General features: G+C 39.0%; 1 protein-coding gene across 1 annotated transcript; it reads right to left on the reverse strand.

Moving 5' to 3' along the window:
* Positions 1-43,566: 43,566 nt before the first annotated feature.
* Positions 43,567-44,927, reverse strand: sox14 (SRY-box transcription factor 14). Its single transcript, XM_036522050.1, has one exon. The coding sequence runs from the start codon at positions 44,548-44,550 to the stop codon at positions 43,834-43,836; it is 717 nt and encodes a 238-aa protein (XP_036377943.1). The 5' UTR covers positions 44,551-44,927; the 3' UTR covers positions 43,567-43,833.
* Positions 44,928-72,089: the final 27,162 nt, after the last annotated feature.

Below are 72,089 nucleotides of genomic sequence, written 5' to 3' on the forward strand. Positions count from 1 at the left end.
GCTTGTAGGTGATCAGGCTACATAGTCCACGACGTAGGATACCGTACCAGCACATTTAATATAACTCGCTGCCGTATTATATTCTAAGTTATAGAATATACATTAGGCGGCCCACCTAGGGACTGCAGACTCGTCAGAATAGTGCCATACTTAAGACTGACTATGAGCGTAAGTATCAGTGGGTTTCGAGCGGTACGGCAAGAACATACGGAAAAACCTCGAATCCTGCTACGTGCGTCGTTAGAAATGGCCAAATGAGAAATCACAAACAAAGGTTAAGGCTAATATTTTTATTAGTCCAAACTGTTCCAATTAAAATTATTCCAATCAATTAGAAATTCCCGCATTACAGTAAACAGCATGGCAATAGTGCAAATGATGGCAAATATACACAGCTTACCAATGCGGAGTCACGTGGCTATACGCTTGATGCGCAGGAGTCCGTGCTAACGGTGCTCCCTGAGTGAAGAAATCTTTCCCTTTATATATCCAAACATAAGGAGTTGGTCAGCACATGAGGTGGGGTCATGGACAGAGCCCCACTAGGTTTTGTCCTTATCTGGCTATTGATTGGTGCCGGTGTTTATTCTTGTCCCGTTATTTGGGGCATGTGCATTAGTGTTCATTCTCTTATCTTGCTGAGTGGATTTTTAGACTAAGGGTTAGGAGACCCTCTACTGTTATAGAACTATCACCCCTTTGCTACTCGCATTGTATGGATCAAAATGAGACCAAACAAGACATGTGTACCTTGAACCAAACAGAATATACAGACATAATAGCTGATAGTTGCAGGTTGGGGTTTCACCACTGGTCAGGAGGAAGGGTCCCTGAGAGTTTTGGGATCATCAAGATCCCGTGCCCTCTGACTCTCTTTACCCCCTGGTGACCCATCCTGTCGTATAGTTCCTTGGTGTGGAGGAGTGGGGACACATTCCTTGTCTTTTATGGCCCAAGACTGCTTACTTGAGCAACAGTCCCTTATTTTAGTGTGCCACAGTCCGTATGTTGTCAGGCGTCTCCCATTCCCACCTTACAGTCCCCCCTCAGGAACCCAGCAGCGACAGTGGTGGTAGCTGTAGGGGACCTAGAGCCAAGGTGGTGCGTGTAGCTGTGCGCAGGGAGTGGATGAGTCGCCTGAAGTAACAGCATTGGATGATTGTGATGCAGAGGATGAGGATGCTGACGATGACGCACCCTCTATACACCCAATCCCACCAGGTGTAGGCGTATTGGGCAGAGAGGGTGGAAGCGCTGGTCAGAATCTTGGCTGTTTGTTTGGCCAGGTTTACTTCAACCTGCGCTTGGTAAAGGTGGTAGCCCGTTTCCTGGACCATCCGTTGGACAAGCTCCATGGCGTCCGTTAGGATGTGGGTACTTTCTTCATAAAAGGTGTCCTCCCACCAAGGGGAGGTCTCAGTGTCCATCGGCACTCTCCCTAGGATGTTTATCTGTCCCATGGTGAAGTCTTCAGTCACCTCGAGGCAGAACGTGTGGTTGGCTGGGCAGGTCAACCCTCCGTAGGAGAAGGAGTTCATTTCACTGACGACACACCACTGTGTGTGTGACACCTGTACAGCATCTGCATACCCATGCAATGATCGTACATTGAGCAATTTTGTGTTATTGTATGACAGAGGTTGTAAGGTATTGCAAGTACATATGATATAACTGGATGTTTCATGGCAACAGTTGCGAGTAGTAAAGAGGGATGTCGTACCTTTTATAGTAATATAGCCAGTAAGATGATCCCACTTAATGATCTGATCTTTTATCACCACTCCTAGGGAGCGTATGGTTGTTGAATTCAGAAATACTTGATCAGGATGTATAAAGGGAAAGGTTGCATAGAATCCTATACAACCATTGCATTCATCACCATTGTATAGCATTATAGTTCTTAAAGAGTTCTGCATAGTAGATGGTTTTCATGTGGCTTGATGCTAACCACCTATGCAAATGTAACATGTTGACCAAATCAAGTTACGTTCAACTGTAAGGGAAGAAGTCAGGTTGAACAGTAGTGAGGTGTACTCTTTATGTGTGGAATTATGTGGTCCTGTATGAATGCATTTATATAAAGCTGACCTTAGGTCCTTTGTGTTATAACACTTCTTAGGATCTAGGCCATTGTTGTTTTGGTCGTGTATGACAGTGAGACCACCAGTACCTTTATCATTATACTCCTCTAGCTGGTACCAGAGGGTGCGGTTAGAGTTAACTTTGTCTATTGATGTGTGCCCTGTGATTGTCTGGATGGGAAGATGGGTGGAGCCTGATTTGCAGCAGATTTGTGCGGTGCAATCGGGGTCCGGTGCTACACCGGGAGGCCATAAGGCTGGTTTTCTCGCTGGGATTGTGATTGCGTTTTCTGTGATTGGCCCCTTAAAATGCCTCCACACCCATCTTCCACAACCTAGGTTGTGCATGGGCTGCACTCGCTGTCCCAATTCGATACACGTGGGCCCGAAGACCCTTCTGGCATCTGGTGTCCATGGGATCGCAGCAGCCAGTCTGTAAGACAGAATGGGCGCATAGACTTACATGTATGCGTTATGTGGTGGATGGCCTCTGAAATAATTTGCATTGGGTCATGTGATACCATCTTAGTTTTCGTCTTATCTGAACTGCTATGCAGCTGTTGCATACGGCCTTTACTTCATAAGGTCCGTGCCAACGGGGTGCAAAAGCATTCTCTTTGACGAAGACTCTGATCATGACCATGTCCCCTTCAGCAAATTTGTTTTCAGTGGCCGGATTAAACAATGTATCATTTATCCGGTCGGACTGTTGTTGCTTTAGGGCAGCATGCGCGTGTAGCACCTTGAGCCTTTCTTGCAGGTTGGTTAAGACGGTTTGCTGTGTTGCGAGTATGAGAGGCCCCAGGTCTGCGGGTGAGATCTCTGGGTCTATGGGCAATTTCATTATTCTCCCAGTCATTAGCTCAAAAGGACTAATGCCCGTAGCTTTAGAGGGAGCAGCTCGCAACACTGTTAGTACCGTCGGCAGGGCGTCAGTCCACTGCCTCTTATGCTGCGCTACCTGCTTAGCAATGTGCTCTTTGATGGTGCGGTTCACGCGTTCAACCATCCCGGAGCTCTGGGGTCTATACGGGATGTGAAATCTCTGTTGGATGTTTAGCATTTTGCACAGATCTTTCATTATTTGCCCTGTGAAGTGGGTTCCCTGATCTGACTCGATTTGGGTTGGTGCCCCCCAGAGAGGAATTATTTGGTTCGCTAGTACTCGTGCTACGGTATGTGCCGTATTATTGCGTGTGGGGATGACCTCCACCCATTTGGAGAATTTGTCAATTATCACGAGGCAATAGCGATACCCCCCTCTGGCACTGGGCAATGGCCCAATGAAATCTAGTTGCAGGGATTCCCAGGGACCTTTAGGGGGCTCTGGTCTGCGGAGTTTGGTGCGACCAGGCTTCCCTTGGTTAACAGCCGCACATATTGGGCATGATTTGCACCAGTGGTTAATGTCAGCATGCATTCGGGGCCACCAGAAATATCGTTGAATTAGTTCTAATGTTTTTTCTGATGAGACATGAGCATATTCATGATATAGTTTGATGATAGGATTTTGGAGGGCACTTGGCACGACGTATTTACCGTCCCGCATTACGATGCCTTCAGCTACCGAGATGGCTTGGTCCTGTTTTAAGTGCGGTGCAAGCTCTCCGTCCGAGACCCATAAATCTTGTTGGTATTGTTTGAGATCTATGGGGGTAGCTTGGACGGCACTTACGGCAAGCGCGGATAGTTTAATGCGGTGCCAAGGCTCTCCGTTCCGAGCTGCTTGTTTTGCGAGGTTATCTGCAATGTTCTTATTACTTTCGTGAATGTTTGGATCTTTAGTGATATGTGCCCGCACTTTGACCACGGAGATCGGGTTATCGCGGGCTTGAACTGCTTCCCATATTGCTGTGATTACTCCGAAGTGTTTAATGGGTTTCCCAGCGGAAGTTAGAAATTTTCGCAATTGCCATTGGGCCATAAAATCGTGCACAACTCCGAATGTATAGCGGCTATCGGTATACACGCATAACGGTTCGGAATATGTTTTTATAGCTTCTAACAATGTGACAAGTTCGGCTTCCTGGGCCGACATGGAGGGTGGTAGCTTGAATAGTGCTTGGTGGCCAACATCCGAATTCGGAGGTTGAGGGGTCCAGAGAGCACACCCAGAATGGAACTGACCATTTTCCCAAAATCGGGAGCCATCAATATATACTCTGAGCTGCCCGGGAAGTTCTCGGTCCATGACTGCACTCGGGGTCTCTAGCCCCGGTTCACAGGTGTGCGCCTGTCCCTCGATATCCCCAAGTAAATGTGGGAGAATCCTATCATTAACTGTGGTAATATCTCGAGCCTGAATGTCTGTTAGCCACCTGGCCAGTCTTTGAGCTGACACTCCTTTAATTCGGCCCTGCAACAGCATCTGAACCGGGGTGTGCATTGTATGCACGACAATGGGTTGAAAGCCTACGAGGGGCTCCGTTGTTGTAAGCATCCAGTGCACCGCCAGAACATGCTGTGTGCATGGGTCAAAACCCTGTTCGATGGGAGATTTCTTCCGGCTGTAATACGCAACTGGGCGCAGTTTGCCCCCATGGTCTTGCGCTAGTACTCTAGCCTAGCCATTATCGGGCTGCACTCCCGCCGGGTGGTATGCGATGGGCAGTAGTGTGGGTCGTCCTGGGGACTGACCGAGCGATTCCGACTAGTTGACCATGTGGCAAGGTCACGCGGGCTATTGATTGCTTGGGCTCGGGTACGAGCCCGAGCGGCACGCGCAACATCATTATTTATAGAGGCCACAAAGGCCTCTTCGTCATCACTCTCGTCCTATGGCCTGCAACTAACCGATTCCATGACAGCCTGTCGAATTGCGGCGACAGGAAAACCAGCATTGTCGCAGCATTCCTCAAGAGTCGAGGCATACTTTTGGCCATGCTGTAACCTATTTTGGAGGCTAGCAATCTGACTTGCCATTTCTTCACCCTGCCTAGCCCAGCTTTGCTTTTCATAGGCGAAGCTGTCTATTTGCATGCGAAGTTTCTGCATTTCCTCCAATCTTATCTTCTCTAGGTTACGCATGCTAATGAGGGTTTTCTCGTGTTCCTCTAGAGTTTGAAGGTCATTTCGGCGGAGCAAATACACAATGGCTGCAGGGAGGTTTTTATATTTAGCTTTGGATGCTAAGCCGCGGCCCTCCGAAGCATACCAATGTAATATTTGGCTATTATCCGCCGTAAGAGCTAAGCCCTTGCCTTGTATTTTAACAAGGACATCTTTCACAAAGAGTGCCAGGGTCTCCATGACTTCCTGTTCTACTCTTTCCCTATTGAGTCCTTGACCTGCCATGTTATATAGGCAATCAAAGTCTTAATTATTCTTAATAAATTTCCGGGTTTCTACGGTCCCCAGCTAGCTTGGGTATGTCGACCCGTTCTACCAATGTGTCTGTATGTGGTGTGAGTCCCTGAATGTCCCTCAACCTCCAACTAAAGAGTAAGAAAAGACCACTTACCTCAGGAGATGAGACCAGAACAGGGCGCTCGCCAACATACAACACATGTCCTTCCAAAGACACGCTAGAGATTACGCAATCACCTCACCGGTTACTGGAGCTGCAGACAGCGACAATCAGGTTGAAGTGATCACGTCGGGGTCACCACTTTGTAAGGACAGCCAGTCACAACCAATGAGGGAAGTGGTGGCTGTTGAAGGCAGATGCGTGCGTTTGCGTCTTTGGAAGTAGTGATGTTAAAATCTGCCTATCAAATATCTCAAATCTGACTCCATTTTGTTCTAACCTGCGTTTTAGTTCCCCAATTCCCAATTCTACTTAGCATCCCAGGAATTCTTAGTTCGCTTTGGCTTGTAGGTGATCAGGCTACATAGTCCACGACGTAGGATACCGTACCAGCACATTTAATATAACTCGCTGCCGTATTATATTCTAAGTTATAGAATATACATTAGGCGGCCCACCTAGGGACTGCAGACTCGTCAGAATAGTGCCATACTTAAGACTGACTATGAGCGTAAGTATCAGTGGGTTTCGAGCGGTACGGCAAGAACATACGGAAAAACCTCGAATCCTGCTACGTGCGTCGTTAGAAATGGCCAAATGAGAAATCACAAACAAAGGTTAAGGCTAATATTTTTATTAGTCCAAACTGTTCCAATTAAAATTATTCCAATCAATTAGAAATTCCCGCATTACAGTAAACAGCATGGCAATAGTGCAAATGATGGCAAATATACACAGCTTACCAATGCGGAGTCACGTGGCTATACGCTTGATGCGCAGGAGTCCGTGCTAACGGTGCTCCCTGAGTGAAGAAATCTTTCCCTTTATATATCCAAACATAAGGAGTTGGTCAGCACATGAGGTGGGGTCATGGACAGAGCCCCACTAGGTTTTGTCCTTATCTGGCTATTGATTGGTGCCGGTGTTTATTCTTGTCCCGTTATTTGGGGCATGTGCATTAGTGTTCATTCTCTTATCTTGCTGAGTGGATTTTTAGACTAAGGGTTAGGAGACCCTCTACTGTTATAGAACTATCACCCCTTTGCTACTCGCATTGTATGGATCAAAATGAGACCAAACAAGACATGTGTACCTTGAACCAAACAGAATATACAGACATAATAGCTGATAGTTGCAGGTTGGGGTTTCACCACTGGTCAGGAGGAAGGGTCCCTGAGAGTTTTGGGATCATCAAGATCCCGTGCCCTCTGACTCTCTTTACCCCCTGGTGACCCATCCTGTCGTATAGTTCCTTGGTGTGGAGGAGTGGGGACACATTCCTTGTCTTTTATGGCCCAAGACTGCTTACTTGAGCAACAGTCCCTTATTTTAGTGTGCCACAGTCCGTATGTTGTCAGGCGTCTCCCATTCCCACCTTACACCTGACTAGTCTCCCTCCCCTTGCCTGTGATTTTGTGAATAACATTAACAAGCCAGTCTGGTATTCATGAGCACTTTCATTTCTACATAAGAGTCAGTGCTAATTAAAATATCCATACTGCATTCAGATTACAATTTGCAGCCCAGGCTTTCTCAATTAAAGTGCCTAGGCTAAATAAATGGAAGTGGGCAGAATGGCAGCCGACAGAATTACAAATGCTCCTAGTCAGAATTTATTCTCTTGACAATTAGGAGCAATTTGTTTCATGTTAACTCAGCCTTAAGGGTCTACATGGCACAGTGGGTTGACAACAGGGTGGTTTGCCTCTCTTCGTCTCCTGCTTCAACTGATTTATTTCAGCAATGCTTCATTTTGGAGTTTAAGCACGGGCTCTCTCCCCAGCCCTCGCTCTCTTGGCCTGCCTCAATTCTGGGGACAGAAACAATTAAGGTTCACAGCATGGAGCAGACTACTGAAAACAGACATGATCTGAGGATGATTGAGGCATGCCACCATCAGTAAAGGGTAGTGCTGATCCACCTCCTATCTTTAGAATGAGAGGCAAACCAGCAACAACCAAGGTGTATTTATCAAGAATATCAATTGTCCTTATACTGCACGTGTCAAGCTATGTGAAACATACCATGTGCATTGCAAACTGTGTCCTTAAGCAAAGTCCTTTAGTTAATGTGTATTATTATTTTTATTATTATTATTATTAAGAAGAAGAACAAAAGGAAGAAGAAGAATGGTTGTATGAAGGAATATACAGAGGGAAACATTTGTGTGAATGCAGTTGTGTCAAAATAGAGACAATGCCACACACTGGTCCTCACTGAGCCACTTTGCTCAGAACTTTTAAAGTGATATTCTATTTTGTCCGGAAAAATTATTTTGAAATGGTTTAGCAGTGCTGTCTTTCTGAAGAAAGGCCAAGCGTGGATTCGAGATATAGCCATAAGACACAAAAAATGGGACACTGGCAATTTTTAAAGATTGTCCCAGCATCCATTGCAGTTTATCTTCCTTGTTTGGTGATGACTTGATATTGCAAAGTTCCATCTGTTTTTCAAAATCACTTTTCAGCGTGGCAAATTTGTTTTCAGGCACCATAAAATATCCTTTTCTTATTTCTAGCAGCACCATATGCAGTGGAAAATCTTTCACATAATGTATCCTTAAAAGCACATTATTCTGTCCCGTACAACGTTAAGAGTTAAGTATGCAGTTAATATTTACAGTCATGAAAAAAATGAGAAAAAAGGAAGGATTTTGCTGCAGAATAAAACACCCCCACCCACATATACACATTCACTCACTCCAGCAGCACTCCAACAATTGCTCTTCACAATCCTATCCTTAATGCCTAAGACCCACATAAAAGAAGAGAGTTTAAGAATATAGGGATAAGCCTTTTCAGCTTTCTAAGTCTTAAGGCTGGTTTATGCTTCATGAATACTGGGCATTGACAGCCGGTGCTGTTGCCACTTTAAATAGATATTACAATGATTTTTGAACAATGCCTTCCATTGATTCGCTCATATATATATATATATATATATATATATATATATATATATATATATATATATATATATATATATATATATTCACATTATATACATATATACTGAATAGAGAGAAACATTACTGCTCTTTGACATATTAAAAGCATTTCTGATGTAGAAAGGGAGAGGAGAAGATTAATGTCTCACCGACTGAACAGTGAGATGCCACTTGGGGTGTTTTTGCTGGGAAAGCTGCAGCGTGGAGATGATTTGAGTGCCCAAATCCGCCCCGAGTACAATGCCAGGCTACTGATACAACGCAGAGACACACGGTCACCTCCCCTGTGGGAGACAAAGGCAGATCAAAGAACGAACTGCATCTGAGAATGCAAGGACTCCAAACTGAAGTAAACAGAAGGCTTTGATGCCGCACAGATCAGTGTCTCTGATGGGTCATCAGGGCCCCAATGACATTTTGGGTCTCCAATTTGCATCTGTAAAGGTGCAGTTCAGTAAATAACTAAACTCTCATCTCTCTCACCTCTCCTTGTTCATCATAGCGTTCATCATACAAGTGGATTTTTAGTGTAAATGAATAAAATTTGACATCTGGTTTTGGGGCTCCCTATGTCAGCTGCACAATGGTGAAAGGTATGTGTGTGTGTGTATGCATGTATGTGTGTGTGTGTGTGTATGTGTGTCTGTGTGCGTGTGTTTATGTAGGGGGTTAACTCCAGCTAAGCTAACTCTGGCGGTTAAGCTTGTCCAAGTGGCCCCGGGGCTCAGAGATGACTCTGTGCTTTCGTGCTTGAGCTCCCAATCCTAGATTAGCCCTTCTCCTTGTTTTAATCCTGTAAAATCACTGCATGCTGACTCTGATACCTCGCCACAATTATGGCATCCTCCATAATCTTATTTCACTTAAGAGGAGAAGGAGAGGTTAGCACCCCTTGCACCCCAAGACCCCACAACAATATAATGTCTGTACAGATCACAGGCTAGATCTGAACTTGTTCCATCTCACTACCGAGTTTGAGTAATAGTTTGAAGGATTAAATAAATCCATTTGTATGCCAAAGACACAATTTTAAGAAATTCTCTGAGAGGGATTTTCAAGTACATCTTCTATGCGTTTCTACCAACACATTCATTTCAGGCGATGAAAAGTTCATTGAAAGTTACACCTGAGCTGAATTTACAAGGCTGAAAGCTGTAGAGGTATGAAACAAACAAACTCAGACCTGTTTTCCTTTTCACAGGTGCTTTTTGAGGAAATGGTGGGTCACACACTTCTGGATGACTTGAAAACACAGATTATGTCATGGGACATTCAATCTCTGCTGGAAAGGCTTTTTGCCCCCACTTCAAAACAAGTTACCTTTGAGGATGTTTGCCATCAATCTCAGTTCATTTGTGTGTTCTAAGTACGCTTGACCTGAAAGTCCATGCTGTTTAAGGCTGCACTACATTCCCTCTCAGATGCAGTGCTACCCTGCGTAGCTGTAAGGAGAAGCAGAGATGTGCTGAAATGAATCATCCTAGATTAGCGGCTTGGCTGTCTCCATCCTCAGAATGTCTTAAATGTGTTTGTTTGCCTGCGGGGCCTTGCATTTTCTCCCTCTTCCTTTATTTTTCAACCAGGATAGAATTTATTTTAGTTTTTTCAAAACCTAAATGGACTTTCCTGAATCAATCAATATGTTATTATGAGTGTGACGAAAACCACGCGGAGGGGGGCAGACAATATGACAGATGTTATTTACAATCCAGATTCTCCTTTCACTGCTTTCTAAATGTACACAATGGCATATCGAAAGGAATTTCAAAGCTGTATTAAATTGATTTAAGTTAGCCCCTTGTCATAAAGCTCTGTGTTCACAAGTATCACAAAGATGACTACCAGCAGAGAAAAACTGCCTCCCTCAAGCAGTCTAAGCCATTGTAGACTGCTTCCCAAACCTTGGATTTTAAAAATACCAAGACTGGGTAGAATTGCTTAGAAATCTTTTCAGAAGATATTTTTTCAGTCCAAGAGATCACGATGAACAAACAGGTGTGTTTCAGAAAACCTAAGAAACATTATCTATCATGTTGAATGCACAACAAATTTGATTCAATGGGGTCAAACAAAATGCAAGAACATCAACATCAGAACATCCATATCAAATCATGAAACTGTCTGGAAATTATGAATAAAGAATCAAATGCCATTGCCAAAGTGTCGATTAACATGAAATATCATTAATGAGATGGTTAATAAAACTTAAATTGAGAAAAGGGCTTTTGGGTGCACAACAAAAATCATATGTCTGTTATTTGGTGATGGACAACTGCAGTTGCTCATGAATTTCTCCTTTTGTGGAGTGAAGTGCTCCTTTTGTGTATTAAAAAGAGAAGATTGGTAGACTTTCAGTGTAGTCAAAGCTGCTGTGTCTCCTGGACTGCAGGGTATTTTATTCTTAAGTAATAAGAATCTGTGTAATGTATTTACATTTATTCATTTGGCAGACACATTTATCCAAAGCGATTTACAAGTGAGGTAGAGTTCAACACAATGAAAATGTGATATATATGTACAGGAACAGTAATTTCATCCATTTTGAACAGATTATCAAGACCTAGATTTCTGTCTGTTGTCTCACCATATGAGTTTCATGTGCTGTGGCTTCAGACATCCAGATGGACATCCAGATTTTGTGAGCAGGCAAAGATAACAGTTGGAGGGAAGCATCATGTCTTCTGCGTGCAGCTCCATGCAGGAGACACAACAAAATAAACAATTAGACCAGTAACACTCTAAAGTGGTCATTACTGCTGCTAATGACCACACTATCTATCATTGCATTAAGAGCTGCTAATGACTGCTTGTTCATCATCGTTAAGCATGAGTCAATTTTTAATCCTATCGTTTCTCGTCTAGTTCCCCCAGCGGGGAAATGAGCCTCATTTGAGCAGAGGTTGTACAATAGCAGAAAGTCAAAACAAGATGCAGCGGGACCCTGGGCAATTGGTCTCGGTTTCTCACAATTAGTAAGTGACAGACTCATTCCATTTCCAATGGAACTTTAAGAACATGAGAGATAACTGTTCTGAACCAAAGCTCTGCTAGAGTGCTCCTTGGGACCCTTGTCTGAGTTTTAGCCAAGTCGCTGTGCCCGAACTCTTCCATTATACAGTAGCAGTTCCCTTCAGCCCATGTCTTCTGTTTCTCCAAGAAGGTGTGTGAACTTTGAAACAGGGACAGTTTTTTCATCAAACTGGGCTCTTACAGGGTGTTGTGGGATCCTGGTTATAGCTCCGTCTGCTCACACTCTTTATGTTTTCACTGCAGTTGAATTGGAGATGACCATTGTGCTGGTCCATCATAAACCTTTTTAGTGTTCAGGGGTTGTATGTTGTATGCTGTTATGCTGGATTTTGTAAGAGTTGGCACTTCGAGTGCCCTTCATTGTCACTGTGCTTTATGTTGTATGATAATGTAATAGCGTGAGTATGTATGTATGAAATGTATGTATGAGAGTTTTCTATGATATTGAATCAGACCATTTAAAGGGATATTATAGTGAGGGGTACAGCATGTTTAGTCAGTCTAAATAAGATTACCAAAGAACAGAAAAAGTTAAGTTCAGAAAAACAAAACATCCACCTTTTTCAAGAAAGAATCTAGCATAATTTAAGTAATCTTTAAAATGATGTAATTTTCCACTGCTTTGGTGGGAAATATATGAATGGTAAAATTTTGACCCCGAAACAAAATATATTTCAAAGCCTTTTCCTTTTCTGTAATTTCCGTTACAGATAAATGCAAGGTGAGGTGGTAAAACTGGAAATGATGATGATGATGATGATAATAATAATAATAATAATAATAATAATAATCATCATCATCATCAAAAATCAACATTTCAGAATAAAGTTATCAAAGGCCTTAGACACTGATAATTTTAATCTGGTTATCTCAGAGACCAAAAGCCTATTTTTGACATGGAGACACAATGAGGATGTTGAAAAAAAATGAGGTAAACATCTCACATTTATTCTATGTCACTGAGAAAAATGTATTTTACTACAGAATATATAAAAAGCAAGTAACCATCAATTAGCCTATGAACAGAGCTACTGTATATATTAAAGTGAAATGTTCACATTAAGTGAAAGGTCTATTTAGTAACACTAGAGATGTACAGATATATAATGTTAAAAACATTTTCACTCACGTGAACATCCCCTCTGTCCCCAGTCTTTCTGCACTGTAGTTCTCCTGTGCATTGTATACAAGCACCTTCTCAACTGCACCAAGGAGCAATATTGTTTGTGAGCTATACCTTTTCTTAAGGACAAATCAAATGCTGCTCCCTCAGCCTTCTCCTTTTCTGTCTGTTGATGTGCTATGATGACTGAATCACACTGAAACATTGATTCAAGCATTATAACCAGTCTATGTTTTAATTTAATCGTAACCCATCCAACAAGATTTTCACTTAATTCAAACATTATTACCAGGCTGTTTTTGGGACGGTTATACTTATACTCATATTTTATATTTATATATATAAACTATGAACATTTCTGGACTGCCAGTGCTCATAGGCAAACTCCTTTGCCAAGATACAACTGGGACTGTAAGATTCTGCAATCTAAGTGAGAAAGAATTAGAGTGAGTTGGTTAACCAAACAGATTTTTCGGATGAGCTCTATCTGCCCTTGCAAATATTAATGAGCGCTCATAAATGTTTACAGATAATAATTTGCCAAGTCAAAGATGATGAAATGGCTTTCTGCTCCATTCCTCCCCCATGTAACCCCTGGGCTGTCTGTGAAGTTTACACAATGATGTGATTGTGTTTTTCTCTCGGTAGGCCTCAGAAATGTAAATGCCAGATTATAAATTCATTTTGGAAAATCTGTATATTTTGGTCAATTCCCTGAAGACAAATGAAATCGTTCTCTTAAAACCCCTGACAGGACACTGTTCATACTTGTCTCCTCTTTTACATCCTTCTCTGTTGTTACACTCCATGCTGGGCCCTCAACACATCTTTCTGCACATAGTGAAAAGGGGACTTACTGGGACTAAATGGAAAGAAGTCAGGATGTCAGAGAAGCTTACTCAAGATTTACAAGGGTCCATCCAGGAGCAGACTGTCAGTCACTGCTCCCTTGTTTGGCCACAAGAGGACACTGTAGCCAAGCAGTTTTGCCTGTGCATGGCAGCAGGTGATGTGCGGTGCTTTCCCAGCTGATAAAGATGAGCTACAAGAAGGTTGCATCAGATAAAGGGAGAATGTGCTCCATAGGGTGTGCAGATTCCAAAACATTTATTATCTGTTTTCGATTCATTCTTGATTGCCAAATATTTTCAATAGCAAATCCTCCCACAGGGCCAAGAACCTCTTAGCTTTCCTTCACTCTCTGTGTCCTTGTGTTTCAGCATGGGGTGGGGGGAAGCATAGGAATGACTTCAGTCTGCCATTGCCTCCAACTAGAGAACAATGTGTAGCAATGAGGACAAAAAAGCATCTTTGACACTCTGTACTACCTGCAAAACATCATGTCTGAACTAAAAAGTGATATATTTTCATACAGGGAGAGAAATGGGAAAGCAGACTCACAACAGTTTTAAATAAAAGGAGGAAGTTAGTGTTTTATTTTGAGTCCATTTTTTATATTTCGATATCTGAGCAGAGGCATGTCTGCACAAAATAAGAGAGATACTCTCAAGAAAACTGATCTGATGGAATCTACACTGCTGTGAGATCACATGGTCTCTCATGGACGAGTAATTAAGCCCCTCCCTTTTCATCTGACCCATTACAAGCATTTTTCACACAATTTTTCAAAAAAGTGCTCAGGGAAAGAACTTTTCTACTCTATGTCCAAGACCAGCGTAAAATATGCATTTATAACAATGGTAAATACATTCTTAAATCAAGTATTCTGTGCAGTAGAAATATTATTGTGGAAATATTATTTTTAATCATGGTCCTGGCAAAATAGTTTTCATAAATAAAGGTATTTTACTAAAGACAGATCATTTTTTCAGATTTGTTTCTATCATTTTTATAATGAAAATGATGCAGGCTAGTAAAAGACACTTGAACTGCTAGGTCTTTTTTTTTTTTTTTAACTTTTTTCCTACCCATTACTGGGCCAGATGAATTAGTAAGTCATTATTCCATAAATTCCCTACTGCTCAACTTTACTGTTTCAATGATAGACTCAGCATGGCTGTCTTAATAAATGAAGGCAATGTGCATATGGCCAATAAGATTTGTCTCTCCAGAAGAATACCAAACCAAGGGCATAAGATGTTTAATGTGTCAACATCAGTGTCTTATTATGTTTAAAAACAGGCAATAGAATAAATGATTCCCATTGTTTCAAGTCCCCCCCATTTAAACAACTAGTGAAACTCTTGTTGGTGGTGGAAATCCAACCATTTTGCTGACACATGATCTAATTTTAAATTTTAAATATCTGAAAGCTTTCCACTGAAATGCACATTTGAAAAATAGTTATGTAAAATGCACAGTCCAGTAAATTCCTCCCCGGGAAAAGGTAGCGGCCATCTTACTTGTACTGTCAATCCCATTGCTATCAGTCTGTTGTTACCTCAGTAACTTCAGTATTGCTAAATTGTTCAATATTGCCATGCTATTGCTACCTGTGTGGACTAGGCTGGACCTATCTTTTCAGGCTGTGCAGAATAGAAACTAATCACTGTTATTCTGTTAATCTTTATTTAGAATTCTAAATGCATTGGGGATTAAAACTGTTATGAATGCAGTTGATGTATATGGTTGGTATTTTCAAGAACGCATGTATTTTCATTTCACACATGTATTCAGTGTACAGATGTAGAAAAAGTAGACAGTGGTGAGACAAGCATTCAAACACACAGCAGATAATCAATCATGATATAAATATGGTACTTTATGTGATGGGAATAGTTAAATTTTTTTCAGAATGAACTGAAAACTGTTGTGTCATTCACAGCTCATTGTTTGTCTGAAAAACATCCATTTCACGACTCATTTGACTGAGGTAAATATCAGGTGGTTTGCACATTAGGTACACCTGATGAGACTTGATACTGATAAGGCATGCTTTAAAAATCTATTTCAACTCAGCTACAGAAAAGGGTCTTGCTGCAGGGCATGCTGATTAGCAAAAAGCAGGGGACACTCTTGACCACCCTCTCATAACAAATAAATAAATAATTGTGGCAACTGAGGCTCTTCCCAGGCACTATTTTTTAGGATGGTTGCTGAAGAATCCTGATTGCTTGATGGGACAGGGGAAGCCATCCTTGGCAACTCCTTGACCCAGACTGGTCTTCTATAATTCATGTCACTCAGGAGAGGCTAACCAGCAAGTTGAAGAGGTGAACTGATAATAATACAGGCACATTAATGGCCATGTGCCACAGATTGGGCATTTCACGCTACACTGACTCCACTGCCGTTTCCCTGATTTGATATTAATATTAATCTTCATTTTCTCTGTAGGATTATGACCTTTTCTTTATTCCCCCTCAAATGCTCATTCAGGTAAAGGTATTGCCAAGGCTGTTTTTCTGGAAACTTCATCACCTGTGCCTGGGTTCCACACTGCTACTGAATCTTAAATGCGGTCAAATTCAACTTTAAAATCAAAACGTTGTGGTTGTGAAGCCCTGGTGCTCTTCATTCTATAATGGCCCTATGCCAAAACTGGAGGCATTTACGAAATGGAATACACAAAGAGTGCTACACTAAACAGCTCGAAATCAGCTCTGAGGCTGGAATGGGGTCAGATATTGGAACTTTCTCCTGAGGACAATAATGTCTCTAGATCTTTCCAGTAAATGCAGAGAGCAAACCACTTTAGCATGACAGTGCCAACAAAGGCCCATAATAACATTTTGTAGGTGATGGATAATGGTTTCACCACCCACTGCCTCTTGCACTTATCAAAAGCTCTCGATCTTGTTAACAGAAGTACTGCTGGGAGATTGGGAATGTTGTGGCTGAATGATTTGTGCTTGCTGTCCTGACAGGGAGGAAGGCCACTATGACAATTCACTTGGAGGGGGGTGCTGAGCACAGTGCTTGGTGCAGTGGCCTTTGCTGTGCTGGCATCCACACTACCCTCTCTGTTTGGCATGTTTTCTCTGTGTTGCCCTCAATGCCTATTTTTATTTCTCCATTGACCTCCAGAGGCATCTAGAGAAATACTGAACTTCCCTTCCGATTGCTGATGAAGCAACCAGTTGAATTTCAAAAGCTCAGACTGACACCCCAGTTCACCTTAGATAAATCACAATTATCTTAAACAGTAAGTTAGTCAGCAGTTAGTCAGAGAAATGCAAAAAACGGAGCCCTGTACACTCCCAACATTCTAAACAGTGTGAGATATCATAAATCACTGAAGGGGAAAATTACATGTTGGGCATCATAAAGCACTTTAACGTTGGGGGCCCATCAGAACCTTATGGCAAAGGATGATGCAGGTTCCACTTTGAAAGAAAAAGAAGTGATCCCAGTGCTTTGGGTTTCATTCTTATCTGAGGTTAGTCATTGTTTTCGCTTCATCACCAAGCTTTAAAGGGATATTTGTATATGGCCTTCAGCACATCCCTCTACTATACTGCATTATATAGAAGACAAGAAAGAGAGAAAAAAAACAAATCAAACTGAGCTGGAAATGACTTATTATCTGACCAACACTGAACAAGCAAGAAAGGTTTTAAAGGTTTATGGAAATGGCCTATGTAACAAAACCAAAAGCAACAAAAAACTTTTCAAACATTAATTTAATGATCCCCTGTCTATATCAACACATATCATGTTTTGAAAAGAAAATGCAAGCAAGAGAGACAGGTTTCAGGGCACAATATGACCATGGACACCTTTAATGCAAAGCCATGTTTTGTTGACATGACATGGCATTGCATTGATATGACATGACTGAGCATTCAAGTTGTGGCTTCTCCTTCTTCTTCCTAACCCTGCTTTTCTATCATGGCCTGACACAGTCTCACAAGAATATGCATGTGGCAGAATGACCTTGAGGACATCAAGACCCTCTGCTAGCCTGTATGCTTCACTGAGCACTCCTCCAAGCATGGCACTACAACACCTGCAGGGATTTTCAGGTGTAGAGGGGCAGCTCTTCTTCCAGGGTGACACCTATTAGCTGCAGATTAGGAGCTACTGTTCGGAAGTGAACCAGAAAAGGACGCGCTATGGGAGATGAAAGGTCAACACTGCATTAACCCTTTCAGAACCAAGGAAATCAGAACCCAGCGCTGACATGACAACCTTGTTAGCCAATTGGGGAAAACCCTGACCTCACAATAGCCTGTAATAGCCACTGCCAGGTTTCCTTTTTCAAAAGTAAATGCCTGTGCCAAGAAATCCCACAATTAGCACCAGTGCAGTAAAATATGAAGCATCCATAAATTTCAGTGATATAGCAAAAAAAAAAATGGTAAAAAATTACCCTTAACCTCCCAAACCTGTGTTGCACTATATACCATTCCACAGATAAAAGTTTAGCAGGGTTGCTTTGAAAAGGACCGTTACAAATTAATATATTATTCACCTGCAGAAAAGCATGATAATTTGTCTAAAGAGCTTATACAAGTATTCTGCAAAGTTTTGTCTGTTACATCATTACTAACAAACCTCAGTAACCACAAGGGGATATCATGTCATAGATACAGTTCCAGTGGATCATTAAACACAACCTGCACTGGGGGTGTAAAGAGACTCACCCTGACAGAGAACTGGCACACATGGTTTATCATTGGCGGATAGGTGGTGTGACCCCAAAGGAATACCTGTGAGGGGGATACCCCTGTCAGATTCAGCCGCACAACAGAAAATGTCACACCAGCAGTGGTTAAACATGGATAATCTGAATGCTTCCGAGACTCATCAGGATATATTCGGCAGCCCATTGGTGTGAGATTTCAGGATATGTGAACAAAACTGATAAAATAATTGAAAACACATCTTTGTCAGAGTGCCAGCATCCTGCCTGTTTTCTAGGTCTCTAAATAGTTCAAAACTGAGCATGGTGAGCACATGCTCAACTCAATAAATGTAACCCCAAAAAGGAAATAGAAAGTAAACTAAGGAAAATGGAACCTACGCTGACAACCCAGGACAAGGGCCGCCTACACTATTCTATGCAATGATCAAAAGTTACATTTCTTTTCTGAAAACACATTACCTGTTTGCACATGCTGAGTTTAATTGTAGCCTTCAGGGTACTGAGCATCTGGAATTAGTAATATCAAAACAGATCCTGTTTGGTCACAAAATTACTCATAGTACTTGGAGTATTGGAGTGTAGCCATCAGAGCGTCCAATGTGGAATACCTTACCCAGTGGTGTCTTTGGCATAGAAATTCTGGTGGGGCACCAATTAGCTTGTCAAGCCTATCAGTGATGACTGTGAGCCTCAACCTTGCTAGTTTGACACATTGATGAAACCCTTATAACACACTATCACGCCTAGCTGCTCACCTGCAAAATACAAGAAAGTAGCCTACCGGGGAGCACAAATGGGCCTATCATTATGTTCAAATGTAAGTTCTGGAGGAACATTCATTAACATGCTACCCAATGTCCAACTTCCCTTTGTGAGGACTATTTAAATTCCTCATACTCCTTGTACTACATCACTTGCTCCGGCCTCTGCGCACCTGAGATTCTGCTTGGAATCCCAGCTCAGCTTTTTCAGGACCTTGGCCACATATTGTACATCACCAAACAATCTCTTTTGCAATGCAATCGTTGACCTTACGTGTAGGCTAAATTAAACTCCTGAAATGTTTTTAAAATGCGATAGACATACTATGGACAAGGAACATACTAATTTTGTGCACACGTTTAAAGTAATATTGCTTACTTATTTACCTATTAATCTTGTGTAGCCTACAATGTTTTATGCATGTAATACCATTAATCATGCATTAACAAACAGGGAGGCTAATGCAATAGATAGCCAACGCTGTTCAAGCTGAGCACACAGCCATAAAGCGCAATTATTGACTCACCTCACTACTTGAAAGGGAATAGTGGTGTTCGATGGCCCGGCTATGGGCTGTATCAATCTGAGCAGCAATGTTTGCCCTCCCAAGCAAGTCCAACTCGATCGCGTTATTAATATGAGTTCTGCTGCTTTCATGTTTTGCCAGCCGTTCCAATAGATGTTTTAAATCCTTAAAGTCAGTCGTGGTCCATGTCATCTCACACCCAAAAAGAGGGCAAGGAAAGCAGAAGAGCGATTTTTCAAAGCGCTAGCTGTTAGCCAGGGTTTCTTCTGGAACCACTCCAGATTGAAACTGCGGTTTTTATTCTTTCTTCCTTGGGTGATGTTAATATTTTCTGGCTGGTGGGGTCCCAACCTTCTTATTGCCAGCTTCTCTTCAAAAGGTAAAGAACTGAATTTGGTGGCCAGGAGGTTTTCAACCTCGTTCATGGTGATAGGCTGTTTCAGAAGTTACAGCTATGGACTGCCACAGCTAGGCTACTACGAGAGTCTAACGCAATCTCGTATCAATAACGCGATCATAAGGAGACAGCTACTACAGCTACAGTCAGGAGAAGATCTACAGCTGCTAGCCAATTGGCACATAGTTAGGAGAAGATCTACAGCTAGACAGCCAAATGACACATAGCTATGATTTATGCACCCTGCACTTGACCTTTATGTGGGTGTTACCAAACGTGGGGCCGAGACGATTGGGCGCCACAGGCCAACATAGAAAATCCATTATGACATGCGCAGAAGGGGTTTCCTGTCATATTGTCAGGGCCATGGATCGTGGATACTTGCCAGCATCAAGCGCCTTAGGATACAGTACATTGCACAAACATTTTTTATTTCTTTGAGTGCATTTTAAAAGAGATATTACGGATAATATCTATCAAAGGTTGAGTTATTCAAAATTAATTTTATGAAAGAACTCAATACCACCATCTAGTGGTGGGGCTGGGCCCCACAGGCCCCTAATGTAGAGACACCCCTGACCTTACCATTCAAAAGAAAAACCTACAGCGTCATGAGTATGAAAGCTGCTATGAGATTGAAAAAAATCAGGGGTTAACCTTCATAGGCCTTTCAGAGATATTTTCTTTTCATGGCAAGCTAAGCTAATGCATGTCAGTCCCACATATTGAAAAAAAATCAAGCTGCACATGACAAAATTAGCCACTGGTTAAGAGAGTCAAGAAGTGTCGAGGAACTTATGATTAACTAAGATTATAAATGTATTATTTTTAAAATTATTTACAATATTTTTAAAGTATGGCAATGCAGTAACATTGAAAGTGCTAATGATTATGGAAGGCAAAACAATTGTAGGAAATCTTTCTGTAAAATGATAAATAAAATGTAACCAAGTTCTTGGCTTGAGTTGTAACACGTCCATCACCTGGGCAGCTTTTCTGACATCTTTTGGCTTGAGGAACTTGATCCTTGCTAAAGAAAAATTCCTCACGCCCTAAAGCTAGTGCCCATTGAGGTGCAAGCAAGTGAATCTGAATGTGTGGCAGGTGTTTGTTATGGAGACAAAGGCCTGGTTTTCACAGTTGGGTCACAGTTGCGTAGAGAAGAAAGAAAGGCCTGGCAGGTAAATAGGATTTCATTGTGTGACAACAAAGGCCTTGCCTTAACCTCCCAACCTCATCCGCTTTGCGGAATGCCTTCTTTTCTCTGGCATTCATTGGCAAGCACATTTTGAAAACAACCAAGTTGCCTGGTCTTCCATTCTCCGGGATAATGTCTTGGTGGCATGCTTGTGGAGAAGGTTTTTGTGTGTAGTAGGCACTGAAATATGTTGCAATACAGTATAACAGAAGAGAAAGCATAGACACCAAATTTAAATTCTGTTATATGCTGTCAGCCTTTTTCTAAGCCTTAAAACACAACATACCAAATATGCTATTTTGTGAGCAAAAAAAGCAGCAAAAAAATTTGTGTGTTGTGCTGACCTGATCTTCTGTGGGAGGAGGAGTTAAATGGCAATCTAAATGTGACCCTAAGCAGTATTTAAAGATGCAAACAGTTATTAGTCTCCACCTCACTCTCACCATGACTGTTTGTGGCAGAAAAATAAACTAGGCCAACTGTAATGCTCAACAGTCATTCATCCTGTTCCATTACAAGTTTCATTTCATTGTTCATTACTAGTGAACCAGTATTTGGTATTTCTTGTGGTATTACTCTCACAGCTAATCCAGTGAAAAACTGAGCATTCAGTCACTTTCAATCACCTGCCTTTCTCTCAGAGTGTAATGAGGCTTATCAATGGATTATGGGAGAATCCTTAATCACAGCCTCAATACTTGCCTATGCATGTCCAGATTCAGTTCCCATTGTTTCTCCAGTCGTCCATCTATTCTTCAAAAGCTGAGGGTGTACATCAATTATATGGTTTTCCATGAGACTCCCATGAGATATTCATAAAAATGTGTAGCCTTTTGCAAAGCTCAAGAGCTAAACTAAGCTTAGAAACTTTCTGACTGTATTTTCCACTTCCCATTGAGTCACGCAATGTGTATTTGCAGGTCAGTGCCTAAAGTTGTAGGATGGCTGATTTCAGGTGAACTGTGCATGTCTGTAATCTATATTGGTGTCTTGAGTCACAATATCGATCCCAGTGAGTACATTGGAACGCTGTGAGATGACTGTGGAGCTCTATAGTGTAAACACACATCTATCTATTAATGAACAGAAAATTGCTAAATATTCCTTTCACAACTAGAGAGGTGGTCAATCTTAAAAGCAAAGGTTGCTGCATAGTAGTATTTTCACTGCACATATACATGAAATAATTCTCATATACATCAGACCCTCCCTCTTGATCCAGAGTCAAGCACTCTGTACAAGAAGGTGTATAAGTAGCTGTAGTTTGAAATCAGGCCAGTGTCTAGCATTTGTAGCAAAGTGGCAAAGAATATGTCTCTAGTCTACACAATCATGTCATGTCTCATTTTTGAGGGTATTTGAATCAGTTCACAACCATGAGATTGAAAATGTACTATTTGTAAGGTCAGAAAGAACAGAGGTTCCAGCTTTGAGTGGAGTGCCCCTTTAAATACATTCCACTTATGAGCTAAATAGCACCTGGGGGCAATTCCCTGAAAAACTGTAATTCTTTTCAAATTTTTCACCTCACATGTGTTTCCAAATGAAACTGGAGAAAAATATGTGTAATTCTGGGAAAATATACATTTGAAAATGAACCCCAGGGAAAGTCTTTTGTTGATCACCAAGTAACAGTCCTTCTAAGGTTGAAATATAAATGCCTGGCAAATCCAACCAACCACTTGAATTGTATTCTCAAAGAGCCGGCCTGGGTGCCTTATCAGAGGGTAAACCACAGGTGAGAGCAGCCACCACCCTGTATCATAATCCCATTCGTAACTCCCTTTTCAGGCACCAGATACCCAACCAGAGTGAAGGGGTAGTTAAAAGGTAAATAGCCAAACTTGTGCAAGGCCAGTAGTTCTCTGCCTCAGCCTGTGTGCACTCACAACATAATTGTTGTTTACATGCAGTTAACATGCTGGTCTCGATACGCTCATTTATTGAATAAATAATCATTTTCACCATACAATTGTGTCAGTCAGTCAACTGTTCTACTCCTTCAGAAGCTAACAGCAAGCTGATCTATTGACCTTTATTGAACTGATTGCAATCAGTAGATTGCACTCAAAGCAACATTCTTCATTGATACATTTTAAATTTCTCTCAACGAATCCTTCATCGTTCATCATTTGTTTAATGTGGAATGTCTGCACTTCAGTTTAAATGCAGAAAGTAAGAAAGTTAAGACAACTCAATTTCTGATTTTTTTGCAAACATTTTCAATGTGGCCTGCAGCCTAATGGTACTTGTGTTCTGACACAGCACATAAACACGCACAAAAGAAGTTATTAGTGTAGATGCAAATCAAATTACCAGCAGTGTAAACTGGCATTCCTTCTTTCTCTCATGTCTGTAATTACTTTGGCTTATATGACTGGAATGAATGCTAATGATGCACTTTTAAAGATGAACATAGGCTTTGTTCTGATACCCCATTTCCTCGCTTTCTCTGATAGGATAATGTTGCTGGTCCAAATGTTGGTATGGGAATCTCCTCTCCGAAAATGGCTGGAGTCAGAGTGGGAAAAATTGTATCTAAAATGTAACCTTACATGGATTATGTGTCAGAAAATGATAAAAATTTAAATGTGAAAATTTTAAGACCGAAGAGATGATAACTTAAAAGCATAGCATGCGTCTCTGCAGCTTTCTCCTGCCTGAAGCTTACTGGAGCTGGACTTGGTCAGTTCTTGGATGGGTGACCTCCTAGGAAAATAAGGTTTCTACTTTAAAGTGGGTCAATAGTGGCCATTCTTCCCTCTGGACTAAACAGAAAACCGATGCCTCAGTGAAGTAACAGGGATACTGCAGTGTAGGAAATGCCATATTCTGGAGAAGAACAGAACCTGAGGCCCTAACTTACTGTGGTTATTAAAGATCCCAAGGCAATTATCACATTGAGGTGTCTCATGTAGAGGTGTTCCCACGTGTCCAGGTAAATTTCTGTCCACCCAATCATCTTCCAGTTTAATTGACTAAATACATCCCTCTTTCTCCATTTCAGATAATACAGTATGTGGTGTGGGTTCTGGTGCAAATATAGCTGCTCTGTATGACATACCTGTGGCGATTGAGGTGAGTGCCCTTTGATATCCATGCAAAATAAATCTGGAGTTATTAATTATTTTAAAAAAGTCTACTATTTATTGCAACTATTAGCCTTGTCTTAGCTAAAACATAAAATACATAGAAGCAAAGATTCAAATGAAAAAACAAGTATGTATTCTTTCTGAATGAATAACACATGCAAGCTTAAATTTTGCCAGGCACTGAAACTGTAAAAGTAAATGTGTAAGAACTAAATAAAAAAATATCTTTTTTGTAAATGTGTTCCTAAAGGGCAAGGACAAAGCATATTTTGAATCAGTTTCAGAACAACCTTCAGTAAGGTGTGTTTTTGAGACTCATGGTCAGAAATGTGAGGCAAGAATTGGGGCCTAAGCCATAAGTGCAAGAGATTGTGACCAGGGATTCAGAGGGAATGGAAACCAACATAGACTGCGTGCGTCCCTTGACACAATGAAATCTGATACATATTATATTATCCTGCCTTTAAAATTCAAATTTTCATTGGGATTTATGGGGTTGCTGCACACTGAAGCTTCTCATAGAGAGATGCTTGCCTTTCTTATTCTCTGGGAGGTCAGTTTTGGCCAACTCACAGGGGAGGGATGCGAGGGGAAAACTGACAGTTTGACTTGGACTTGTTTGCTATTGGGAAAAAAGGCACCATTATCTACCAGCCCTGTATTCTGAACACTTACAATGTGGACTTGACCACCTTTCTTCATGAGGCAAAATTAGTAATGAACCCTTTCGTGCGTACAGTCAAATGGGTGTGATCACTCTAGAGTCGTCCCTACAACGTACGGTCAAACTGGTGTGATTAGAACACTAGATTAGAACGCCTATTTACAAGTGACACAGCAAAACAATGTTTGTTCTAAACCCACTGCTGTTTCGCATAAAAACTTTCCACAAATGAGTCATGATTATTTGTTTTTTCAATGCAGATTCACAAAAGTAGCAATATAAGCAGCATAACACAGTTCTGACTCCAAAATCAGAAAAATTCTAGCATTAACTTTGAGGAAACAGTGATTTAAGGTTAGAAAGCATAGCAAATGCGGCGGTGAAAACTATGAGAAGCTTAATAATGTGTAAATTATTAAAATACAGAAATTCTAGAACAGCAGGTGTGCATGAGCTGAAATAAGTCACACTGGGGGGCAGTTGGAAATATTTTAGAGCTTACGTGCAAAAGGGTTGAAAGCAAGATGCCATGACATTGCCAGATCCATGGATGACACATCTCATAAGGCGCAGCTAACAAATAGGCACATTAAAGGGTAAAGAGAAAAATGACACGGCATGATGACATGACCTTTGGAGATGAGGCAGAGTATGCTGCAGAAATTTAAAGCTTAAGCTTAAGAGTCAAGAGAGAATGTAAGACATGTTCTTACAGTTATATTCTTATTTTCTAAGATATGAAAACAATTATGAAATAATATATAAAAAGACAAAACACAATATATTTCAGAACACATATATTGTATCTTAACATATATTTTGTTTTCACATTTTGTAATTCCCAAAAAGCCTCTACCATAAAATGCTAAATGCTGTCTTTGTTTTTGATCAGGTCAGGAGAAGAAAAAAGGTTGAATTACTCTATTGCTTGCAGTTGTAGCTTTTCTTCATCTTCGATAACAACATCTAACACACATACTGTAACAACCATACATAAATGATGATGATTAGGCCATTAAGCATAATACAGTAGCTATAGCTATCAATCATGTCGATTATAATTGTGTGGGAAACAGAGAATTTGTTCACTGATGAGCATAGTTTAATGGGACGTATCCAGAGCAGACTACAAAGTCACTGGAAAGGAGCATACATTTTACAGGACCGACAACAACAGAAACACATGTGCAGAGCCTCCAATAATACAGTTATTGAGCATACAGATGAAATACACTGCTAAAGCATAGGTGCACAGCATAATTTGGCTAAGCCTTAGAACTAACAATTGTCCTGGAGCAAACTGCTCCTACGTGAAACTTACCTGCAGGACCTAATGTTTAACTATAGGAATATATGCATGTCATAGTTTTCACATGGTACAGTGCAAAACAAGAATACATAAGAGGTGCATTACCTTGCATCATACTAATGTACTAAAAATGTAGTAGTACTCACAGTGCAACATTAAATTGTTAAATTATGTCAGATTTCACACAGGTTTGTGGCAATCAGATCCAAGGTGGTAGTAGGACACAGCCAGGTTCTAGAAAAACGACTTAAGTGCAAGCATGTGTCTTGGTAGTCCATGTCAAAAGATAGCTAGCAAATTCTCAAGTTCTGTTGGCTGCATGTGCATAGCTATTACTTCTCTGGGCTGGGAAGGGAGGTGGGAGGAGGGGGTATTGTGGAAGAGGTGAGTTTGTGATGTTTGGCTGTAGAAAATAGGACCTGGGAAAGGGCCAAAGGTTGCCAAGTGGAGAGATTGTACAGGGTTGTGAGGTCTGAAGGTGGGAAGAAGCTGTGTCCTTGACTTCCTAAAAAACTAGCACTAGGGTCTTGAATTTGATCTGAGCCACCATTGGACTACAGTGAGGAACAAAGGTGAGACTTGTGTACACTTTGGGAGACTGAAGACCAACTGACCAGCAGCATTCTGACTGAGCTGAAATGGTCTGATGGCACTGACAGGGAGGCTGATGAGTGGGGAATTGGTCCAGTCAGGATAGTGCAAGGGCCTGGGCTCATGCAATAGCTGCAATAATCACTAAAGCCATATTCTCTGCACATTATGAAAATGTATTTGCTGTAACAGTTATATAAACAGTATTTGATCTAATAAATTGTATTTTACAATTAAAAGAAAATGAATACATTCCAATGGCTTAAACAAACTCCTATGCATAAGCAGGAAGTATTTTCAGGCTCTGTGTGCATGCAGAGAAGTGTTCTTCAACAGTACACTTCCAAGTCTACAGCACAATACATTCTCTACAGAGAATACAAAAGAGTGTGCTTCTGAACAAGAATCTTCAGCACCCACCTACTTTTATGCTGTAGACATAAAGCTAGTCAGTCAAAAATCAATATAAAGACAAATGTCTACACTTTTGACTTTCAAAATTCCCATTCCCATTTTGTCAGTATGCGTTGGCCTAAAAAAGCATTCAACCCGACTTTGCTCTCTATTGAAAGAAAAAAAATATGTGGGTTACTGTCCTGTTGTGTGAAATTATTTGTTATGTCTTCATGGAGACAAGACAGAGCATGCCATGCAGGAACAGCAGCTAAAACTCTTCAGAAATATTGCCCCTTGTTTCAAAAACAACAGTATATTTTCCCTTTGCTGAAGAATGCCATCTGTTCATCAAAAACTGAAGCTCAATATAAGCACACACTCCAGAACAATTTGCATAGCTGACAATTTTAATGTTGTCTACGTCTACAGTTGGATATTTACCAAGGCAATATCTGGGTGAAGAAACTCAAAAAGAGCAGAGCATCTCCAGGGAGCTGAACCAGCAACATTTGGGTTACAAGTCCTGTGCCTTACCACTCTGCCACATTGGTGTTCCTGTGCACAAGCCAAACACCATCCTTCAGGACAAAACCAATTACTTCCCTGGAACATGCAAGTTCATGAAATACTGAATTTTTTTAGGGTGTCATTACATGACATTATGAAACAGACTGGCCCAAGGGATGTCGCAGAGCTTAAACTAGTCTTGTTGTCCAGGCTGCTACATGTGTTAGAGTGTCAGGGCCAGGGTGCCACTATGCATTACAAAGTGCTGACTTCAGTGTGAATGACCCCCACACCTTCTTGGAAAACTGGCTCCAGCACATTGGGTTACACTGCCACATCACAGCACACTTCACAAGAAATATAACCTCTTCTGAAACATCCTAAAAATTTTCTGGAAATTAAATGATTTCACAATTTATTTGAATATTTCTGACATTCCAGTGTCTGAACACTCTGTAAGAAAATGTTGTGGTTATAGTTTTTTTGTTGTTTTACCTAAAGAAATAACACTTTTGAATAGAACTGGCCCAAGGCAGGGCTGGCATTTTCACCAGTGACAGCATGTGCAAAATACAACTCCAGTCCAACACCACAACATCTGGAATAACAACACCTCCACATAGCACAATCTCCACATAGCTCTTTGCCTTCCCTGCCTGGCCTCTTAAAGTTCCTTATCACATAGAAGTAGAAAAATATAAAAAGGGAGAGTTCATCGTAAGATATGGAACTGGTTTAAGATGCATGATGGGACAACACCTCTTCTGGACATGGTGGTTGGGTCCTTCAGTCATGCATGGGTTAGTAACCTGGTGATTGCTTATTTGAATATGATGTGACAGTCTGACATTGTGATCTTGTGAAATGTAATTAATATGAACAGCTTTAGTACATGTCCCACTATGTTAATGTGGAATATGTGAAAATGTAAGCACTGTAGATTCCCCTAGGCAAGAGGAGCAAATATTGTAGTCTGTTCAACTGCTACAAGTCTGAAAGGATGAACCCAAGCTACCAATATTCTACCTTGTTTGACCAGGCTGTAATAGCAGTAATAACTTTTGAGGAGCACACTTCACTGAAAACACGTAATTGATGTCAAAGGAGACAGAGGAAAGGAAATGACAGGAAAAGAGGAAAGTGATTCAAACAGTAGCCACCCCTTTGAAAACCTGACCAACTATTTTCAGCTGAAGGAACCAAAAATTGAGCCAGTAAAGGTCAATGTAAAACTGGATCACATGAGAGCCCGTGGAACATAGTGCAGCAAAAAAGTTCCCAGTGAGAAATATCAATTACTGCTTGACATTTTCAAGGAAGACAATGGCCTGTATGGAACGGCCTGACATCTTGTGGTGCAGTGCACACTTCTGCCTCTGACTCTTGTCTGAGTACTCTGAAACCCAGGTTAGGCCAGCTCAGCATGCTACAGTTTACCTCACCCGTTCACTGCAGTGCACACCACGTCATTGAGAAAGGCCACCCTCCGGAAGATCATGTTGATTGGTTTTGCACTGCAGGAATTTAATTTACTGACTATTCAGGTGTTACCATTCAGATGCATTTCACCGATGTTTTGAACGTTTTGGGCAAGGATGTCATTTTCGCTGCTGAAAATACAAGTAACGCGTAAAACTGGGAGTAAGACTTAAATGAGCTAGCACTCCACAGCCACTTTCACAAGAATGAGAAATGTAAGTAATGTACTTTTAAAAGATTTAGATTTTTTAGATTTAGATTAAGTTTGGATTATTGTGAAAAATGTTTCATTTACCCATTGATGGGTGTGACATTGAATAAACTGTGATTTAGAAAATAGAAAAAAATAGAATTAGACCAACTTGAACTTGCTAAAATGAATTCTACTAAGGTTCTAAAACATGGAATTAGAAAAACTTTTGAAAATCATACAAAGTCAGCCTTTTAATTTCTCCTTCCACCACCTATATACTATACTTCTTTTCATCTGAACAATTGTGTATAATATAGGTTTGAAACTTACAAATTCATTTCCTCTTAATATGCTTATTAGATATCAGCATGTTTATGCAAATGATACATCACAGACACTTAATAGAATATGAGGCAGCTGATGCCACAATGATGATTGGCCTGGTTAATGACTTGTTTGATTCATTTCTACAAATACATTTTTAATGAATTGCCACACAGCCTACTAGGCCAGTCTTAGCATATCTCTTTTGAAGCTGGATGCAAAATACATAGCTAACAGAGTCACTGGAATTTAGTCATGAGCAATATTTCCCAACACAAAATGCATTTGCACAAATGAAGCAAATTCTTCACTGGAATATAATAAAGGTAGTTTTGAATTACAACTCCACACAATGGTATCATCCCATAAAAGTCTGCCCTGTGAAAAACAAAAATGTTTATGTGCACTGTGGTACTTGTGCCTTAAATAACACATACACTGTCCTGCCAAAAGTTGCGAGACATGGGTCATTTATAAATAAAACATGTTTTTATTACACAGGTTAATAGCATGTTGGGCCACTGTTGGCTCACCTTTTAATGACTGCTTCAATGCATTGTCTGTATAGTCATTTCTGACTGGTGGTATTGTGCTCTACTCCTCCATTAAAACATTAGTAAACTGTACTACTGAAGAGTGCTGTCTTTGCCAAATCATCTCAGAAATGTTGTGTTGAGCTAAGGTTAGGGCTCTGTGCTGGCTGCTGCACTGTTCCAACTTTATTCTCTAAAAACTAAGCATAGTCACATTTGTAGTCACTTCCATTTACAGCTCTCAGATGGGGTGGCCCATGACTTTTGCTAAGATAGCATATTTGCTTTATAATTCTTCACTGGACTTGTGTAGGCCAGGAATTATACAAACGTTTTTTTTTTTTTTTGTTGCAATACCTCCAAGTGTTTTAAATTGAAATGTGTTATATTGAAAGATCTGCCAGCATATATTGAGCTCTAAAGCCATGGAAACCAGACAGAGAGGGGTATAATGAAATTTCTCATTACCATCTCATCAAACAAATTTGTATGGGATGGCCTCAAACACTATCTATGTATTTGCTAGTATATTCATGTCATGAAGCTAAGAAGGGTGACCACTGAGTGACATCTGGATGATAGGGGGGACTTTACCAAGAACTACTACAATATTGAGAAAGCATATCATATGAGTGTAACCATAGCCCTGTGAGTTAAATGGTTTGTGAAATAATGGTTATTGGTAAGTTTGTACAGTGCCATATTGAACAGCTTCTTCAGGTATGATTGTGGGCATGTGGTTTTTCAGCGCATAATGTTTTGATATGGTCTGCTAAAATCATCAAAATACTTCTGTTCTAAATGTTGAATTGGTCAAAAACAAACGTTCCCATTGAGAGCAGTAGACTCAAGTGGTTTTTTGGGTGTTCGGTGCTGTCCGTGTTGGAAAACAGATCTATCTGAATGCCATGCCTACAACATGGAAGGGTTCTTTCGGAAACTTCCTTTGAAGACATGCATTGCTTCAGGGTCCATCAACTGTCAAAAATGCACAGGGTTGATACTGTGATATGATTCATACTGAATGTGTGGAAATATTGAAGCTTTCATGGCATCAAGGTTTATGCAACTCATGCATTCACTCTACCATTATTTCCACACTTCTGGGTCATGCTTTGGATCATCCAGCAGAGCTCTGTTTCAACTTTGCTTTATGATTAAGTTTGCATTGTAAACTATAATTAACAGAAGCAATTGAAACATATGTAATTGAAAGAAATAACAGAACAAAATAGCTTTTTTTGTCAAAACACAAGTCATTGAAGAAAGTAGGATGCCATCAAAAACTATAATAAAACCCATGCAGAATTAGTCTCATCAGTGTATAATTAAAGACAGATAAATTTTTGCTTTTGCAAGAATTCCAAAGCTCAGTACCAACCAATTTCACCACCCCTAAGAGGTTACCTTGGTAAATGTTCATAGTTTCAAGATGATCTGTTGTGACTCTAGAAATCCAAATAAAAACTGATAAGAATGGGTAAACTGAGGAATATTTAACATCAAAGACTCTGCTATCTTCGTGGCTTGTAAACACTGCATGCCTTCAGTGAGTCAAGGAGGCCTTTTTAATGATTCCATGGAAGATTGCCACATTGACAAGGCCTGCAATAAATAAAATTAACAAACATTTCTGTAGGGTCTGTTCAAAGGGAAGACAGCCAAATGTTTTTCCCCAGATAAGAGGTCTATACATCCCCTGTTCTGGCCTGATTATTTTAATCCAGTCAGAAGTGCGTGCAGGGTGTTTGACTGAGTCAGCCGCGTGGGCCCCCAGGGAACCCTTCTTATAAGTGTCTTTACCTTTCACCTCCGGAACCCCACGCATCACACTCTGCTGTATCCTACTCTCACTAATCTCATTTAGCCAAGGAAAATGTGTTCAGTCAGACAGAGCCGTGATCAGCCTCTGCTTTATTAGGGTTTCACCCACCCAGCCCTGGACTGATGGATGTGTTACCTAGCCATCCCACCTTCCTATTGGAGGGCTGGGGAGCAGTGGACAATCCTGAACTCAGAAGATCCCACTGATGGCCGTGTGAATTTGATTTAGACTAAGTCCTTGTCATAGAAAACAAGTAAGGCATGAATGTTTTACAATCCTCAGGACAAAAGAGGACAAAATGCGTGGGATGTCCTGGAGCAGGTGCTTGATGAAAAGAAGGTAGGTTTGGCCCTGGAAGGTATTGGCCGATTAGTGACTGTTAATGAATGACCACAAAAACAACATGGTTGTAGTATCTTCATGTGATCAAAGCAAATAAGTAAATAATTTCATCAAAAAGAACGAAAAGAAAAAGTGTAATCATTTAAGAGCTCACTTGTGATACATTACACTGATCAGAAACCTTTATTACATTTGCATGAGGACCCAGTCAAAAGTTCAAATATATTTTACTTTCCAAGGAAAGAAGAACTGGCTTTAGAGAGCATTGAGAGGAAAGGTGTTGACATCTTGAATGTTCTCACACTTAAATGTGTGGAGGAATTTGTTTAAAAATCAATTTGTTTGAAAGGATGACAAACTCATATTGGACAGTACCATTTTAAAAAATTCCCATTTGGCCATTGAAAATTGGTTTCCATTAGCAATGATTAATTATAAATGTGTTTTCAGACATGTTTATCTCCCTTGTCATTTCTAATGTCATGAAGAAAAGAAATGACTAAAGACATAAACCACTGCTTACAAATTTAATTACTTTTTTAGCCCAGCAGGATTAACGCTTCACCCACCACTGCTCACCTTTGATACAAGAGGTGGGGGTTACTGCAGCTTTTGTCACCCTTTTCTGTCTGTGATGATCCACAACAGCATGTAGAGCAAGCATGGATTCTGAGCAATTATTTGTTTGAATGTGCTTTGGGCTGTAATTTGTGGCTTATCCAAGAGCTAAGAGTTACCATCCATCCATTTCAATGCAGTCTAGCGGCTGCAATGTAGTCAGTCCATCTGCAAAGGTAAGGCCATGTTCATCCTGACAAACCTACATGCTCACACTGTTCTCCTCAAAATATCAATTAACAGCAATTCATTTTCAACCAGTTACAGCCATCATATTTGTAAGTGATAAAGTATATGTTTTCCTCAGCAAAATGTCCTCTGTAAAGATAAAGAAAAGCAACACGACATGGTGTGAAATGCAGCATGCTAGTAAAGGGTCTGCACTGTGTGCAACATGCAGAGAGTGCTATGTTGTCAAAGGTTACAGGATGCAAGAAGAATGCACCAGCATCACATTCCTATACTGAACATGGCCATGAAATATCAAGCTCTGTATTCTTGTTGCCACAATATCATAGACTGAACATAGGATAGGTATACTGCATGAGCTTTCAGTTCATACAAGATATTATTAGGGGCAGGGTTATGTGTAATGAATAAATTCACACAGGTAGCTATGTTTCTCTTTAATAGCAGATGTCAAGGGGTTACATCACCTTAGATACTCATTTTCTGTTAGTTTCAAGAACCAACATATACAAATCAGTGTAAAATTTTTAAATACACTTGCCAAACTGCACATGACACTTCTCAGTCTCCTCTACTGAGGTTATAAGATTACATTACATCTACAGTATTCAAACATGACATTCTTCTAATGTTTCCTGCTGTATCAGGTATGTACCAGTTTGGAAAAACAAAATATAATGAACTGGCAAGACTCCCTTAAGAAACGCTTGAACGTTCTCAAAAATCAAGCAATTTCAAATCACAGAAAAATGGCTCAGTCTTGTAACTAGGGATATGTATGAATCATTATTATACTTAGGGTGTGCTCCAAGCTTAATGTTGTCATTCTTGCAGAAATATATACTTGCTGGGAGTACAGATGTAGGTTACCTGTCTTGGAGAGGTATTTCAGATTGTTGTTTGTCATGTCACCATATAGCTGTTGGGACAGTGCTGATGGTAAATGTATTTAAGTTCAGTAAAGAAGCATTCTGAGCAGGTATGAATAATTCCTTCCCTTCAGTAATAAGTTAGTAAAAATGGTGTAACAGTTGTGATCCTTGCCGTTCAATGACAGTATTTTACTCATGTTTACATAGTTCTATGCTGTATGTCCAGTTGTCCAGTCCAACTCTTCAGTCTTAGACAACACACTGCATCCAATGACCTTGTGAGCTGCTATTGAATTATTTCCTTGAGCTTTGAGACAAAGCACATTATATCTAGTCAATAAATACTGCCTGAATTCGTTAAAAGGTTTTAAATGCACACTGAAGCATTCTTTGAACAGGAATCTCACAGAACTGTATGTCTGTTTGCCAGTGCGTTTTCTCCTATATTGTCATTGAAAAAGTAAAACCATTCTTTAGCAGTGCACCACAATAGAAGAGTTAAGCCTCAAATTAAAGTGCACATTTTTTGGATTGCTTTGCTCAGTTACACTTTAACTAAGGAAACACTGTGTGATGTGTTCTGATGGGAACATCTCTTCCCTATTATTCTCTTCAAATACAATGCCACATACAACAATATCTTACATACCTTTTTATTGGTTCTGACCCTCATATTAGTGCAACCATTGACAGTCTTTTCAGTTTCCTGTCATAAGTTCATTTACCCTGCATTGGCATTCAAACTCTTAATACTGATTATAAGTGTTATTGATTAGAGAAGATGATTATATTAAACATCACAGTTATTGCATCAGACAGAACATAATTATCATTACTCTGTCATTGTCTCTTTCTTTCTACTCTATAGCCTTTATCATTATTACTTTGTTTCTCTTTATATCTCCACCATGTAACTTACAGAAAACAATGAATTTCATCTCTTTCTCCAGTTCTCATTCAAGGCTACAACATATAGGTTTCTGAACACCTGCTGCACAACACAAAAAGAAAATCTGCATAAAAGCAAAAAAGGAACATCAATGACAGCACAACATTTGTCCAGTATGACTTTGATGACTGCATTCAGGAAGTGCGGTTATAGGTTAGGATCAAAGTGCTTTGAAAAAAAAAAACCTGAAAAACATATCAGCAGTTTTTGCAAAACCACCATTTAAACCTTTCCCCCTGAAATGCATGATATGCTCAACAGCAATGACTGATACTGTTGGAGAATGTGGCTGGATACAGTTAGAGTATTGATGAAAAACCTGACATGAAAAACCTGACTTGTATGAATCTGAAAAGGCCATAGTTGTGTATCCTTGCTGTTTTGGAGATTTTGCAATGTAAGTATAGATGATGTAGAAATTGAATGTTTTCAGTTATCTCAAAGTAATTAATCTGTTCACAGATTAATAAAACTGCTTAAATGCCTTCAGTGGACCCAATTTCAGGACATTGTGCTAAGATTAAATGAGTCAAAATTTTTCAGATATTTTGAACTGCTCAGACAGAACTCTTCTCTTTTACTGAATGAGCATTCTTTGTAAGTTTTCTACCCAGGAGTACATAACAAAAAACATTGATTTAGCTTGTGTATTCCGCCAAACACATTTGTTGAAGTGGTTTTTGCCAATTTACTATTTAATCACTTAATTATTGAAATAGTCTCATTACCTATGTAATGCAAATAGAAATTATTATTTACCCAAAGGATGCCTTTAAACTTCCTGTCATGATTTCTCATGATGCATCTGTAAAGTCTGACGTGACAGTTTGGAGTGTTAATTACCATGGGTGAGACCTACGTTCCAGCTATGTCATACGCTCGTGCACCACTGGAAAAATAACGGTAACATTTGCATTTTAGAATGATTAATTATGACGAAAAATCAGGTAAAAAGAATTCAGTAACATATACAGCTTATGATATAGATGAAAACAGAATAAAATAATATGAAAATAATGTATACGAATATGTTCCTGAAAAAAAGTAAATATAAAAAAAAGTAAACTATACTAAAATGTTTTATTCCACAACGCGATATGTTATGCTAAACCTGCTCACAAATTCCAAGTTATTTTGTATATTTAACTTCATGAAGCGGGATTGTGGCACATATGTGTTTGTCTTTGAAAGGAACTTATAGTGCACTGACATTCAGTGGCGGCGGTGAGCTGGAAACAGGGGAAGCCTGAACACTACCTTTAAATCTATCATTACTTTCAACCTGTTCCCCTTTATCCTCCTTGATTAACAATACAACAAATAATTCACAGAATAATTGACACCAATCTCGTAATTATAATAAATGATTATGCTCGGGAAACACCGCAGATTGTTTATAGTTTGTGTGCTTGCAGAAGCTACAACGTGAGATTGTTTAATTAACAAGGATGGCATTTATCAATTTAAATTAGTCCTACGTTAAATGCTCATGACACATCACAGCTTTTGTGAGGTCTGTGTTCTAAGCGTTGTTGTTCATAACACTCAAACTAACCTAAAAGTTTATTCTCAGTAGGCTAATTTAAATCGATTTAACTAAATTTAAGTTTTGTAATTTGAATTTTGTCACATAAGAAAGCTATAATGTGAAACATTTAAGAGAAAAGAGAGAAGCTTTGGGATTACTTTCCACTTAATTATTCAACTTGCCATCCTTGTTCATTAAACAATCTTATGCTGCAGCTTTCGCAATAGCACACACATTTCAGACAATCTGCGGTGTTTCGCGAGCATAATCATTTATTCTAATTACGCGATTGGTGTCGATTATTCTGTGAATTATTTGTTGTATTGTTAATCAAGGAGGGTAAAAGGGAACAGGTTGAAAGTAATGATAGATTTAAAGGTAGTGTTTCGGCTTCCCCTGTTTCCAGCTCACCAGCCGCCACTGCTGACATTGACAAACTGCTTTTAAATACAATTAAGTGCTTTATCCTATACGGTGCAGAATAGCCAGATTGGCAAGATAAAATAGCATTACATACTAAATCTAGCAAAACGTAGCTAGTATAGGCTACTATACAGAAACAACTTACTGACTGTAAGACTATCGTTTTTACTTACAGAAATAGTATACAGGTGCACTGTCGTGTCTCTGACCTACACAATACGAGGTTTACCTGCTCCACATTCAAGTTGCAACGGTATTTAGGAAGAATTATTTTGTCCTAACAGCCCCTCCCACCCAGAAGTCGTACACATGCCAGACTAACAACAGCTGCCAAACAGTTACCACGTCGAATCTGTATTTGTTTCAATATGTTTTATTCTGCCTGGTCCTAATCGTGGAAAATGTATCCTACACGCCCTACTAATCTTTCTTCCCACTCCCCCGAGGCGAAACGAGCTTTATAGTAATACGGACATGGCTATAGACAACTGTCCACAGATTAATTAATGACTATATATTTTATCTAAGCAGTTGTAAAGGAAAACATTATATCTTTACTGTCGATGAAAAATTAGCTAATAAATTATTCCAAGGTACATATTCCACGCAATTAACTGATTAAGTGTTTTAAAACGTCTGGCTCTTCCTTTTAGGGTTCACACACGTGCATAATGCATAACCAGTGAGCACAACTCAGTTGCCACACGTGTATTAAGAAGAAGTCGTTAGATAGTGATGATTTATGACTCATAACCAAAAAGTTGCCAGTTTGATACCTAGGTGGGCCACTGCAGTTGTACTCCTTGGATAAAGTACTTATCCCGTATTGCCTGAGTTAATTTCCAGCTGCGTAAACGGATAATGTTAAAGTATTGTAACTGTGACTGTGTAAGTCGCCATGAATAAGAACGTCTGTTAAACAAAAGTAGTGAAATTTGAGGGAACCTACTTGTTTTGATAATATGACAGCAACATTTACCATACTGACAAGTTGGATTTATAACGCGATTCATAAGACACATCTGGAACAGTATCACTGATTTTGGTACATAATGAACAAACGAATAATACGCGGACTGTGTGTGCGTTCCATCACCTCATTGATCCAAACTATTGGTTGCAAATGATTTTCCACTTATGTTCTATCTCTCCATCTGTAAACAACTCCCAAGAAAAATCTACTCATAGCCTGTGGTTCCAGCTTTAAAGATGCTCCTTTTATTTGTGATCTAAGCACTCTATGAAGCGACAGGAGACATGTTCTGAACGCCGGAGAATTGTATGACCTGTGCTGAATCTTCACTCTCCCAGAAGACACATTTCATGTCCATTACGTTCTCGTAGCTTAGCACTGAAACACAGTGATCAGGACACACCGGATCACAGAGACAGAAACTGTTGCCCAGAGTAATATCTCTTCCTTTACTTCACAATGAACTGGCATGTCGGAAAATTATACTTCTAGCTATTATGTTACTGCATATGAGTTACAATGTTGGATTAATGAATGGCAAAGATGTAAACAATACTCCCCGACAATTGTACATTATCTTCACTATTCTTACAATTCAATTTTAATCAATCATTAGAAGATGCTTCATCGCCTTCTTTTTATAACATTGCAAGCGCAACATGATATACTTACAGCAAGGTGAAAAACTGCTGACACATTTTGCAAAGTATTAGATTTCTTGTATTTCTTTACTGTATATGAAACGATGAGTGCCACCAGCAAATAGTAACGTTTGCTGGTGACACTCATCTTTAGTTATTACAGGAAATAATATGTAACGAATATGAAAAATGAACATCAAATTCTCTTTCTCTCTCTCTCTCTCTCTCTCCCTCTCTCTCTCTGTGTGTGTGTGTGTGTGTGTGTGTGTGTTTCGGAAGGGAATAAAGACTGTAAATCATTTTTCCTGCTGGAACTGCACATTAAACAGCCATGGTGTGATTCCTTTTCTCTCAGTGTATCCCCTCCCTATTTCCTTATCAGCTCACTCACCATTTCTTTTAAATGAGAATGCAGGGACCCCCAAATTCAAGGCCGGCGCTTCAAACAAGGGGACAGCGGTTTACTTTTCTTCCGTCAAAATGGTATCCGAGATCCAATTTCAGATAAATTGAGGTTTAGCGATGATGCTGTTCAGAGAATTCAGAGACACAAAGAGTGAGAAAACAACAGTTTTTGAATGAAATCAGCTGTGCTTCTGAACTAAAATAATAATAATAATAATAATAATAATAATAATAATAATAATAATAATAATAATCGTCGTAGAAGAAGTAGTGTTATTACTGCACGTTTATAAGTCCGTAAATACCGGATGGACACATGCTTGTCATAACGTAAACGTGAAGATTAATGAAACAGAAAATTAGCATGGCAAGATGCAGTGCCAGATATTGAAAAGCCACATATGAAATGAAACTTAGTTCTGCAATGTTGATTTTAGGGTGTCATTGAAAGACAATATTACAAATGACCCATGACATTCAATTAAGAGTCTTGTCCCTCCACTTTTGTTTCATGTGTTTCATATTTTCAACTAAAGTGTTTCAGAAAAGAAAGAAGGCTTGTGTTCCCTGCTCATTGACTTTTATCACTAAATTAAGCATATAAATGACCTGAAAGCACTGGCTGTCGTATTAAATAAAATAAAATAAAGAACAATTATCCCCTCTTTTTCTCTGATCTCAGTCTGAAAGGAGTCCTGTGGAGATAAGGAAGATTGAATTCGACTCTGGAACCACTGGCTTTCTGCTGTGCTCATATAAAAACGTCTGAGAGGGCAGTTACAGAGAGATTTGCAGTGTCTATAATTTCAAATCATAATTTTCTTTCTTTTATTTCCCAGGTACCATTTGTTTAGTTTGCTACAGTGAACAAACAAACACGTACAGGCAGTGTGAAGTGATCTGAGCTGATTAATTACCATGTACGGGTTATCAGTTATGACCTAATTGTGTGGTGTGTGTGTGTGTGTGTGTGTGTGTGTGTGTATATATATATATATATATATATATATATATATATATATATATATATATAGTTTAAAAAAAACAGCTCGTGTAAAAATACCCATATTGATGGACTCTCATTAAATGTATGATGTATGGAGTAAACGAATTAAATATGCTTTTTGGCTGAAGTGGTATTAATTTGAGTGCATTAAGGGGCTGATTGCCGTAACAAGACAAAATGTAATATCTCATTGCAGAAAATACACATTCTCTTCCCCGCTTTTATATAAGTGGTCCTGAAAGTAATTATCATTGTCCAATTTCAAAGTCGAATCTGCATGCTTTAGGGGAATGATGTAAAACTTCATATTTGGTTCAATGGAGTATCACCATAATTTACAGCCCAAGATAAGAGCAATGTCTGTCACAAAAATCTGAGGCTGCTTGTCTCCTCCCCTCCTCCCTCCCCTATATTGAATTGCACCTTGGGCAATAGTGCAGAATCCAGAATCTTAACTTCTCCCAGCATATGTTCCTGGCAGATAAGTAAACAATCTGGATGTGAAATGACAATTTTAATTAATACAGTAATGCTATTACACCTCGGTGTGCAAATCCCATTCCCCACCACTGCAACAATAGACAAAAGTATAGAGAAATTCCAATCCTCTGTCTGTAGCCTGAACCCGATTGTTTTGTAAGCTTGTACCATTTGAATTCATCCCATCTTACATTTAAATGATTATTACAGTTCCAAACAACCTCGTTTAAAAATAAGTCAAATCCGGACGCTAACTGTGCGTTTTTGACTTTGTCAGTCTTTTCAGCTCCAGAAAGGTATCTGATATTATTTGTTTCAGCTTGATCCCAGCAAGTTGCTTCATGGTTGGCTATTCAAATGCAGCTTTTACATGTTTTTGTCTGAAAAAATGGTTGGATGTTAACCTTGATCACACCCCGTAAGGAATAAAAATGGCAACATGATACGACAGGGATCATGTGAGCTCAGAGGGGAAAAAGATTAAAACATACTGATTTTAAGAATGCAAGGCATTGTACACACCGGGCCCGCACGCGCGTACGCACGCACCTTCTCACACAATATAAAGTGAGGAGTTTCGGGTTAAATGCTTGCGTATTGTCTAAAAGGGATCTCTGTTTTTTAAAATGGAAAAGTAACGTTACAAAACAGAGACTGTCTGCAATGTGTCAATAGCAGGCCAATTTTGCAAACACTGTTTCATCAACACAAAGTTGGAGCTAGAAATGGATGTAGTATCATTACAAAATGCAAAACGTAGCCTACTTATCGAAACATATATGAGTCAATGAAAGTCGCACGGGTAATTTATCTCCCTGAATAACCATTTACGTTTAGCCACACTATTTCTGTTCAGCAGAAAAGCACATTTTTAAACACAATGATCCTTCGGTGCAACGATTGGAGCCTTCCTGCGATCTGCTGTTCAAATTAAGTTTTGTGCATTACAAGAAGAACCTCTCTCGCCTTATAGCTGCCGCCAAACAAGTCAGACACGTGGAATTCCTTACCGAGTACTCCTCCACACATTCAAACATAAAAACAGCAATCGGGTTATTTCAGCATTATCATGATTGAAAATAATACTTTTAGGAGCCAGCTTGTGGTTGAAGAAGCCAAAAACACACTACAGGATAAAATAGGCTACTTGAACTGCAGAAAGATAACACGACCAACTCTGGACGAACAAACACGAACCAAAAAAAAAAAGAAATCCACCGAGGCCTAGCAACACATTAACAACAATTGAACAGTTTTTTTAATGTGTCGACACTGTCAGTAATTAGCATTGTCATTTGGAAAAAGTCTCCAGTCGTTGATTTTCAGTAATAATTTAAAAATTTAAACCTTTGTTAAATTTTAAACAGGGGTTCCATGCCTATTTGTTTAATAAGTATGGCTTTTGCACTCTAGGTCACGCAGCAGCCTTGGATTTATGCAACAGGCCTAAACCGAAGCTGTGAGTGGTGGTAAAACTAATGGACAACGATGAAAACGAAAAACACGTGAACTAAAGAATTAGAGGTGCGACAGAGAGTTATGTACTCCACTAGAGTGACAAGTCTATGTCAGACTGAGTTACGTCGGGTGCAAAGCTGACCCATCAAGGCGTTTGTGACATTTCACTTCAACTGAATTTGCCGTGACCTATCTTCATCAGCGTTTTGCACTATGTTTCAGATACACGAAAAGTATTTGCTCAGCTCTGCTAACGGTCTGCGCCACATCTTTCTATAATTGTTCTTCTGTGTGAAATGTGACGGAAAAACCTTAGCGAACCTTTTCTCTACCACACAAACTGATTTTCTCTCCTATTGTTTATCCCAGTTTAAATACCAATTCACACGCACTATTTTGAAGCTTTCTGATTTATCGGGTCAGTTTTGTACTGTTTCGTTATTTAATTCGTGCGTCATTCTCAAGACCATGCGTGTGAATGATGTACATGCAATGTGGATCACAGGGACATTGGTTAGAACCAGATGGAAAACTTGCTGGTCTTTCTGATGCAAATACTGTTTTCATTAATGAGGAGATTGTCTAATAGATTGACTGTCTAATAGTTCGCCACAAAGGAAAAAATGTTTTGGTTAATATGGCCAAGGCTCCCTTTCACCCTCTCTGATTTGTTTTGTTTTATACCACCTTTAACAACTGTTACATAAACGCATTTCCTTATATACTTAGTTATTTGTACATTATGGTGCCAGTTTTATCTGTAAAATTGGGACTTTGACAGATTACTAAAATGAAATGCGTCCTTTGCACGAAAGCCAATATGCGTTGTGCTGAGATGCACAACTTTCGACTGTTAATTTGTATGGCAGAGGCCCCTAGGCTTTTGAAATAATGAAATATAGCCTATGCCATGATACGGACCAAACTAATCATTTGCAAAACATGACCAGCAGACAACCTGCAACATAAATATTAGCTAACAGACATTTAAAAATGCACACTGTCTGTCTATTTGTGTCTGTCACGCAGCACTTTTAAACAGAATCCAATATAAATGACAACATAAAGTTTGGCAAATATTCTCCAGATGAAATTCAATGTCAAGATCATTTATTTTACAGGATATGTAGCTACGAACTTTAAATATAATCATAGACGATTTTTATAAATTGAAGACAGATTGTCTTTATTCAAAATGTCTTTGCTCGGCAAATGAACAGAGAAACGAGGCAACATCCTTTTGGATACATTTTCCTTTCCATGACATGACAGGCTTAAATTACCATCTCAGATGAAAATACAACATTAACTGCCTGACGTAATATTTGAGGTTTCTCTCTAAAATCAAAAATAAACTTAAACCTTTGACTTTAGCACTGGACTACAGAAAATGTGAGAATGAAAATAAGAAAAGTATAAGATTTTTTTTTCATTTGATTTTTGAAATAAACAGTATAATTTATGTGCCTGTATAAAGCATACATTTTTACTCAGAGGTCCTAATTTTGATTGTTTTTTTTTTTTAATTTGTTTAATCTGAGTCTAAATCATTTCATTATACAGGAAACAAGTACTTCTTAGTTGTGCAAACCAAAATTACCTTCAAAATGTGTTTATCATAGTATTAACAAATAAACAAATTGTTATTATAGCATCAAAATGTACATAATAAATAAAATTAAGAACCGTCTAGTCGGTGGCCAATAATAAACGTTTTAACATTTACAATTCTTACAATTCACAGGGCACCTGCCTTACAGCTATTCCAAGTTCCGTGCGAAGGTCTTTGTAGAAACGTCCTGTTAGTGATCGTAAAAAGTTTTTTGTTCATTTTCCGTTAAAACAGAAGTCCACCGCTTCACTTTATTTGATCATTTCGTTTTGGAGCGTTGTCTTTATTTACATGCGTTGCTGTATTCATGTTTCAGAAATAAGTCTGTTTTGATTTTGTTTTCACGTTACATGGCAGCAGCATGTGCTGAAGAGTATGGGTCTATCCCAGTTTTGGTCATGCCTGGGAACAATATGTAGGCAACCGGGGGCTGTAAACTCGACGCTGACCAGGCGGTACAGTTACAGGGCACGACGTACCCAGGGTTTGTGGGTGACGGGTGAGTGTGAGTGTGCTGGCTTGGGCACCCCAAGCTGCCGAAAGCGCCATTCTGATATCCTAATGAGGAGGCGTATGGCAAAGTGCTGGTGGTCAAAGTGTGGGGCATTTCTGTCATCTTCTGAATTGCGCTAGAGCTGAACTGGCTGGGGTCGAGGAAAGAGTAAGGTGCCGATGTAGGCGGCAGGAACGCTCTAGCTTTTTCTGAGGATCCCAGAAGAGTGTCCGTGGCAGATACAGGAAGTCCTTTCAAATGATCCGTATCCCCAAGGTAGGGCAGGGGGAAGACGTACCTGTCTTTCTTGAGTAAATTCTTGGGCTTGCGTCTGGGTCTATACTTGTAGTCAGGGTGCTCTTTCATGTGCTGCGCTCTCAGCCTCTTCGCCTCGTCAATGTAAGGTCGCTTCTCGGATTCTGAAAGCAGCTTCCACTCGGCACCAAGTCTTTTGCTGATTTCTGAGTTGTGCATTTTGGGATTCTCCTGTGCCATTTTTCTCCTCTGACCCCGGGACCAAACCATAAAGGCATTCATGGGTCTCTTGATGTGATCTACCGGCTTTGACATTTTAGGTGCGACCGTTTATTCCCTTTACAACAACGAGAAAAGTTACTCGACCAACCAGGAAATGTATTCACCTGTCCCGAAGATAGACACTGCTCATACCAGTTCTCGAGTGTGAGAATAATTGAGAAAGAAAGAATATATTAAAATCCAGTGTTCGATTCTTCCGTTTTAGAATCAACGCGCAGGGGAGAGTTGGAATACAGCCATGCGCGCAAGATCCACCGAGAAGCGCAAGTTCCGAAATCGCTTGGTCTGAAAGTATTTGTGTTTTTCCTGGAGGTGTCTCGCCTAGCAAAGCACCTGGCTGTGAAGTGAGGAAAAGCTGGTGAATGAGAGCCAAAAGCGGTGAAGTTCAAAGGCTGGGCTGGTTTGGTCTGCACGCAATCTGACATAATCGCAGGGCGTTCACTTACCAACCTGGGCACCAATCAGCACAGAGACCAACATAATACCTTTACGAAAATATGTATATTACTACATAAACAAAGACTGGTGAGAAAAGGGGGGGGGGGGGGGGGGGGTTACTGTCTTCTGTCCCAGAATCCTTGTATTTGAGAGGCTTCAAACATAGACCTTCAACCTCTCTGCGATAAAACCAGGCTTTTGACAGGGTAAATCCTAATGACATACCAAAAAAAAAAAAAAACCACGACCGAACACAAAACAATCAAATACATTTACTGTATTTTGAATTTCCTCTAATGGTCTTATATATATATATATATATATATATATATATATATACAGTAACAATTTAAAAAATATTAACGCGTGTGGTAGTAAATTATTCAAATACAAAAATTAGAGATGGATCTGCATTTTAAAGATTACAAACAATCCAGAAAATCAACTACCATGCTCCATTTAATACATAATAGCCTGTCCGATGTGACAATGCCCTCAAGGGAAATATTTATTAAATGAGAACAATTGCCACAGGTCTCTTGGGACAGCATCAGTTAGAGCTTGCCTTCTTGCACCTGTTTTTTTTTTTTTTTTTACCGAACTCATCTCGCAGCATAATGCCCTCATGTTCAAACATACCCATGGACCGAATTTGAATGTAGTCGTTTGGAACCAGCAAAGATTGAGGCCAGCATATGAAGTTATTTGGTAAACAATATTACATAGCTCATTACAAAATGATCATTGTTTTAAATTTAAACCAAAAATGTCATCAGCGTTCTTCAGTCCTCTCTATTTCGTCTTTATTTGATAAGAAGATGTACTTATTATTTACCACTGTGGATGTAATGTTGTATAATATTGTGAACGAGATAGTATAATCATTGCATTTTACCCATATACTCGTGGGCCTTTATTTTACATGTTATATATATTATCAAATTTATATTTTTTTCGGATCAGGCTACTGTCAAGGAGGGTGGGTGTGTTTGAGGGGTATGGTAGTAGTATCCATACGTAATAAGTGAGTGCGTTTGAAGCATTGTGCAGTGAATGTTTGAGCATGTAAATTCCACTATGTAAAGGATCGCTGTTTTAATAATAACCCCGAGGCTAAAAGAGGTTGACATATGACTCGCTCGGTTGTGATTAAGTGAAATGTGTAAGTGAATTCTGACAGAAAGGCCCTGGTACGTTATTTGAGTTTAAACAAGCAATGCAATATCATTCAGCAAATCTCTTGTATTCTTAATTCATAGGACTATTAAAACATTTTAGCAATGACAAATAAAAATATTCATATTCTTGGTACCATATAAATTCTAGATAAATGTCTGATACATGCAAATCTAAGGCAGTCTTTTAAGAGACTGGAACTACAGTCAGATTTCAAATGGAAAACTTTTTACGCGGAGATTTTATTACGACTAAACGTTAGCATCGGCGGTGAATTTCTGTGTTGATCACTTTCATTTTCGTCTTAGTAGCCGTTGTTTTATTAACTACACATACGATCATACACCGAAAACAACCTGTGAACTACTGTTAATGCAATATTAATAAACTCATTAATATTCCATCCATTACCTTTTTGCCCTGTAATCCCCTTCTATCGTTCCGAAAGCAACACGAATTTTAGGAATATCAAATCGTTTTAACAACGAATCACACATTACTTTAGGAATTAACAGCAATTATCTGGCTACATCACAGTCCTGCGCTAACCATCAACGTTAGAATGAATAGAAAGTGAAAGTAACATTTAAGGGGAGAGTGAAACTAAGTAAACGTCGTGGTAAAGAGGTAAGGTTTGGGGGGGGGGGGGGTGCTTGGCATCTGTAAACCATGGAAGAGAAGACTATTTGAAGGCCTTGCCAGCGCTCAAACGAGAAGAAACGATTAGTTTTTCATAAGCACTGGTAAGCATATATAAAAGAATAAAATATTATTTACGTGCCATAGAACAAGGAATTGAAACCCTCAACTGTACCGTCTGATCACCGTATGTATACTGCTGTGTCTCCACGCAGGTCTGAAGCGTAAACAAGTACAATGTGCAGTACTGCTTCGCATATGTGGTTTAAACCATTCTCAGATATGACGGATCTATTGAGGGATTTCTCTTTTTAGGCTTAATTAATTGGCAGATTTATGCCAATCTCAACCTTACTGATATTGCTTGTTAAAACATCCTTCATTTCACCATACAGGATAGGTTATATAAATATTTAAGAGATAAACCTCATACTACAATCATTACTACACTTCATCTTGTATTTACGAGCGCACAAATGCATAGGTTACATATCGGTGTAAATCCATTGCAAGCGCAAATTTAGATAAGGATGGCTTGGCTACGTTTTCAAGAACAGCATTTGATGTTTCCGCTGCAATGCAAGGTATGTATTTCGATTTATAAAGATGTTAGTGTGTTGGATCTTTAAGGCTCTCTTGTTTCAATAAAACCTGCCGTCTCCTAATACATTCGCTGGTCAGAAGCACAAGCCACAGCATCGCGAGGCGTACAAAGGCATTTTAAATCAATCAAAGCTGACGACGTGGGGTGGAAATAATTAGTAAAACGATTTTTCCCAATGGACCAGCGGGCCGCATTTACTCAACGCATACGGTTTACTTTATGCAATAAAATGAAAGTTATGTAAACTCAATAAATTATCCGTATAAATTGCATGCCGTTAGCATAGTGAATGATCATTTTCACATGGGGTCGCTCTCAGGTAGAACTGTGAGGTATGAATGTCGGTACAAAGGGCTTTGCTGCCTTACAGGTGAAACAGTACAGAACTATATGTATTTATGTGCATGTTATTAAGTTTATTTAACCATTATCTTTTTTGTAATAAAACGGATGGACATCTCTTCGGATGAGGCGAGACTATTCTTCTAAATTATTAGCCGAAAACATGTGTAACAAGAACAATAACACAACAATAACACAACAACAACAACAACAACAATAATAATAATAATAATAATTAATAATAATAATAATAATACCTGTAAACAATGGTTACCTGTCAATGTTTTATACATCAGATCTATGTTAAACATTTTACCTTCTTTTTTTGCAAGATGTCTGATATCTAATATGTAATATTCCGTTTCAAACAATAAAAACTATTTTCTGGATTACAATACGTTTTGGTGTGTTTATCAAATTTAGACATAGCACGGTCCTTAATTTGGCAGATTAAAAAGCCAATCCCTTACGACATCAAAACCACTTAGTTTTTTTTTTTTTTTTTTTAGCGTTTTTTAGCTTTCTGTTTGGATTTGACCACGCTTATGCAGGTAAATGCAATAGAAAAGAAATACGATTTGCTTAGGTGTTTTCAGATTATACACAGCAAGTTTTCCTTACAGCCGAAGAACTGAACATTCTTTTTCTTTATTGTCCATAGCATAAATACTGGTTTTGGAAAGCCTGTTGTACTTTCAAAAGTGAAAGTGAACTGTCGCAATGCCGGATTAATTAGGATATACTATACGGTTTAGGACCCAAAATCTGTCTTATATGTGTTAATCACAAATTCATACTGATGTTTTTGATAAATGAGCAAGACACTGCTGCAGTAAAATAGCGTTGCCATTATGATGTATACGAGAACATTTTTAGGCTGTGTTATGATCGGAAGTAGTTTTAATAAGCAATGTTTTAATCTCTTTTTTTTACATTGTCAAATAGCAATGCTTGGCTCATCACAAAATATACCCCAGCAGACATTAACTCTTAAATTCGCCATATAATAAGCATTGTTAAGCAGTGCCAGAGAAAAATGTAGTAATTTAATGAACTTCTTCAGAACAGTTTTAAGTGACGTCGCTTCTTAAGGAGTCAATATTGCAAACTATTATACAGAGTATATGTATAAGTGTAACTGAACTATGTTATTATGTTTGTTGTGCATAATACACGCATCAATAGTCTTAAATTTCTATAGTATCATATTTTCTATCAATGAAATGATAACCAGATTGTAAGTCTGTTGCTGGACATTGAGAGTCAAGGGTAAACTTCCACAGTAGGCTGTCCATGGTGCTGAAGCAATAACTTTGATTGCAGAAAATTTGAAGCCCTTGTCAAAAGTCTTGTGAAGACTGCATGTTGACATTTCAATGCTTTTTACACTATTCCATTTAGTTTAGTACTAGTTCTAGGTTAAGAGGCTGTTGATATCAGAGGAAACCTTCCACATTTTGGATAGTTTGCTGACCACTCATCGGCAGAGTGGTTTGGCTTGTCAACAGCACATTTAAATCTACTTTTTCATTATTCATTCTTTTCATTATTCACAAAGCATTTTTCATTTCATCCATGCAGTATTCACTCCTACAAAATGTGAACATGTAGTAGCCACTTAAAAGTATCTTGGATAAATTCAGTCATATATGGATATTATAATGCCAAGAACATATCACATTAATTAATGGGATGGATCACACTGAATGATTGCGAAATGTAAACCGTCGTACTTAATCCTGGTAAGGAGCCATGCTTAATGATAGTGGTTCTCTGGAACCCAGAAGCTGAAGTGTCATTCTTTTTGTCAGGCACAACAAACAGAGTGTTGTTTTCACTGAAATGATGAACAGTTGTAGGAGGGACGTTCTGCAGCCTTTTCCTCTAAGCGGTTGTTGATGAACCGTTACCCTCCCCCCAGCCTGTTTCTGGAGCTGGACCTTCAGTGGAATATGGGAGATGGAAAGGTTTGCACTCCCTGTTCCTTTCTGCGTGGGTTGGATTGTCTGACATGGCAATGCATGCTTTGTTTTTATGCTGCCTGATTTAAAATGTTCACAATAAATATTTGTTTTGATTCCTAGCTTGCTTCCTATACTGCCCCTTCTGTCAAAGAACTAGGCTTAGGTAACCTGTTTAAAATACACCTGTTGTTTTTAGTCATCCACCATAATCCTAATGCCTAGTTCTGGTTTGACACGAAATTGTATACAAAAGTATATTGTGTATTATCCATAAACATAGTAGATCTGCAATTTATTTTGCAATACAAAACTGTAAAGTTATATATGTATTTTTTATGTAAAAATGATTTGCAGTGCATTGCGGGAGAGAGGCCTTTTTTGAGTAATTAGGAAATAAAATCACACATACCTGTATGTCCATTATACAACATGTAATTATGTAAGTGACATGTGAGACCACATAAGTATAAAGTCTAGTTAAGTGTGGGCTCTAGAGTAATATATCTGGCTCCGATCAGTGTAAGATCACATAGTGTATTCCTTTTGTAGGCAGTATGACCTTATATTACTGTTTTTGCTCTCAGAAGAACAAGTATTTCATTTCTTAAAATTAATTCATTTGAAAAACAATCACAACCATTTGTGTATGTGTGACACACCATACCATGATAGAACGGTGCATACGATTCTGGCACAAGAAAGAAGAAAGGGGTTCAAGAGGTCAAGTGTTATTCACCTGGGTTATGGGTACAAGAAGCCCTAAATGTTATTGGAAAAAGGGTAGAGGTAGAAGGGAGTGTCACTGTTCAGGTTTTCAAGCACCTTAGCGTACACCAGTCAATAATATCAAATCCACTGTCTGACATCAGGTCACAAGCGTACAAATCTCAGCACCCCCTGTGCAAGACTGAGACAGCTCCAGGATGGTCATCTTCCTGGGTGCTGAAGGGCCTCAGCCAGACTTTGCCAGATCAACTCCAGCACAGTATGGTGGCAGATCCAGAATGCATCAGGGTTTATAGCAGCATTCACGTTAGCTTAGTGCTTATTGACAAGCGCAGTGCAGTGAGTCCTGCTCAGACACACAGACAGGCTGATACAAACAGGCCAAGTACACACTGGCACAATATGTGTTTAGTGGTGAGTCACGTCTGCTGGAGCATGATGATAGGTGGAAAGTGTAGCATTGGCATTGTGTTACACAAGTGAACAGATGGTATGGGGTGCAGTATACTAACAGAAATCACAATTAGTGTTAGTATATTGCATATAGTGTTAGTATATTGTTAGTGATAGTAGTGTTTGATGGTTTCTTGACTAAGCAATGCTAGACAGAAAATGTTCTGATTACAAATATTTCACATTACTTTGTACAAAATGCCTTCACATTTACACAACAACACACAATTACATGGAGGCTTCATTTGCCTGACTTTTCTGGCACAAAACATTACATTACATGCATTTAGCAGACTCTCTTATCCAGAGTGACTTCCAGCACAGTAGAGCATAATTGTATCCATTCAGTTTAAACAAGCAACAGTGTCAGACCAGGCTAACGACACACCCAGACCAGTGAATGTGAGCATAACACTATTTAAGGCCTACTACAAGTTAACTTGTGCAAAGACAATGACAGTAGCCAAGTATAACTATGATACACAGTGGTGGGCCATCAGGGACAGCAGGGCCTTCTCTGCTGGTCCTGTAAAAATAAAATCAAGTGTGTGTAAAATGTCTTTCTTGAGTACTTAGTTATCAGTTTCATTAGTGTAATGTCCACAAAATTGCTTATGGTTAGTTTTGTTGAGGTTGAACTGGAATATCCTACATCAAAAAAGTCATTTAAACACCTCACAGCACTACAGATACTGCTAGCTTTTTGTTGAAAGACCACACATCTGATTTATAACAAGCATTAGTGACAGAATCATCAGCCAATCAAATTTTGATGTTCAAAGACAGGACGCCCAACAACGTGCCCAGTGCTACCCCCGATTTTCGACATGAATTTCATATTTTCATATTTGGATTTGTAGCCAATGGGCGTATTCTTTCAGATTTTCCCACGGCTCCAGGGTATTCTAGAAGGTCCGTTCATTCGCTCAGACAAGAGACCTAGCTCAGTGCTAACTAGCAATTGATAGCCGACGTCAAAAATGGCAACAGCTGGAGAGGATGTTGTCGTGGATTTTTTATCAGTACCCTTTTCAAGACGACTGTTCAATGAAAAGATGGATGTTGTTTAAAAAGGCCGCCCAACCTGCAAAGGCAGGCTATGTTCATCATTTTCAGGCTAGCAACTGGGAACGATACACATGGCTTACAGGCTGAGTTTGACACAAGAGGCTTGTTCTGTGGGACCAGCAAGGGTGCGTGGAATTGGAAAGGCTACGAGAATCTTAGCTGTTTAACTGCTGCACAAAAACGCTAAAACACAGCAGGTCAGCTTAACCCATTCGCATGTAACTTCTTTTATGCTATATAGCGTGTGTTAGTCTATGTTACATGGTTCGTTATGTTTTCTTTAGCATTATTAAGCTTCTTGTATTTTTCACCGCCCTATTTGCTATATTTTTTAATGTTAAATCGCTGTTTCTTCAAAGCTAAAATTAGCTAGAATTTTTTCCAATCTCGTGTTCTAATCGCAAATTATATTTTGCCTAAAGTGTAAAAATTGCTTTTTTGGGAGGTACAGAAGGCCCAGTTCTGATAGGCACGGTTCGCCACTGACTATACAACAGTCCCTAGAACACAAAATCAAAATATGTCATAATACTACATGTAAGGTTAACATCAAATGCTAGAAGTAGCAGGTGTTAGAGGGTAGGGGTAGAAGTGAAACTGAGATGCAGTCTGAAGGGGTGGGCCGGAAGTCTGTGTCAGTCTGTGTCAGAAGATGGCCAGTGATTCTGCTGGCTTAACTCACGTGCGGAGTTCATTACACCACTGAAGGACGAGTACAGACAGGGATCGTGTCTGTGAAGAGAGACCCTGTCGGTTTGGGACAGTCAGCTGCCCTGTAGATGCAGAGTTGAACTTGATGCGAGTGATAACAGGAAGCCAGTGAAGTGAGATGAGGAGGGGAGTAACGTGACTATGTTTAGGGAAATTGTAGATAAGTCGCACAGCTGCATTTTGGATTAGTTTTAAAGGTTTTATTGCAAAGGCAAGACAAAACAATGCCTTTGTGATGGGTGAGCCTCACTACTCACCCAACATCACCCCAGCCAAGTACCTTTGGAGTACTATGGTTTGGTGTGTACATCACCGTGACTATGTCATGATTGCAAATACTTATACTTGCTGAGCTATTGCCACCACTTCTGAACAAAATATAAATGCTTTATGTTAATGTCACGTGCTTTATGTTAATGTCATGTATTTCATTCTTCAATAAAATAAAAAAAAAATCTGAGCCAGAATCATGTTTCATTTTAATTCATCCCTCAACTCTTATACAATCTCAATAATAATAATAATAATAGTAATAATAATAACAATAATAATAATAATTTTCCTCTTCATGTTGTGTAAGAATGAAAAACATGCCACCCAATCAAAAATCTTTACAATGTGTAAAGGACATTGCATACTGAGGCCACTGGGTAGACAAATTCACAAGCCCCAGAACCCTGGCCCCCCACCTACCTCCACTGCGCTCCACCCCCACACAGACCTGTATTATTTCATATATTCAAATTTTCAATGTTTGTTCTGGCTGGAGCTCTTGGTTCCATCATTCACTACTGTGGAAATTGATTTTAGTCAGCTGTCACAGCAATGAGTTCTTCAACCTCTGTGAAAATATATTTACAAAAATGCTGTTGGAGAAATTTCATTAACCTACGCACCACATGAAGCTTTAGGACAAAGTGAATATAATACATTTTTTGAGGTGGAAGCCAATGCCCCAGAAATTTTCTGTGAGTCCAATGTGGAGTCCAGAGGCAGGATCCATACTGCCTTTCGCTTTTAGCTATATGTTACTGTTATCCGTTTCCTTTAGTGAATCAACGACAATTAAAAGCAACCTGAACAATGCTCAGTTTGATAGCATGTGCTGTGGGAAAAATTAAAATAATATCAGATTTTTATACAATGTTACTTTTCATTCAGACGTGGAAAATGATGTGTCCTGGTAGATGAACAAGTAAATAAATGGACAATAGGTAGACACGTTGGTAAAACAAACTAGAAAAAAGAGGGCCAAAGCAACTGTTCATAATGAAAGGATGGCACTATTCATAAGAGACCATCCTGCATGTATCACAGAATTATACAACACAATTAGGATTAGTGGGCCACAGACAGAGATTACAGGAGATAGGGATAAGTTATTTCAAAACAGAAAAATGGAGAGTCTTCCGTGACCTTTATTAAAAGCAGGAAAACATACACAGTGTCAAATGTGCTTGCAAAGAAAATAGCCTGGGACTAAAAGCCATGGAGCTCTTTTTGTCAGATCACAAGAATACCATTGCAATGCTTTTGGGTTGCCTATTAATGCCTATACTGTCTTACAACAAAGAAAGGGTTTCCAGTGACCTTAATACACAGCCACTATGTATTGCCAGCTGCAGTATATGCTGACTATTCCATAACATGGACAAAATGTCTGCAGTTACACCAGTATTGTGTCTCACCGCATTCAGGTTTGTCCCAAACTGTAAATAATTTCAGCAAGGGCTTCATTCAATCTAGACACAATGTGCTTAAGTGTGTATTATTTTCTTTGTATTTATTAGTATTGTTCAAATTTTGTATTGTTCAGAGTTTGGTAAATTAAGTCATACCGATTGTGTTCGCCTCTTGAGTGATTGATAAGGATTGGTAACAACTGATGGAATTTTTCAAACAGAGTTCACTCTAGTCACTCAAAAAGAATGAAATAAATACCACATTTCTTCTACTTTGTAAGTATGTTATGCACAGTGGTCCTTCTGGTGAAAATGTACTAAGGAAGGTGATGCTTGAAGTACACAGAGATGATCAAGATGATCTATTTAGTAATAATCCCTTAGAGAGAATGCTTCCTTACTTCCTACATACCCTCAGGTTTTGAAGTTTTTTTTTCCAATACTTACACCACATTCTTCATTTCAATTGCTGGTAAAACAATAGTTTTGTGTGAGTAGCAATAAAATATAATTTAATGTGCTATTTAAAAGAAGAACAAATAGGAGAGTGGTAAGGTTGTATTCCTGGTCACTGTGCTGAGTCTTAATTGTGGTCTGGATGGCATGAAAATCCCATAATGTTACTTGTTCTGACAACACCCGCAGTTTCTATTCCATGCTGCCCACAGCCTGACAGTTTCTGCACCTTTTACCAGTCTGTCCACATCTCTAGCACTTCCAGACCAGGAGAAAGGGTTAAAGTGGTCCAGTGGTGCAAGTAATAAGCTCAGTACTGTAATTAAATGCTCATTCAGAATGAGCACCAGCAGGTCTAGACTCTTCAAGGTTAAGGGGATGACCATTTCCATGCAACAAATGCCATAGATTCAGCTGGGATTCTCTTTCTCGTAATACTTCAAAGAAATGTTGATATATTTGCCATTCTGAATATTTTTTTTGCATACATAAAATATGTATCTTATAAAGCATGGTGCAGAAGTAGAGCTGACTAAAAGAATATTCATTGTGATAGGCTGACTGTGGCCATAACAGTTCTGATCACTGAGGCTCTATTGTAGATACACAGGAACAGAAAGGGTAGCAATGAAAGTAAAGCAATTAAAAGATCTAAAAGCTTTTGAAGGTGGATAAATAGATTAAGATGTGAAACTTGTATAATAAACATTGGTATCGGACGTTGATTAATTTTTTCAGTGGTCTGCTAGCATTGTGAGATATTGGTTCTCATTCCCTTTCTATTTAGAACTGTTTCTTAGTTCTTAATGTATTAGCAGTCTATCAAAAGACACAATTCTATTTGGTCTCTCGTGAAACCATCTTCAGAGATGTTTTCATTGTCTCCTTTGGAACGATGTTTGAGCGCTTTTGTTAGGGTGCTAGCCCATGCACCACATACAAAAACAGCAGGAGCAGATGTATAAAAGAAACAAATAATTTATTCCAAAAATCAAAGCAAACCAAGGAAACAGCCTTGACAGAGCCACACCACACAACTACTAACAGTGCCACTACTCAGCTGCCACACATCAACATGTAGTCCAAGATACTTAAACAGGTTGAAATCACTGGCTAATGACTGGCCTTGTCATACATAGTGCCACATGCAGACAGTCAGTAAGTACATTAAGTAGAGATCTGTTACTTGAAAATATTGAAATAGGAACACAAGCCTGGGGATCATCAAACATACACCACACACATAACATACAAATGAAACCATGGCACTGACTATTACAAACATTTTCAAGTCAGCGTAGTCTATTATTTATTTATTTGAATATTAAATGAAGGTTTATCCCTCACGGCTTTAGTCCTTTATTCAGAGTTGTGTGGCCACGTTTGTCATTCCATCAGACTTTGTTTACTTGCCTCATCTTTGTCAATATTGTTACAGCAAGATATGTACCTTGTCCTCCAGTGAATGGTATCAGCTTTGTAAGCTTTTTTAGACAATACAATACAGCACCCCGAAATGATACAGTGTGATGACCTCTTTTGGGGTTGCAGATGAACATTTTTAATTACGCTTGTGATCTCAGGCTTTTACTGAGGTTCACTTTCTGATTGGCTTCCATTTTGGATGTATCATTGACTATTAAGCATTCAGATGAGCATGTGTGAGTGCCCTGAGTGCATTAGAAATGGATGAGTTTGGTTGGATGGGTTTTCCACTGACTGATGTATAAGAAATCCTCCACACTGTCCCTGGCCAGTATACTCCATTTTCTTCATGTATTGTCTCGTGGATTAAGTTATTTTTACTATGTATAAATTCAACATGAAACAAGGTGCTGAAAAGAGCAAATCGTTGGAACTAAGGCTGCCTTTGCAAATGTTTGGACAAGCCTTGTACAGGATATAGCCACTCTACAACCAAGATCATTATAAATCAGTGCAGTGTCTTTCTCTGTTTTTAATCTTTCAGGCTGTTGTAAGTCATCATCAGGATTTTTTTTTTTTTTTAGCTGAGACTCTGAACATAACCCCCCATACCCGCCCTCCACCCCCTTTCTCATTCAGCCACCACCTCTTTCCTCTTCCCTCTCCTTTCTCATTCATTTATTCCACTGTGTGGAAATAGTCCAGGCAACAATTAATTTCAGAGTGAATTCAGGCAGGATCTATTACTCCTCTCTGCCTCTATTGCTCTAATGGAAATCTATTTCACTTCTCTTTTGTGTCCAATATAATTTAATGCCCACTTTATTAATGGCCTGAAATAATTACGGAAGCCTTTTGTGATTCTTGAGTATGTTTCATTTAATTGTGCAATAAATGTCTAATCGGGGCTCCCATCTGAAGCTATTATGGCATTAAAATTAACAATTATGGCACAAATGTCTTGGTGAATGCGCTAGGGTCTATAGAAATCGCAGCTGATAACAGGACACATATAAATCATTCATGAGAAATATTTCTGAAAAAGGGAGAGAGAGATAGGAGGACTGAAGAGAGAGTAAGAAGAAGAAGAAGAAAAGAGGAGGAAAAAGGGGGAGAGAAGGCTTTTTATTCTACTGAAAAGCAGGGATGGCCAATAGATAGGGCATTCTGAAACTGTGTCAACCACTCAAATTTTTTCTCCCCCTCTCTCTATCTCCTTTTAATTTGCTCAACTCTTTATTTTGAAGTGAAAGATTTCTCTTTGGGAATTAATTAACCATTAACTTGGACGATAAAATATCTATCAGCCTGCACGTAGCCCTCTCTCTTTCTAAGCTCCATGGCACCCACTTCACTGTTGTGGGTGACTGAAAGGCAATTAATCAGACTTCCCAGGTCTTCTTCCCCTCATTTTCACCACCCTGCTTTTCCAACACGAAAGTGGTGCTGTTCAGTGTACCAGCAATAATTGTTGTCTTAGTTGCCAAGTATCCAAATTTCATGGATTGGGAAAACTCCATTTGCCTTGTCAGTTCTTCCTTGTTACTGCCCAGCTAACATTGTTTTTAACTGTGTGGTGGCCAGGGCTGTAGTCCTTGGTAAATGCACATAAATGATGACTGTCCACTTTTTATTGGATAAGATCTTCCTCACATTATTTCTACTTCAGAATTATTATAATCAAGTAATACATTCTTGATAAGAGAGAAAAATATCCCAAATGCACTTTCATGTTGAAATATTTCCAACCATAGCTGTATTCAAGCTGAGTGCTGGAAGTTAGTGTTCAATAATAAGACCAAACTCCTGAAAAATGCTTTGGCATATTTTTCCCCATCAGCCAAACTAGGATATGCACTCCACCTGATGATCAGTATCATTATCAGTGTGCCATACATGCTTCATCATACACAAACATTCATTTGAGTCATTCAAAGTCATGTAGCTAGCTAGTTACATGTGGTGTAGTGGAGTGAAAACAGCTGTTTGACAATGTCCATTGCCACACTATAATCTGTTAGTTATCTATGAATGTGTCTGCATTATTTGTTCTGTGTGGTCTGAAATAGAGTCACATATTGCTCTGAATTAAATTCATTAACATTTCAACACTGGTGTTTTTTTTTCAAAACATGCTATATATATATATATATATATATATATATATATATATATATATATATATATATATGTATATATATATATATATGTACAGTATATGTGTGCATATAAAAAATATTAAACTACCATTCTATTATGAGCTAAGTATTCCTTTCTGTCTGGCTCTTTCCACTCTTTTCTTTTTTGTGCATTTGTGAACAATCAAAGACAAAAAATTTAATATCTACATATATAGATATTATATCGATTTAATATCTATACATTTCCAACTAAACTACCTGCTAATAAATCACTTATATTAGCTTGGCAGGTGCCAAGGTAAGCTTGACCAACATCCCTCACTCGCACACACATAAAAATCAAGCTTGTAAGCTCTCCATGTTGACAACAAAGTATTTAAGTTTTCCCATGCGCACACAAGGCAGCTCTCCCAACCTAGGTTTTATGCCTTCCTTCATTTCATCCCAACCACAGCGAAATAATCTGCAACAATTATTGCATCCCTCACCCCCATTTCACTGCAACTGGCTAATTCCGGTGGCAGCATGTTTCACATACACACACACACCCACATACACACACATACATTATGGAATGTTAACCCAAATCATAATGACAAATCGTAATGGTATCATTTTAAATTTATAGATGAAGTGACAGGCAATCTACTGCGCAACAAATAATGTTTTAGAAGTATTTCGCTTCCTATACTGACAAACAGGACCAGGAACCAAGAAGATGTTTGTGGCTACTGTTAACACTATGACCCTTTGACCCATTTTCCACAGTGGGGTAAATTTGTGCATTTCACATATATTTAGCATCTGCTTGAATTTCAGATTGGTCTCTTCTCCAGTCTTGACAAAATCTTGGTTATCATTTAATTTTATATTAAAAATGTTTCTGTGCACAAATTTCCCAGAGTGAAAAAGCTCTATTCATAAACTACTTTTGATGTGAAGCACTGTTTGAAAGAGAGTAAGCCTTTTACATTTGTGGGACCTGGAAGGGAAAATACATTCTATTATCTCCATGCAGCAGCTTGTTAGGAGAAATAATAATATTTCACCCTTGCCCAGGTGTAGTGCTCAGAAATACATGACGGTTCTCAACGCAAATCCAATAGCACATATGATACTGTACTGACCGGATGTGCCACATTTTAATACAACACAGTTATTCAGGTTCAGCAAAACAGTCTTCAATATTTCTGTATTATAAACCAGTTAAAACAGTGTTACTACCTGGTGGAGGCATGTTTGCAGATGGTCAGTAAATTTTAAAGGCATTTATGGTACAGGATAAAGAGCAATTTCAAATAACATTCAACAATATACGGCACACTTCATAACCTGCTTCACATTCAAATGCATAAGATCCCAACTGATTTATATCTATCTATTAGGATTCCTTCTTCCAACCAGTCCTCTCAGATTTAATAATCTATTTAAATGATGTGCAAATTAACCTTGGCATTCCTACAGACACTTTTATGAGTCACAACTCACACCTTTCTTTTTTTCCTCTAACCAATTTAATTCCAGACCCAGATTTCATGGTCAGTTTTATTTTACTTACACTCAAGGAGCCAGTCATCAATTCTTCAGAACTTTTCATGTCCTCTTTCTTTTCTGATTCACTGCGAAATTGCCTATTCAGTTTGTTAAATAAGTGTGACAGCCATAAATTCACTGCAACGCCCCATGCTTTTGAATATGCATTTGAAGCACTGACCTCCAGCAGTAATTAGTTTTAGTCTTTGTTTATCCTTTATAAAAATCATACAGGCTTCTATTCATACCTGATCTCCAATCTCATTTAATCTTGCACAGAGGAAGATATCCTTGACAAATATCTGGTATTCATAGCAGGCTGACCTCTGCTTTATGATTCTCTTTTTTATTCTGCAATACCTATCAAATATTATGCCTTTGCACCGATATATTGGCACATTACAATTTACATTGACTTTATATAATTGATGGCTTAGAGTATTTGCACACAAGAAGAGGTCTTGGGGCACCTAAAAGTGGAAAATATCATTTAAAATGTTCCAGTGTATTAAGACACTGTACAGTTTCATGGCTTTCCTCTGTGATGTATTGGTCTTCAAGACAGAACTGTATAAAGACATATGAGAATTAAAGACCCGTGTAGGTAATAAACCATGTGCCTTGTATCCTTCATCAATAATGTACTGCTCAGTGGTCCATTCTTGCTCAGATTGTTTTATGGATGGGTCCTTTCCAGGAGAACAAGTATCTGCCCATGTAACGCTTTCTTTTCTGTTAACATCTGATTCAAAATCATCTTTCTGACTCCTAATCTGAACTCATTTTGCTGAATTCTGATGCAGTGACAGTGCTTGAGGACAGAATCTGTTGACATCATGTGATGTTTTGCGCGAATGCTGAAGCCATAAACTTTCTGTCCAACCACTGATCAAAGTGATCAAAGGAGTGGCCTATCAAGACCAGTGCCATTATGTTTCCGCTGATGTACAGGTAGATCGAACAAATATATTGCTCTGAAGTTAATTTCCTTAAAGTGGAGTCAAATATACAAATATGACTATAATGGTTGGACAGTGTAAATATCCTCTGGGCAAAGGGAAAAATGAAGGCTCCCTGAGCCTCTGTGATTACCTTATTATGGGGAAACATTATACTAAGTCTCTAGCTGACACATATTGTTGTTCTAGCACCCATTCATTTTGAAACATGTCTTGTCAAAGGGGCCTACTGAAATCTGCATAATCCATTTCATCACAACTAAAGATACCACTGAACAATAAAATTTCTTCTCCCTGGTTTACTTCACCTACCTTGCAAGAGCTATGGTAGACACACAGTGGTGCTTTACAGAGAGGTCGAGTTAAAAGATACATTCTGCAGGAAAAGGCAGTGGTCAATATGAACCATCAATTTTTTGTCATTTTGAATATACTTTTTAAGTTAGAAGAAATGGAGAGATGGATCCTTCTTATTGTTACTTGTTTATGAGAAATGTTCACACATCTTTTTAAAATGTATTTAGTCCAACTCCATCTTCTATAGATCTCTGTTAGAGAAACAGTATTTAAAATGCATCTAAAAGAGTTACATACATAAACAAATATGACATCTGTTCTTGTTTGATGAGAGACCAGTGCCAAAAAACAAGACAGTTGCTTGTGAAGAAAATTTCATCCCATCCAGCTATTACTCCAAAATAGGCTTTATATTTAATATGCCACAGCCTGTAGAAATTAGTAGTATCTCCATTTAAAAAAATGGAAAACAGCATATTCAAACAAGCACGCCAGGCAAATAAATAAACTCAAACACTCAGTCAACTTCTTCAGATAAATGGAGGAGATCACTGGAATGTTTTCAAGCAATGTCAAGCAACGAAGAGCTATTTTTCTGTGATTTCTGTGATATCACTGGATTCCAGTTCCAGTATACTTAATGACTCAGAAGAGGTGATTCACACTTGAGCTGGAATGGAAACCAGGCATGACTGTAGGCTGAAATAGCTGATGTGGTGATCCCTGGTGGCAATCATGAATTAGTGGAACTAGTTGTTTAAAAGTTTCACCATTGTCTAAATAGGGTGACCACAAATGAGTTTGGTTAAGCTGGAAAACAACCTTACCTAACTTGTTAACAATTAGGTGTAATGCCCTACATTATACAAATTGTGAAAAGAGATTCCTAAATGGTTTTTGATATCAAAAACAAACAAGCACATGGAGTCCCTGACTTGCCCTTTCTCAATATCAGATCATTAAATAAGGCCACATACTATTCAAAACAAGGACACTATTAGTGTTCTTTGGTCATGTATTAACCCTTCCATTCAGTGAGTGTCAGCCATATGGACAGGGAAGACTTCCGAACTTGATAAGGGAGGTTAAATCCCAAAGAACACATAATCTTGTTATTTGTAGGTCTGAGAGTGTCGGCTTTATATATAATTAATACTCATTGAGTTCCAGATTGTTTGTAAACATTTTTTTTTTAGCTGGGACAAATAATCTTTAGACTGTTTGCAGGCGCTGAATTCCATGATAATATCTTAAGCTTCTTGTTCCAATACCCTGGTCTGGCAGTAACAACACTGCCCAGTCATTCATTTGCAAGTACAGATAAATGCTGTGGTCCTAATCTTTCACCAGTTGGGCTTGCTGTACTCTCTCACTACTTTTCTGCTGCCACCACTCAGAGCCAGCCTTCTCCCAGACTTGCACTGCTCAATTCCACCAAGAGCTTGTAATACACCCAGGTGTGCTGGGTCCTCACTGCAGCTCCAGTCATTGATATAATGAGATGAAGAAAGGAAGAGGTGCTAACATGTACATGAGCAAAGAGGCACACGATTGTCAACCTGTGTTGACCATGTTGATGTATTCTCCTGCAGAGATCACAATATTTTCAATACCTGTTGTACACCAGCCTTTTTCTTCCATGTTCCCTTAGAAGGAATCCTTATCACTTGTATTTACAATGCATGTCCAGTGTCATTTATTCTCATGGGGAGACAGACACTGTACGTTTCCCAATGCTTTGAAATATGTCCACGCTGAAAAGTGACTACCTCTGTAAGATCCGCTGGCTATGACTTTGCTTCATATGTGTTTAACATATAAAGCAAGTCATCAAGTTCTGACACTAAAATCTTCACTAATCTGCTCCAGATGCATCAACAGATGTAACAATGAATGTCACTGTGCTGAATTCAAATACTTTTGAGACAAAAGAAATGCTACCAAGGGAGCACTTTAATTAACAAAAAGAAAGAAATAATGAAATGTGTGAATCGTTTACACAGTCTCTTTGAAACTCACACTACCCACTCTATTTTTATTTACTAAGAGTAAGACAAAGGAGTACAATATCCCATTAAATATTTTTTCACTTCCATTTACTTCATTCACTCTGAAGCGTGGGGTTTTCCCTGGATTAAAGTCTGATAGCACTCAAACAGAGAGTGTTTTCCTTTTGAAGACAGATAGCGTGCATAACAAGGAGAGAATGGTGCACCACACTGCCTGGCAGAGGAGGAATTAGAAGGAAAAGGGTGTGATTGCTGTGTGGTGGTGGGATCTCTCTAGCTTAGGATGCAGATAGCAACCACCAGGGTAAAATGGGGAACAGGCAATTGTGATTTATGGGTAGCAGTGGGCTGATAAGGAGGCTTCCTTCATTTTAACCTTATCGATAACCCACAATTTGCTGCTTTTAAAGGCCCGTATGTGACTAATCTCTGCAACCTTGCTGACAGCCTGTCCAAATAAACACTATCACTCACTTGTCTTGGGTCTAACTACGCTTCCCCCCCAGGAGAGAAATGAAATGAAAAAGAGAACTGTAATTTAGCATGACAAAAAAGGGTATTTTCAGTCTGTATTTGCTGTTGTAATACTGCGTACAAGATTCAATCTAACCACATGGCGCTCTACCCTTTTGTCTGTTTGACAAACAAAATTAAAAGCAAAAGTTTTGTTTCTTACATCAACATGATAAACAATAAAATTAATCAAAATGTTTGGTAACAACAAATTGGACAGTTGATCAGTCAAACCACATTGCGGTTATACTGAATTAGCCATCTCTCTTGTGCCCTTCACTGGGGCTCTTTTAAAGTAATGCTGATCTTTCAAGACATTTTGTTTCACTCCACCTTGGTGGAAAGTGACTCCTTACAACCTTACAGTAAAAGATTATCAAAGTCTTATTTTTACATTTAATAAATGTCAAAGGATGTCGGAGATTGTGCTAGTCTACATTCATCAGGAGTGCCCCTTTTGTAATCGGTATTAATCACAAAATATTAATTGCACAATTGACGTGAAGAACACAACTGATTTCTAGGTTGAGAGCATTAGGTCCATATCTGATCAAATTGATCTTTAAGATGTTTCTCTTAATATTGTTGAACAACATGGGGACAATGCATAAATGTCACTGTGAAGTTTAAGTTGTATACAAAGACATTATTAAATGAAACTAACTGTAAATATGTCAGCTCTGTCATTCAAGATGTATTTCTGGAAAAAAAAGCTATGAAAATATGTATAATTGCACATAGTATTCTGAACATATTTAAGATAAGAGGTGAGCGTATTGCATCAGTTGCAGAGGGAGTGTCCGGTGTTCTACTAGATCAGGTTAGTTTCACTGTCGATAATTAATTTTAACAACAGTATTTGAAGCTAATACTCACATTATCTTGTGCTTCACCGGTATAGCTTGTAGCTTTTAACATCACTTTGTAACTTCTTTTAGTTTGTTCGTTGAGTGTTTTATGTTTGCTGCCAATTTAGTGTTGTTTTGATAATTAGCAGGGTGTGGAAGATTCAGTTGCATGGTGCATTCATGTAGTGTAAGAATAATAATAAAATGAGTTCCCGTCTGGGAAAATTCACGTGAACGCTCCCTCAAGTCGGAACAACAACGCGGAAAGTTGGCGAAAACTTTGGTACACGACTTGTCAAGTCAGGTGGCCTCTGGATCTTAATGAGGCAGCCATCAATGGCTCCAACAATGCCATCAATACCACATACTCTTCTAAAGACCGCGGCATTGGTCCGCTTCTCACAATCAGTTGGCCAAGTGATGAATGAGGAAGCAAGGAGACAGGCTAGATCTAGAACCTCCATGATGACCTTGTGGGCAGCACCTTGGGAGACGTCAAATTTGTCAGACAGCTCCCTGAATGCGTTTTGGTTAGCCAGGTACCAGAGGAACATGACTATTTTCTTCACCATAGGTATATTCTCAGGTCCTCCACAGGGATCCACATGACCCATACCTGTCTCTTCTATTTTCTGGCCGAATAAATCAAATCGGGCTTGGGTTACATGCAGGTGTGGTTGGAATGCTTTTTCATCCATCTCCATCATCAAACGCCATTCAGTGCCGCTCTTCAATACTTGGAGTGGGATATTGAGATAAAGGGCGACTGCATTCCTAAAAAAAAAAAAAAAGATGTGATCACATATAGCTTTGGAAACCAAGATGATTGCTTGAAGATGAAGAGTTGGGACACTGAATATTAGTGAATATTAGAGATGTACAAGTCCACACAATCCCTTTGTCTTGATACGACAACCCCATGACATCAGCATTAATGTCCCTATTCACCATCTATCACTTATAAACCAATTAATTAAAGTCTGCTCTAAATAATAGCTTTTAATGTGAACTTGGCAAATGTTAGTTTTGTCACTTGCGAGCTGCATGTCCATCTCTCACAAGCGCCTAAAACAATACTTTTGAGCAAATACAGACATTTTTATGATTAACGTGCATATGTTTCAAATTATTCATATGTCATGGCTCACCTGATCCGTTTCCTTTGCTCTTTGTGGTCACGTAAATACTGGAAATGGCTATCAACGTGTTGTTTAAACGCTCTGAGCAATAAAATACAACACATCTTCTTTGTACCCGGTCTCATGTCCCTGAGGCCTTCCCATCCAGAGTTATTCCAAAAATTACCGGTGAGAGACTGGCTATTACCCCTTATCCTAACCCTAACCCTAACCCAACCCTAACCCTAACCCTAACCCTAACCCTAACCCTAACCCTAATTTTCAGAATGGAAGGTCGCACAGAGTCGGGGTTGGTATCGTTGGAAAGGGCATGGTCAAATTATATGGAACTTGGTTCCAACACTCTAGCACCTTCCTATCAAAAGTTATTCACCAAAAACCAATGTATGGGGCAAGCTAATGTCATGCAAAGGGGATACCATTTGACTCCAAATGGTCTGAAACATGCTCCCCCACAGTCTGGCATGACACTTTTCCCAGAAGCCCACATGAGACTTAGTCAATTTTTGACATGCACATTTTTGATAATGGGAGTTCTATGGGAGCACCCACTTAGGAAGGTCGTAGAGACATGAAACTGTCCCAAACTTCCCATCCAGAGTTATTCCAAAAATTACTGGTGAGAGACTGGCTATTACCCCTTATCCTCAAAATCCACACTTGAGTAAAAGTACAGATATCTTACCAGAAAATGACTTTGGTAGAAGTTAAAGTCACCTATTAGAATATTACTTGAGTAAAAGTCTTAAAGTATCTGATATTTACTGTACTTAAGTATCAAAATTATTTTTCTGATATTAAATGTACTTAAGCATTGAAAGTACAAGTAAATGCTATTAATAAAAAAGTAAGTGGTCAGAATTTTGAGAATTATGAAGTTTATTCTTTTAAGTATATACACCACCTTAAAAATGGAGCCTACATGACACTTAAGAAAAACGAGGTCTTCACAACTTAAAGAATTTAAAGAACATAATCCAGTTTTTCCTTCCCTCCCATTCCTTCGTTCGTCCGTCCGTCCGTCCCTTCCTTCCCTTCTTCCTTCCTCTCTTCCTTCCCTCCTTCCCTACACTAACAACCCAGTCATTACTTGAAACTGAAATATTTGCTGTTCATCGTCAAAAGAAGCTGGTTTTCAAAATGGCGAGAATTCAGTCTCGCTCTTCTTGGGATGAAGACAAGTCCTGCAATGCTAAGTAGCCTTTCACAGGCCGCTGAAGCAGGTAGAGGTATGTTCAACTTCGCAGACAGCTTGCAAACAGTTGGGAAGGATTTCAGCAAGTCCATGTGATCTGCTGAACAGGCTAAGTATCCGTCCAGTTGTTTGGAACTGTCTTGTGCTTGAGATGACTGCAGGGCAGAGAAGAACTCATCTTCATCAGATGAACTGGACCTGGTGGCATCACCTAGCTGCAGGGAGGATTCTTTCATGTGCTGCTTGATGCCGTCCATTCCTTAAATATAGTGAGGATGAAAATATAAATAATAGGATTAATACAACTTTCGAAAATGTCATGGCCCCAACTGGACTAAATTGTTTGTTTTAATTTGAGGTTTATAAATTTAGTTTCATGCACTATCCATGCATCCATAATTGATCTGTGAATTTGCCAGTATTACAAAGTGTCAAAATGTACACCCATACACTTATGAATACAGCTATGAATACAACCAGTTAGCTCACATCACAGTGAAAATAAAATGTTTCAGAAACTCCAGAGATATACTCTGTAAAATGTTTGTGTTTACAAATCAGATTTGAGCAGGGCCTCCATTTAATGTGGCTAACTCCCTACAACCACTCCATTGGGTCCCTTGGGAAGACAGCAAGCTAGGGACACTGCTAGCTAGCTGCCAATTGCTGTTGGCAACAATCAGTACCTTCCAATTCTGTTTTTTTTTTTTCAAAATAAAAGTTGATATGTTAAATGCAAGAGACCAATTTTACCTAAATATACCTATAATTTACTTAATTAAAAACAACTTAGTTTCACTGGAAATAAATATTAAGAGTTTGTGACTGCTACTAATTTGGTTTAGTTGAAGAAACCAGAATTCAGCCTCAAAGCTACAATTGCAAAGTGACCAACATGGTACTCTTCTTTTAATGAAATAGATTTGGCACGCTAAAATATACAGAGTCCTGGGGGAGAACACAAATTAGTTTGGGAATTGAAATGGATGTAGCAATAGCAGCTGCTGCCTTACCATTTGTCTGTGTAGGCCACATGTGTACACTGATGTTGACAGATCCAGGAGCTGAAAATTGGATCAGCTATGATTACAGATTAACAGCAATAACCCTACCTATTATTTTTCTTTTTATTTTGATTAGATTGATACCTACCAACTGTTATTTGTGGCCAGATGTCAAAGATAACTCTAGAAGTTTACTCATCAAATAATTTAGCTAGGTTGCTAACTTTGAGGACTTGCCAACAAACATTTCTGCATTAATCTTGTAAAATGTAAAAAGGTATGTTAGTTGGCTAGCTATCTAGGTGGATAGAACAGCTGGTGTGACAGAAAATATGTGTTTGGTATTTGTATTTGTCTGATAATGCATTCACAAATAGCTATGGGATAAACCATTTGGATATATCAACATTTTTGTATGAATAACAAAGTGGAGTTTGACAGTGCATGGACCTCTAACTGCTTAAAAAAAACCTTAGTGGTTTTCATTTTACTCTAGCTAGCTAACTGATAATTATGGCTAATTAACTGACCCTTCAGTTCTGTAAGCAAGGTATGGAAATTACATTTACATTCATAAATAGCTAGCATTAGCTAGGTAAGCTAACATTAGCAAGTTGGCCAACTAGCTAATGCTACCCGGAAAATGGAAAATGCAAATGTCACTTATTCATACCTTTGTAGTTAGTATTGTGTTGTTAGTCAACTCCCGGAGGAGCGAAATAAGTTTTATTCCGACAAAGTGGCAAATCCGATGTTCGTAGCAAAAGACAGGAAGGTTTATTTCCACAGCCGGCAGTGGGAACATCAGCACTGAGAAGTTCTAAAAGTATAACATTTCGTTCTTTTTTATACAGTTACATTTATATGTGAGTTATAATGATGTGGGGGGAGGGGGGGTGTTGTTTCTCATTGGTTTTATGGAGCTGTGCATAGCTAAACAGTTCCCTCTCTAATTGGACGTGAGGTACATATATGGTCATGGGGAACCCCATCTTCCGCAGACTGTTATCGTAAAGAGACGCCGTTTCGCTCCGGTCGGATGTAGCGACATCGTTTTGTATTTGAACACACATCGCTTGTCTCCAGCGTTTGTATTCGAATACACATCGCGTGTCTCCGGAACAAACGCCATGCCGTTCCACAAAACTGTCTCCTAATAGTGGTAATTGTCCTTTGTCATATATTACATTCACAAGACACATCCTTTAGTGTTTTATGAGGTTCTGAAACCTGTGAGGTGGGATTTTGTATGACGTTTTAAGTCTGAACAACAGGTGTGATTCCAACAATACAAATGAATGATAACCCTATAGGTTACTGTAACTGTAAACATCTACTGACATTGATTACTCTGATAGCTAGGGTAGTTGTGCAGGTGCAGTCATTAAATTAGTAGGTCTGTTGTTACAGTTTACAGTTTTGATTACAGTATGTTAAAATATAAAGTTTAAAGGTAGATGGAATTGCATTTAAATTTGTTTAAATGTACTCTGCCTATGCAGAGTAAACCTGTATTAAAACAACATGGCAGATATGCTGCAGATTTGAAATGTTGTGGTATAATAATTTGAAAGAAAACTGCTGTGTGTATATGTTTGTTCACATATGTGTTGGAATTGAACTTCAACTTGTAGGTCTTTTGTTTAGACTTATTTCACTGCATACAACTTATGCACCTCTATGTTTTATATAAATATTAACAATCCATTACGAAATGTAATGCAAAATTACATCGCCCACTTTGGGAATGTCACTGTTTGTGAGGCACCAATAGCTGGGCTTCACAACAGAGAGCTGTCAGATTAAAGGGACCTTTGCTCTTTGGGGATAGAAATGACCTCACAGCTCTCATCCTATCAATATATTAACATGTATCTGGAAATATGAGCAAGTGCAGGCTCTCAGGCTGCTGAATGCAGTTACATCCAACAGGACAATGTTAAAGTAATTCACAGTTGTGTGTTGGTTTATTTCAGTTTGAATGTTTGATAATACTCTAAGTGTAACCCTTTAGTCTGGAGTAAGAGCTAATAATTCTAATAAGATAATAATTTTTTGCATTCAGATTGATCTCAAATCTGCATAAATTTGACCTGAGACCAAGGCCATATTTATAGTTTATTTGTTACTCTTTGTGACTATTCATTTCTATTCAATGAAGCAAAAAAGTTATCATTAATCACAATAATGTCATTTATGATATTTTTTTTTCTACTACAGTTAGTCATCTGTTAAGTATTCACACTGTGCAAAAGAAGTGGATCTTATTCAGCTTCAGCGGTGGTTAGGTATGGAGGAAGGAGAAGTGTGTATGAGGGAGAGCTCACCTGGTCAAGTGCTGCAATGAGTGTGAGTACACAGATTATGGCAGACCTGCTCCAGCGTGAAATTATTGCTCTGCCCTCTCTCAGAGATGGGCTGCAAGAAAAGACCCTAGACCCTCTTGCACAGCAACTGGTCAGGTGACAGCAGCTGTTGGCAGATGCACATCACATCACACTAACCATATGCATTCAGAAATGTGCGTCACCACCTCCAAGAACAAGTCTGAAGTATTTGCATTTTAAAATGGCTTCCTGCTTTGATTGAAGATAGTGAATGTTGGCTAGGGTAAAGTATACCAACAATTCAATTTTTTTTCCTGTAAACATTTGCCTTATGTATTGATGGAACTCCAGAATACAGTTGGAATGACAGAGTAGTTCATAAATCCTTTTCATATAGAACCTTTTATATTCTATATGAAACTTAACACTTAGCAATGAAAACCCTATGGATGTCTGGAAACTCAAAATTTATTTGAAGTACTACTGTCATGCTCATTCTGTGTGAACATAAAAAAATGTGATTTGTGATTTAAAACAGTGAATTTGTCAAATGTATTCAAAAAGGAATGTTATCTATATGCTCAAAATTCATTAGTCTTTCCAACAGCATGTTCTACTCTGCAATTAACAGAGATACACCAGCTGATGATGATGTATATTTACACCTTGAATTTTTAGAATGGGACTGAAATAGAAAAGGAATGTGTGAGCTTATATGATAGAATTTGATCTGAATGTAAATTAACAGGCTGCTTACTTGTTTTTTTCTTTGGCAGTGATTGTTCTCCAGTTAAGCATTTGGGCCAATCAAATATCCTTATACTACAGGGAGCCTTAAGTAAGTAAAACATGTCACTTTACTGTGCTCAAACAAAATTACTGAACATTCCATAAATTTAAAATATCAAATTATGGCAAATGGCATGTTTGATTAAAAAAATGTAATTACTTCATTTTAAATGTGTCAAAAGTGCATTTCCCTGATGCAAGACTTTTACTGGAGAGATACTGGTAATGTATGCTCAGTCTAAGTCTTTCTTTAAATCAAAAATGTTTATTTATTTTGGGTGCCCTTGCACTTCTCCATGTAATACAAGTTTATTAGTAATTAGTTTTGGGTAGGTGGCAGTTTATTTTCTCATTCTTTGGGGAGTCATGAGGCTCAGCGATCTGACAAATGGAATTTTTCAGCTCCAGAGCATCTGTGTGGATCATATCGCACACCTTATTCTGGCAGATAATCCCATTTAAATATCCTGCCTGATTTATGCATGCTAGGTAGGTAAGGCCCCCCACTGACTTTCAGGCACACACACACACACACACACACACACGTGCATATGCACACACACATGCACACACATGCACATCCACACGCACACACACACACACACACACACACACACACACACACACACACTTAGGTGCAATACAGACAATACATGGGAGAGAGACAGGTTTTGCATATAAAAGTAAAATCCAAAATTTGTCAGTTGATTACTGACTGTGGTATATTGTGCTCCATGGATTCAGAGCTGTTCCTCCACAAGTTGTTACATGAGATAATCTATTCCATGAACAAACCTCAGTACCAAGGCAGTCAGGCATCAATAAATGAAGGCAAAGCTCTAACCATTTCAAAATTCAGCCAAGACAGACCAGTCCCTGCCCCTCTCAAATCAACATCACCATCTCTCTTGGAATCCCCTGCTTGTTTTCCTCACCATCCTCAATGCAGAGCCTAGGAGGGATTATTCCTGAGTTACGTCTGAGAACAGCCTACTAACCAACGACATGGATAGAGAAGCCTCTTCTCTGGGTCAGGACCCTTTGGTCGCTAGTCCACCGTAGTCACCCCAACCATTCAGGGAACTGCTCCATTTCCCCTCTCGCCTTGACGTCCCTGCCTGCCCGCCTGCCAGA

This window comes from Megalops cyprinoides, chromosome 2 (assembly GCF_013368585.1).
Source record: "Megalops cyprinoides isolate fMegCyp1 chromosome 2, fMegCyp1.pri, whole genome shotgun sequence".
Lineage (NCBI taxonomy): Eukaryota > Metazoa > Chordata > Actinopteri > Elopiformes > Megalopidae > Megalops > Megalops cyprinoides.

Bases quoted from the DNA above. Each gene is read 5' to 3' on its own strand.
- sox14 (XM_036522050.1), bottom strand. From the start codon at position 44,550: ATGTCAAAGCCGGTAGATCACATCAAGAGACCCATGAATGCCTTTATG.